Here is a 72,089-nt window from a genome sequence, read left to right as displayed (position 1 = left end):
GAGTTGGAGGCCTTGAGGCAGAGGCCCCATGAGACAGTCACATCATTCATCTCCCGTTGGAGGGAGAAGATTGCCCAGATCATTGATAGGCCATCTGAGAGAGATCAGATCAGCATGATTATGAAGAGCTTGCAGCCTCGATTTGCTAGACATTTGATGGGGTTCCCACACGTGGACTTTGGATCTTTGGTGCAGGCATTATATGGTATTGAGGAGGGTATTACTAGAGGTTTGTGGCCTGATTCTTCCCCTTCAGACTCGAAAGGGAAGAAACCCGCTATTGGACAGAGACCAGGGGACGTCAGCGCCATCAGCATCGTCATACCGAGGCCTAGATATTATCAGACAGTTGGACAGACTTCTGGAGTTTATTATCCGCCATCATCCCATGTGCAGTATAGGTCACCAATTCCTTTTAGACCTGTGTCTCCCACATATCTACACTCAGCTCCACAGCCAGTATATGCTACTCAGACCACACAGAGGCCACCTGCTCATTATCCTCAGCCTAGGGCTCCACCTGCACCGAGACCGATGCGGCAGTTTTCCCAACTGGGAATGTCTTTAAGTAGAGCTTTCCAGAAGCTCATAGAGGGAGGATTGTTGACTGCACTAGCACCGAGACCACCACCTCAGCCTTTGCCACCTCAGTTCAGGATGGACCTTCACTGTGCTTACCATCAGGGCCCAAGACATGACACTGACCGTTGCTCTGCTTTGAGACATGCTATTCAGGACTTGATAGATCAGGGTCTGGTTAACTTGGGACAGCCAAGTGTGACCACGAACCCTTTACCTGCTCACACCACACATTCGGTGCCTCCGCCTACTGGTGGAATTCATCACATGGATTTTGTTCAGGACGATGTCATACACATGTTGAGTTGGGATGATGGATTGCCTAAGATGATTATTCCAGATGATAGCTATGAGATTGTAGGAGCTACATCAGATTCTTCGATCCCTGCACCATTCAGTTTGATCCCGGATAGAGCACCGTTACAGTTGATTCCTTTTACACCATCATATGTCGGGCATAGGGACATGTTTGCTCCGTTTATTCTATGGCCTGAGGATGTTGATGTACAGGTTATGACCCGTAGTGGGAGGATAGCCCAGGCTGCACCTCCGGTTACCAGACCATTTGGTGGTACGGACTCTCGTGAGGAGGTCAGGAGGGAGGATGATGAGATATTGAGACAGTTGTAGAGCACTCAGGCACGGATATCCATTTGGAGTTTGTTGGCTACTTCTAGCATTCATAGAGATGCACTTATTCGAGCTTTGAGTCAGATACGTGTTGAGACCTCTACTACTCCAGAGGGATTGATTCATATGATGACAGCTGATAGGGCCACTTGCATTGTGTTTTCTGCTGATGATCTACCACCGGAGGGTTCTGACCATACTCGCCCTCTCTATATTACAATTGTTTGTTCAGGCCACAGAGTCTCATCCGTCTTGTTGGACAATGGCTCTGCCCTGAATGTTTGCCCATTAGCCACTGCTATAGCCCTTGGCTTTGCACCCTCAGATTTTGGTCCCTCCACACAGACAGTGAGGGCTTATGACAGCACTCAGAGGGAGGTCATGGGCACCTTGACTATAGATTTGCTCATCGGCCCGACCACATTCTCTATATTATTCCAGGTTTTGAGGATTCCTGCTTCCTTTAACCTGCTTTTGGGCTGACCTTGGATTCACCAAGCTGGAGCTATTCCATCTTCCCTTCATCAGAATGTGAAGTTTATCCATGACGGGACAGGTTATTACAGTGCAGTCTACTAGAGACATGATTTCATCCTCTGAGCCAGTATTGCAGATCAGTCATAGTGATGATGATTTTTTTCTGACGGGATTCACATTTAATGAGGTACAAACCCTTGAGATTCAGGATTTTTGCAGAGATTTCGTGGCCATGTCATTTGACCAGCATAGTAGTACCCTTGTTCTTGATATGATGAGGGACATGTCATTTCTACCTGGTTTTGGGTTAGGACGACGCCAACATGGATCTAGTGAGTTCGTGACTTCTATTGATCATGAAACTCCTTATGGACTTGGATTCACCCCTTCAGAGGATGATGTTTGTTATATGTCACGACTACGTAGGGACAAAGTGAGGGCTCGTTTGTTTGGCATCCCATTTGATTATCCTGTTCGTCCTTACACTTTCAGCTTGGCCGATTACTTTGTTAAGGGATCAGAGGTTCAGCCTCGTGTTGAGGAGATAGGTGTTGATGATAGTACATTAGGTGAGCTTCAGCATGTGTTTCATCAGATGCAGTTGGGTGATGAGACCCCTGACATGTCAGCTTCTGTGATGATCCTTCCACCATCTCCAGATCGAGCCAGCTTATTCTCCTTGTGCTTCCCGGATGAGACTACTGATTATGGGGTAATCATTGAGCCCGAAGATATGACTGATGGAGTAGTTCCTCGTGACGAGTATCATGATGAGATGGACATGTTGGGTATCAGTCAGTTCCTTGATACAGTTCAGCGTGAGCCTTTCTCGCCATTGGAGCTTTCTGGAGTATCTGTCATCGAGATTGTTGAGGAGGACCAGACTGTTCCTGCTCCTGAGCTTTCTGCTTTTGTTATTCCTACTATTGATATGTATGAGGGCACTGTTGGCCCAATTGAGGGAGCGTCCGACTCTGTGGACCCACCTCTTTCATTTGACATTCTATCGGGATTTGTCACCCGCTTTGACTATGTTTCTGATGATTCAGTTAAGGATTTGAGCATTTACGAGTATTCGTCTGTCTCTTGTGATGATGTTTCGTTATTTGCACCTTATTCACTCACTTCACAGATATTTGATATAAATGATGAAATTGCACAGCCTGATTCAGGTAAAGACTCTTTTGATCACAACTCTGATCCCATAGATGAGAGAGTTTCACCTACTATAGGGGATGTTGAGATTGTTGATTTTGGCACAGATGATCAGCCTAGAGAATTGAAGATTGGTTTACCCCTATCCGCAGATGAAAGGAATAGACTTATTCATTTACTCAGATCATACTTGGATGTCTTCGCGTGGTCATATGAGGACATGCCAGACCTTGATCCCTCTATAGTTCAGCATCATCTGCCCATCTTGCCACATGCCAGACCAGTTAAGCAGAAATTGAGGCGATTACACCCACGATGGAGTCTGCAGGTGAAAGAGGAGATTCAAAAACAACTCAGTGTTGGATTTATATCAGTGGTTGAATATCCAGAATGGTTGTCTAACGTTGTCCCTGTTCCAAAAAAGGACGGCAAAGTCAGGGTTTGTGTTGATTTTAGAAACCTCAATAAAGCCAGCCCTAAAGATGACTTTCCTCTCCCACACATTGATATGTTGGTCGACGGCACCGCAGGCCATTCGATGTTGTCATTCATGGATGGGTTTTCAGGGTATAATCAGATTTTGATGGCTTCAGAGGATATGGAAAAGACAGCCTTTATTACTGAGTGGGGTACTTACTGTTACAGGGTTATGCCATTTGGGTTGAAGAATGCCGGAGCCACTTATCAGCGAGCAGCCACTACTTTATTTCATGACATGATGCATAGGGATGTTGAGGTGTATGTCGATGATATGATTGTGAAATCCCGAGGCAGAGCAGATCACCTAGCGGCTCTAGAGAGATTTTTTGAGAGGATTCAGAAATTCAGATTGAGGCTAAATCCCAAGAAGTGCACTTTTGGAGTAACTTCTGGGAAATTGTTAGGGCATATGGTCAGTGAGCGAGGCATGGAGGTTGACCCAGATAAGATCAAAGCCATACTTGACATGCCTGTGCCAAGGACTGAGAAAGAGATCAGGGGTTTTCTGGGTAGGTTACAGTACATCAGTCGATTCATAGCCAGATTGACAGACATATGTGAGCCTATTTTTCGTCTATTGAGAAAGAACCAGCCTACAATTTGGAGTGATGATTGTCAACTTGCGTTTGAAAGGATTAAGGAGTATTTGCTTTCTCCTCCTGTTTTAGTGCCTCCCATGCCAGGGCGTCCACTTCTCTTATATCTGTCAGTTTCAGACATGGCCTTGGGATGTATGCTAGCTCAGCTGGATGACTTAGGAAAGGAGCGAGCTATCTACTATCTGAGTAAGAGGATGCTGGAATATGAGATGAGATATGTTATGATTGAGCGCTTTTGCTTAGCGCTAGTATGGGCTACTAGGAGGTTGAGGCATTACATGACAGAGTATTCAGTACACTTGATTTCCCGTCTTGATCCATTGAGATACTTGTTTGATAGACCTGCTTTGGCTGGTAGACTGATGAGATGGTTAGTGCTTCTTACAGAATTTGATATTCATTATGTCTCTCAGAAATCCATTAAGGGAAGCGTTGTTGCGGATCATTTAGCGTCCTTACCAATAATCGAGAGTAGGCCAATTGATGATGATTTTCCAAATGAGGAGTTTGTCGCTATGACTAGATTATCAGGATGGCGCATGTACTTCGATGGAGCAGCTAATCATTCAGGGTATGGGATAGGTGTTTTGTTGGTATCTCCCCAGGGTGATCACATCCCGAGATCTGTTCGTTTAACATTTCCTGATTACTATCCCACCACAAATAATATTGTTGAGTATGAGGCATGTATCCTTGGTTTAGAGACTGCATTAGAGCTTGGCATCACACAGATGGATGTACTTGGTGATTCCAATCTAGTGCTCAGACAGGTTCAGGGTGATTGGAAGACCAGAGACGCGAAGTTGAAGCCATACCATGCCTACTTGGAGTTATTGATTGAGAAATTTGAAGAGTTGAAATACATTCATCTCCCTATAGCACATAATCAGTTTGCTGATGCTTTGGCTACCTTAGCTTCTACAGTTGATATTCCAACTAATGTAGTAGTTCGTCCTTTACTGATTGAGACTAGATCTGCGCCCGCATATTGTCATTTGATTGATGAGACAGAGGTCCAAGATGACCTACCATGGTTTCATGACATTCGTCAGTTTCTTAGATTTGGCACATACCCTGAAGCTGCGACAGCCAAGGATCGGAGAGCATTAAGGCAGTTAGCCACTAGATTTGTGATGTGTAGAGAGACCTTATACAGACGATCAGTTGATGGGATATTACTATTATGTTTGGATCGAGCCTCTGCAGATCGAGTGATGAGAGAGGTTCATGCAGGAGTTTGTGGTCCTCATATGGGTGGACACATGTTAACCCGTAAGATCATGAGGGCTGGCTATTTCTGGTTGACCATGGAGACAGATTGTTGCCAGTTTGTTCAGAGATACCCAGAGTGTCAGATGCATGGGGATCTTATTCATGTACCACCCTCAGAGTTGCATGCTTTGACATCACCATGGCCATTCTCAGTATGGGGTATTGATATCATTGGAAAGATCTCGCCGAAATCTTCCAATGGCCATGAGTTCATCTTAGTAGCCATTGATTATTTTACCAAGTGGGTGGAAGCTGCATCATATGCGAAGTTGACATCTTCTAGGGTTGCTAGTTTCATCCGGTCACACATCATTTGTCGCTACAGAGTTCCCCACGAGTTGATTTCAGATAGGGGTGCACACTTTAGGGCTGAAGTTGAAACTTTGTTACAGAAGTATGGCATCCAACACCACAGATCGTCTGCATACAGGCCACAAACTAATGGAGCTGTAGAGGCTGCAAATAAGAACATTAAGAGAATTCTGAGAAAGATGGTCGAGACTTCTCGGGATTGGTCAGAAAAGCTTCCTTTTGCCTTATGGGCATATCGTACTTCTTTTCGCACTCCTACAGAAGCTACACCTTACTCCTTGGTGTATGGTATGGAGGTTGTTTTGCCAATCGAGACAGAGATGGGTTCTTTAAGAGTGGCTCTTGAGCAGCAGATTTCAGAGGCAAAGTGGGCCCAGGCTCGATTTGATCAGCTTAACCTTTTAGATGAGAGGAGATTGAGAGCAGCGGATCATGTTCAGGCCTATCAGAGAAAAATGGCTCGTGCCTTCAAGAAAAGGGTCAAGCCTAGACCATTATATAAGGGGGATTTGGTTTTGAGGATGCTCAGAGGATTGATTGGAGACCCTAGGGGGAAGTTCAGACCTAATTGGAGTGGACCTTACGTTATTCGAGAGCTAACTCTAGAAGGGGCGGCATGGTTGACTGACCTAGATGGAAACCAATTTTTAGAACCAACCAATGTGGATCAACTGAAGAAGTATTACGTTTAAGATCATGGTCAAAGGATGGGTGGCCATCATTTCGATTAGCCTTATACCTTATCACACCCATTTCACATACATCCCGTTGCTAGCCCCTTGAGCCCCATGAGTACATTAAAGCCTTTCATTCTTATAGCTCTGCTTACCTTTCATCACCTGGGTAGGGGCCCTTGGTTGTGTATGAATGTTTTACTTGGTTAGTCTCGTGAGTTTCAGCTATTTGATCTATTTTCATTTTTTTCTTGTCATCATGCTTTACTATTCTACTTCTATCATGTTTCATTATTGTTCATTTTCCATCTACTTTCGTGTTTTGTCTTTCCTTGCTTCGTCTCATCCTCTTTATTTTCTCTAGTCAATGACTTTTCACATTTTTTTGGTGCATCAAGGTAGTCATGTCACACCCTTCACCATCTGTTGACTTTGATCTGGATACCTTAGCTTGAGAGGTGACCTTAGGGTGGGGGGTTTTATATACATGTCAGTGATTGGAGTTGACATACTTTTGGGGGTTTGTGTATGATTCATATTTTCATTGGGGATTGGAGAGAGTTTATTCATTTCTATTCTTTGCTCAGTGGGGTTTTGGTTTATTGATACTAGTGTTCACAAAAAGCAAAAAAAAAAAAAAAAAAAAAAAAAAAAGGTTGTGACAATAAGTTTGTTTATGGTAGCATATTCCACTGGGCATTCATTGATGTTTGAGGGTTGTTCATTGAGTTATCTATCATTGAGCTCGTATGTGAGCCTATCTGAGAGCATCCCGTTCCTTGCGTTACTCATGTTTTCTGAGTAACAACAGTTTGATAAGAGTTTTGTGAGATCCTTCGCTTCATGGATCAGGATTGGTATACATTGGGTGTGAGGATTGGGTAACCTATCACTTGGATTTCCGGATCACTGTCTTCACTACCATTCCATCTTTGGTGATATGATTTTCCTTGGCTGCACTAATATGAGTTAGTCATCATCCTTTGTACCTTCTCGTTTCTCTCATTCATTTTTTATCATCTCTTTTCGTGGTGATTATTCCATATTTATTCCTTTATTACATTGATACATGTCTTTGTGTTATTAGCCTCTTCATAGCCATTACATATCGCATTGAAGACCTGACCACTTCCCTTTTCTCTTATAGTTCGTCATTGACACTTCCATTGTTCGCTATCGAGTTAGTTAGCTCACGAGATTACCCTGCACATCACATCTTACACACAAGGGTATTGGGTTTGATCATTGGATACTTGAGCCTAGTTTTCTTTCATTTCTTTTACCTTATAACCTAAGCCTACATTACGGTCCGTGTCGTAAGACCACCCTGAGGCCATGAGATTAAACGTTATCTTTGACAGTCTGCAGTTGGGCAGGTCTTAACAATTGGTTGAAATATGGGTGTTGCTATGCTTTCCCTTATGGAAGATGCTTCGAGTGACATTTGGTTCCTCTTATGCTTAGTCTGATGATGTTTGGCAGAACCTGAGTATGAAGATAGTGTTTAACTGGTGATATCAGTCCTGTTTCTTTGACACACCAGATGTCATACTGGGGCATATCCCTCTTTTGTTGAGGTGAACTGATGGGAGTAGTAATACATGGGGCGGATGGTCTGTATTAATTACTTACTTCACGTGAGGATCATTTGTTACACTGGAGCATATTTCTCGCTTTGATGAGATGGGTGGCTTTGTGCCTTGTATTTGTGATTCTCTATTCTACATGGGAGATTGATGTCTCTATGATCAGTTTTTGTTTTTCGTAGCCAGTTTATCTCCTTATATGAGCACATTTCTTCAGTTTTATAATTTGTGATATTGTGATTGGCTACATATGACATTGCTTGAGATTGAAATGGACCCCATCAGATTTCACCCAGAAAGTATCGATGGACTCCCTTGTCAAGAGTTTATGAGACGATTTGTTTTTCGCCATAGTCATTCTTTTGTAAAATTGTGATGCGCATTTGTTGAGCTTTATCTGTGAGATCAGTTGACAAGGAATTTATTTGAAATATGAAGAAATTTATGTTTATACTTCTCGAGACCTTTGTCATGAGGCGTTGCTTCTTTCTCATTACGATGTTTGCAGCTGCGTGTTTCATTAGACATTTTAGCAGCTTGATGCAACCGTGATACTGGGGCATACCCCCTTCTTTGAGATTATCAAGCTTAGGTTTTGATTTTTTTTATATAGGTCGTTATACTAGGGCATATCCCCTGTGTAGAAGTTATCCAATTTTCTTCATCATTTTCATAGGCGTTCAGAGCCATCATTTTCATAGGCGTTCAGAGCCACCACTTTCATAGGCGTTCAGAGCCATCACCACTTTCATAGGCGTTCAGAGCCATCACCATTTTCATAGGCGTTCAGAGCCATCACTTTCATAGGCGTTCAGAGCCACCGTTTTCATAGGCGTTCAGAGCCATCATTTTTCATAGGCGTTCAGAGCCACCGTTTTCATAGGCATTCAGAGCCACCATTTTCATAGGCGTTCAAAGCCATCATTTTCATAGGCGTTCAGAGCCACCATTTTCATAGGCGTTCAGAGCCACCGCTTTCATAGGCGTTCAGAGCCATCACTTTCATAAGCGTTCAGAGCCATCATTTTCATAGGCGTTCAGAGCCACCACTTTCATAGGCGTTCAGAGCCATCACCACTTTCATAGGCGTTCAGAGCCATCACCATTTTCATAGGCGTTCAGAGCCATCATTTCCATAGGCGTTCAAAGCCACAACTTTCATAGGCGTTCAGAGCCATCACCACTTTCATAGGCGTTCAGAGCCATCACCATTTTCATAGGCGTTCAGAGCCATCATTTTCATAGGCGTTCAGAGCCACCACTTTCATAGGCGTTCAGAGCCATCACCACTTTCATAGGTGTTCAGAGCCATCACCACTTTCATAGGCGTTCAGAGCCACCACTTTCATAGGCGTTCAGAGCCATCACCACTTTCATAGGCGTTCAGAGCCATCACCATTTTCATAGGCGTTCAGAGCCATCATTTTCATAGGCGTTCAGAGCCACCACTTTCATAGGCGTTCAGAGCCATCACCACTTTCATAGGAGTTCAGAGCCATCACCACTTTCATAGGCGTTCAGAGCCACCACTTTCATAGGCGTTCAAAGCCATCACCACTTTCATAGGCGTTCAGAGCCATCACCACTTTCATAGGCGTTCAGAGCCATCACCACTTTCATAGGCGTTCAGAGCCACCATTTTCATAGGCGTTCAGAGCCACCATTTTCATAGGCGTTCAGAGCCATCATTTTCATAGGCGTTCAGAGCCACCACTTTCATAGGCGTTCAGAGCCATCACCATTTTCATAGGCGTTCAGAGCCATCATTTTCATAGGCGTTCAGAGCCACCACTTTCATAGGCGGTCAGAGCCATCACCACTTTCATAGACGTTCAGAGCCACCACCATTTTCATAGGCGTTCAGAGCCACTATTTTCATAGGCGTTCAGAGCCATCACTTTTATAGGCGTTCAGAGCCATCACCACTTTCATAGGTGTTCAGAGCCATCATTTTCATAGGCGTTCAGAGCCATCACTTTTATAGGCGTTCAGAGCCATCACCATTTTCATAGGCGTTTAGAGCCATCACTTTCATAGGTGTTCAGAGCCATCATTTTCATAGGCGTTCAGAGCCACCACTTTCATAGGCGTTCAGAGCCATCACCACTTTCATAGGCGTTCAGAGCCATCACCATTTTCATAGGCGTTCAGAGCCATCACTTTCATAGGCGTTCAGAGCCACCGTTTTCATAGGCGTTCAGAGCCATCATTTTTCATAGGCGTTCAGAGCCACCGTTTTCATAGGCGTTCAGAGCCACCATTTTCATAGGCGTTCAAAGCCATCATTTTCATAGGCGTTCAGAGCCACCATTTTCATAGGCGTTCAGAGTCACCGCTTTCATAGGCGTTCAGAGCCATCACCATTTTCATAGGCGTTCAGAGCCATCATTTTCATAGGCGTTCAGAGCCACCACTTTCATAGGCGTTCAGAGCCATCACCATTTTCATAGGCGTTCAGAGCCATCACCATTTTCATAGGCGTTCAGAGCCATCATTTTCATAGGCGTTCAAAGCCACCACTTTCATAGGCGTTCAGAGCCATCATTTTCATAGGCGTTCAGAGCCACCACTTTCATAGGCGTTCAGAGCCATCACCACTTTCATAGGCGTTCAGAGCCATCACCACTTTCATAGGCGTTCAGAGCCATCACCACTTTCATAGGCGTTCAGAGCCTTCACCACTTTCATAGGCGTTCAGAGCCACCATTTTCATAGGCGTTCAGAGCCATCATTTTCATAGGCGTTCAGAGCCACCACTTTCATAGGCGTTCAGAGCCATCACCATTTTCATAGGCGTTCAGAGCCATCATTTTCATAGGCGTTCAGAGCCACCACTTTCATAGGCGTTCAGAGCCATCACCATTTTCATAGGCGTTCAGAGCCATCATTTTCATAGGCGTTCAGAGCCACCACTTTCATAGGCGGTCAGAGCCATCACCACTTTCATAGACGTTCAGAGCCACCACCATTTTCATAGGCGTTCAGAGCCACTATTTTCATAGGCGTTCAGAGCCATCACTTTCATAGGCGTTCAGAGCCACCATCATTTTCATAGGCGTTCAGAGCCATCATTTTCATAGGCGTTCAGAGCCACCACCACTTTCATAGGCGTTCAGAATCACCATTTGCATAGGCGTTCAGAGTCACTTTCTATAAACCTTTTATTCAGGGTATTTCTTTCCTTGCATATGGTTTATCTTGGGATTTATTGCATCATGTGCTAAGACAAAATTTTTGGTCTTTCTTAGTTCTTCGGTATAGTTCATTTCGTTCCACTCATTACTCATGTTTCCCCTCATATTCCTTACACTCATGATCTCTACCGAAGAGGGGCATATTTGTAGACCCTCTATTTTGTCATACTAGCACATGTTCTATTACGTGTCCGTTTGATATTTTACAATAATTCTCTTATGACCCATTAGGCACCATCTTAGGCCCACTTTTGCACCCTAGGCCCATTTAGATACACCCGGCCCGGTAGGTACACTCCTAAGTCACTTAGCACGTTTTTTTTTATCACTTGGACACCTCCTTGGTTTAGTTTCCACCTAATTCACCTTGACACTTTCCACTTAGGTCACCCAGGTCACTTGGAATTTTTATTTTATTTTATTTTATTATTATTATTATTTTATTTTTTATTTTATTATTATTATTATTATTATTTTTTGTAAGTTTAATTATTTAAGATTAGTTTCTTGATTGATGAATTTTTTAGACTAGGTGAGTATTCAACTTGATATTTCTTTATTATTTTATTTGGGTTGCCTGAGATGAGTTTTCGATGTTTAATTGTATCAGCTTAATGTTCTATTTTTATTTTCATTTTATCTTTTTATTTATTCATTTATTTATTTATTTATTTATTTTTTCATTTGTGTTTTAGTTTAATATTTAGATTATTGTTATGTGCGTGTGGTATTTATTTATTTTTCCTGCTTTATTTGTTCATTGATCCACTTATTTATTTTCAGAAAATTGTAAGTGACTAGGGATCTTATATTATCATTAGTACCAGTATTATTAGTTGTCTTTATTATTATCAATATTATTATTATTATTATTATTATAATCATTATTATTTTTTTTTATCATCACCTGTGTTATTCTTAGTTCCATTATTATTTAGTTATATTATGCTTTTACTATGTCATTTTATTTTCATTTTTATTGTATTATGTTTTTTTTTATTGCCTTATTTACTTTGTTTTTATTATATAAAAAAATAAATAAACAATAGAAAAGGAGAGTCGGTGGACTACATAAATAAGAAGAAGAAGAAAAAAAAAAAAAGAAGATATTTTGTGGAAAAAAATTAAAAGTCAAAAGCCAGCAAGAAGCATGGGGATTAAGAAAGTTGTTATTTTTTAAAAACAAAGAAAGGGAGAGTAGAAAAAAGGATTTTCTTGGAGAGAAAGAAAAGTGGGGGGTATTTTCCCGAAGAGGGAAGCTGTAGGGAAGTCTGAAAGGTGAAGTATGGAGAGGAAAAAGAGAAGGAAAGTTGGAAGGATTAGCAGGCTGCATGGAATGAAGAGAAGCTTGGGAAAACGGCGAGAGGGAGTTTTCGAAGAGTTTGGCACGGGAAAATGCAAAGAAGGGAAGTCTTGAAGAGGAAGAAAGGATCGGCTAGAAAAAGAAAATGGGGAGTTAAGAGGGTCAGTTGTCCATGCTTGGAAGAAAAGAGTTGCAGAGGTAGAAAGACAGAAAAAAAAACAGCAGAAAAACGAGGGCTAGGAGAAAGCATAACAAAGAAAAGGAGCGGCCGTAGGTAAGATGGGTTACATACTGAACTTGGTTGATTTATGGATTCTTTTTTACATTTAGTTGTTGTTGATCTCACTGTCATTCTTGAGGACTGGCTCGGTGTTAGTGTGACTCTGTTTTGAATTGGATTCTTCTGAACCATTTTCTAGGGTTTCCGACATTGTTTTATACGTATTGTAGATTTGTTTAGCTTCAATTGGGTCTCTTTTGTTAGGGCTAGGGTTTGTGGGGGTTTATGGTCGGGTCAATTTGGGGGCTGTTCTTCGTGTAATTTTCTGGGAACAACTCTGCTTCGTTTCTTTATTTTTATTTTGTTATTCGGAGAATTTTCGATCCAGGAGGAACCCTCCCCAGCTTGATGGTTGAAAGCTTTCTTTTCAAGTCTTGGTAAAAGAGGCGCTTCGTGACATATTGCCAAGGAGTCCAATGAACGGTCCATGCTTATATGATACCCCCCCTATACCTAGCTCCAACTTCTCATGACTCATACCCGTTGGAAAATAATAAGGCTGGTGAACGGGTTGATGTTGATTCAAGGAAGTGAAATCCCGCTGAATTCGTGTTGTGGAAGAATGTAAGGCCTGGTGAGTCAAGTCAGGACAACCCGTGGGATTTTAAAATACCAGGACGGCACGTAGAGTTTCAGCATAATGAGTGCACGTTATTTGACCTTCAAATTTGATATTCCTGGCGGTGGAAAGTGGGTTTGGATGTTTCCATGCATGGCTGCATCTTGCTCATCCCACGCTCATGCCCATTTCGTGCCTGTTTCTTCCCATCCATATTCATACCCATGTAAACGAAGCTCCATGCAAATGCCATGTGACACCCAGTCATGATGTTTTTAAGCATGTCGCGAGTCTATTGCTGCCTTTTAGGAAGTGGAATGAGGCTCTACATGGTGATTTGTGTGCTGCCAGGTGTACATGGGCTGCGGGCTGTTGCTTTAGTGGAGAAATGGAGTTTCGTTCTCCGTCTTCCAGAAGAGGCCACTCACTAAGGACATAAGAAAGTTTAAATAAACTATGATGAAAAGTCAATGGTGGCATGGTAGCATGGTATTTCCCATAAGTGGTAGGCACTTCAAGTTTTATTTTTGAATAAATAAGTGACTGTTGCGTGGCCCAGTTGTGGTTTCATGTGGTGGATTTTATTATTATTTTTCTTATTACTATTTTTACCCTTTTTTTTACATGTCAAGTTTGAATAATTTTTTTAAGTGGAAATGTTATTATAAAGGTAAGTGGTTTGACTTTTACAAGTTCTGGCACGTGTTGATTTTGAATATAGTAGCATGAGTTTAAAAAAAAAAAAAACTAGAATTGTTATTTAGGTTTATGTAATAATGCAAGTTTGGATATTTTTCTTTAGTGGAATTATTATTATAATAGGTAAGTGGATTGAATTTTATTACTAGTGCCGGCATATACTTGTTTCATTTTAATATGATAATATGAGAATTGTGGTTAGGGTTAGTTTTTGGTTTATTATATTAAATTCGGAAAATATAATTTTTTTATGTAGTTTTACTTTAAAAAAAATATATATGGTTTGATTTTTATTTAATTTAGTTTTGATTCATTTAATTATTAATTGTTTATTTATTTGTTTGCTATTAATTTAATGCTTTGTAACTTATTTATTTATTTATTCATTTATGAGATTGAAACTATGGGTTAAAAATTTAGTTTAAAATAAAAAAATAAAAAAATAAAAAAAGATCTATTGAAGGTGGTTTGAATTGGCTTTAGGTTTAGTTAAAATTATAGTATGTCGAAATGATTGATTTTTATGTGTTAAGTATTATATCTCAAACTTGCCTTGATTAGTGATAAAAATATTTGTTAAGCTCAAATTTATTTTACTAACGTAAGTTTATTAAAAAAATAAAATAAAATAAAATAAAATAAAATAAAAATTATTTAATTCCTTGAGTTCGTATTTCGTTTCATTCATATGTTATTGCATTCATATTTATTTGTTTGTGTCATCAACTTATCCATTTGATCATGAGTTTAATTTTGTAGGTTAGAAATTTAGTCTCAGATAGTTTTTTTTTTAATTTAATTTGTGGTTAAGGTAAAATTTTAGTTTGTTAAAATAATTGATCATGTGTGTTAAGAATTTAAGTTTAGATTGGCTTTAATTAATGTTTAGTTGTTTTTGAAGCCTATATTTCATTTTAATAATGTAAGTTTATTTCAAAATTAGTTTCCCTTAATTAATTTTATCATGTTCTGATATTCAGTTGTTAGTTTTCAATATTTCATGTGTAAATAGTATTAAAGTATGTGAGGTTGGAATTGTTTATTATTATTATCATTATTATGTTATAAGGTATTCCATCCCAGGACCACGTTTTGCATGGCCACTTTCGGGATGCAAGTCCCACCGACTACGTACCATCTTTTTATTTATTATTTTTTTTATTTTTATTCTCATACATCAAAAATATAATTTTCAAAACTTCGATCTTCACGTTTCGATTTTCAAAAATTCCAATTTTCCAAAAATTTCTATTTTCGAAATAATTTTCCAAAATTTCATTTTTTTAAGTTTAATTTTCCGAAATTCCATTCTCGAAGTCCCAAGTTTCCAAATTTCCAATTTGTAAAATTTAATTTTCCGAAATTTCATTTTTTTAAAAAATAATCCTTCCAAATTTTCAATTTTTTTAATTTAATTTTTCAAAATTCCATTCTCAAAATTTCCATTTTCCAAAATTCAAAATTTATTTATTTATTCGTTTTTTTATTTAATTTTATTTTGAATCATTTATTTATTTATTTATTTTGAAATACCATTCTCAAAGAGATTTCCAAAATTTTCAAACTCATTTTTTTATAAAATAAAATTCCAAACTTCCGAAATTTCGAATTTAATTTTCAAAATTCCTTTTTTTCAAATTTTTTTATTTAGAAATGAATAAGTTTTCATAATTCCAAAATAATGGAATTTATGAGAATTAATTCATAGCAAAAATAAATTGGGCTTTGGTGGGGGCCCGACATTCATAACATTTTCTTCAAAAATAATTCAAGTAAGTTGTGCTCTCCATTCTGTTTGATTTTGATTTAGTTCTGTATGAGATTGTTTTTACACTTGTCATTGTACACTAACCTTGTTTTCATGACAGCGCTTTATTAGCTGCTAATAAGGTACACTCTCACTCTCACTTCGTTTATCATTTCGTCATCATGACGTATTTTTGAACTATGATCGTTTTGGTATCCGTTGATCTTCTAATTAATTGTCATGTCTGGTTCACCTTATTTAGTAGAGACCCATTTTTTTAGGGGCTTAGAGGGGTGCTACGGTCTTTACCGTACCTTCCCAATAAGTAACCTGATCCCCGAACCCAGACTCAGGTTTTTCGCAGACAGCTTTTCCAAAAAAAAATCAGGAGTCCATTTAGGGGTTTTATTCTTACTTGTTTTCCCCTTTAAAAATAAATAAAAGTAAGTGGCGACTCCAAGTCTTTTCTAAAAATCATATTTTTCACCTAAATAAACGAAAAGCGAGTCTCGCCGATCGAGTGGGAACGCATCATTAAAAATGCGGGGTCCACAGCAGGCTGTCTCTGTTTCAGAGGAGCTCTCAGGTAAGTTATCTGTGTATTTCTTGTTCATCTTCATTACCACCGTTATCCCATCTTCTTTCTTGCTATTAGGAGTTTTGTTTGCTTGTTTGGTCATGGATAATAGAAGCTACACAGGAGTTTTGTTGATTTTTGGCTTGTTCATATGCTCATTTTTATTGTTTCATTCATTCTTCTTTTAGTATGGTATAAACTCAGTGAAGCTCTGTTTCATCTTGCTTTATTTGAAGATATTAGTTGCTTCTTTTTTTTCTCATTTGAAGATGCTAGTACTCTTCCCACCAGTCCACACCCATTTCCTCCATCCATCACCCCATTGCAGCAGCTCGTTTCACCACCTCACCCTTGCAAACGCCTCACCAGTCCCCACCCTCCACACTTATCCAACCGAGCCTTTTGAGAATGAGTCGGATTCAAATTTCCAATACCTGAATATTAGAAATGGGGGTTTTCTGATTGAACAAGAGAAAGATAACAGGGTTACAATGCATGATGTTATGTAAGCTCAATGGGTTTACAATCATTACAGAGATGAGAGCTATTTGAGATGGGATATTATGCCTTTTGAAATGGTCTTAACTAGTTATAAGAGATCGTTTGTGAATGAATCTGCTGCAAATGCATGAAGGCTAACAGTTCATAGTTCTTGTGCATGGGATTAGAGCAATAATAGGCAACCAGAGACCACGTTTAAATATCCTGACTTTGGTAGGGATGCTGAGTGCTTTAAGGCTGCAAGGGTACTTGCCCAACAAGTTGAAAAGGCTACATGAGCCCTAAGTGATTATCTTAATGTGAGGGTTCATGCTTGTGATGTAAGCATGACATCATGGCAATGTGTAAAATGGGTTTGGAGTGCTAGTTCCTGTACACGTTATTATGCTAAGGATATTTTTTTGTTTTTTTAATTATTTATTTATTATTTTCTTAGTTTTCTAGATGAAAATTTTCATTTTCAAAATTTTAATCTCAATACAATTTTCTAAAACTTCAGTTTTAATTTAATTTTTCAAAGCTCTAATTTTAATTTAATTTTTTTTTTCAAAACTCCCATTTTTTTTAAAAAAATTAATTTTCAAAACTTTGACTTCCCAAACTTTAATTATTTTCAAATTTTATTTATTTATTTATTTATTTATTTATTTATTTTATTTTATTTTTATATACATATTTTTTAATTCCATCTTTAATTAACTCTTCCAAATTTAATTTTCAGTTTCCAAAATTCAAATTTTCACATTTATTTATTTAATAACGTTATTATTATTATTATTATTATTATTATTATTATTATTATTATCATTATTATCATTTTACTTATTTATTTTTAAAAAATTCCATCTTCAAATAATTTCCTATATTCCAATTTTCATAGTTCTAATTCTCAAATAATTTTAAAATTTCCAATTTCTTTCAAATTTAATTTCCAAAATTCAAATTCTTAAGTCTAATTTCCAAAATTCCACTCCTAAAATTTAATTTCCAAAATTCCATTTCCTAAATTTAATTTTTAAAACTTCAATTTCTTTCAAATTTAATTTCTGGAATTCCGATTTCCTTCAAATTTAATTTCCAAAATTCAAATCCTTCAATTTAATTTCCAAAATTCCATTTCCTAAATTTAATTTTCAAAATTCCAATTTCTTTTAAATTTAATATCCAAAATTTCAATTCTTAAATTTAATTTTCAAAACTCCGATTTTCAAGTAATCTTCAAGACTCCAATTTTTCAAATAAATTTCAAAATTCCAATTTTCTCTCGAACAGTTTTAATTCCACTATAGTTTTCAAATAATCGTCCATCTCTCTTGATTTTAATAAGCAAGAATATTTTTTTTTTCTCATAATTCTAAAACAATGGAATTTGTGAGACCAATTCATGCTAAAATAAATCGGGCTTTGGTGGGGGCCCAACATATGGAATTTTCTCATTGATTGATTAATTGCTATGTTTGATTGGCTTGCAGCACTCTATGACATGCATGCGATTATTCTGTATTTGTGCACTAACCTTGCCTCTTATGGTAGCACTCAGTTTGTGACTAAGGTACGCCTCGCACTCGATTGTGTCTATCGATTTATTTGTTATCATGCGTGTCTTGTTTTCACACATTTGATCACTATTCAATATCCATGTTCAATCAATCAATTGTCATACTTGTTTCATCTTATTAGTAGAGACCTGTTTTTAGGGATTTAGAGGGGTGCTACGGTCTTTACCGTACCTTCCCAATAAGTAACCTAACTCCCGAGCCCCGATTTGGTTTTTAACAAACTACCTTTTCCGAACAAAGAGTCACACTTAGGGTTTTCTTTCTTATTTTGTTTACCTTTTTTTTTTAAAAAAATAAAACAAAAATAAGTGGCGACTCCAAGTCATTTTCTTAATAAATAAAAACCATTTTTCTAATAAAAATCGAACTCACCATCGAGTGAAAGCGCATGAGCCAAAATGCGGGATCCACAATATTATATATAAAAATGTTCAATGATATTTTAACAAAAAATATATTGATATTGATATTGATATTGAGGATGACAAAAACTAGGTAATTGATATTGAGTAGTTGAACCGTGTTAACACAAAAGAGATTGACTAACCTAAAAATTAAAATTATATATGATTTTAATCCGATCACATTTTGTATAAATTAAATTAATTATAATTAACTATTTGAATATAATTATATAACATAAATATAATTTGATGTTTTTTGGTGTGAAGTAATATATATATTGTTAGGAGAAAAGTGGTTATGAAAATGATGGCACAAGTAATTAAATTGTACATAGAAGAGATAGACAAATTAATGAAAGAAAGGCTGCTACGGCGCGCGTCATTTATCTCTAACGACTTCTTTCACAAGAACTGGCCACTCGTTGAAATATTGGATTCCATTTACTGATCAGTCACCCATTTATGCAGCTTTTGTGTGCACAACACTTTCTTTGGGTCTATTCTATGTAGAACAAGCAATTCTATGCTTGCAGTGCTATGGAAACTCAAGTGATAAAGGATCAACTAAGGAATATTCCAATGACAAAAGGAATGTAACGTAATTCTATCATCATTGATTCTGCAAACAACTGCACGTGCAGCCATATGCACAGAGGCCACGGAGCATTATTAATACAAGATTAATGGTGCCAATAATTTTGTAAGTCATCAGTAATGACTAATGAGAAGGTTATTAATCTGTCTTCATATCCCCTTTGATCTACATGTATGCATGCATGCACTAAGGCCAATTCGATCACCCTCTCCTTTTCACTACTCAAAGAAGTGACAGCAGATGCTGGTATTCGGATAATTTTTTGGTTGCAAAAACAGGTTCAGAATATTTTTTTCCTTTCTCCTTTTTTCAGGCTTGAACCTAGATCTATTCTCTAGCATTTCTATATTGCATAATACCCATACATAAACTCAGTACTCTGAATTACATGACATCCAACACAAGGAGATTAATGTATAAAGCCAGAATTGAAATACATCTCTTTTAAGATACACATCAATCTTATACATCCCAATGCTAACACCATCCAGATGTATTATTTTGTTGATAATTCCGTCTTACATATTGCTTCACAATACTAAATATATTCTGACCCCATGATTCAAGCATCAAGCATAAGCATAACTCACAATCACCCTTAATTATCTGTAGACATCATCAGATAGCATCTTAGCTAATCTCTTATTCAGGTAGCAAATTTTATTTGACTTTCTACATAACTATGGTTATGGAGGAGGGTATAGGTATCCTGCCCTTCCTGGGCCATAGCTAACTGAATGATCATGGTAGTCGTCATTTGGTACGCCTAGAACCCTTCGTCCTGCAACATATCAAGGTAGACATTTGTCTTAAATATTAGTCACCATTTTCTCTCTTATATGTATAAAGAGGATAATAAGACTAAATATATGGAGATGTCATCACTGGCATGTTTATGAGAAACATATATAAAATACATGTGTGGGAAGTCCTCTAAATATACTAACCAAATTTGAGTTGTGTTATTGCAGTAGCGACCTCAGAGGACATGAGAAGGATGATTCCTACGAAAAGGGCCATCAACATGACTTGAGAGCTCTTAAGGAAAGCCATTTTCACCATGCCAATTGCAACTATAGAGGACGATGATATATAGCACTTTGTTGTAAGAATCTCATGAGAGGAAAAGGCCAAGGAAGAGGAAGGATGTTTAGATGATTTGTTTGTAGAAAATGGAGTCTAGGACCCCTATATCTATGAAACACATTCAGGAAGCTTAGTCAAGTGAGTACTGCACCTCTCTTTCATCTCCACTTCTTGTAAGTTGCAGGTTGTGGGAGATTCATGGAAACTATCACCTAAAGAAACAAACAAGCTGTTAAGGTCCGCTGATGGAGCTGTCCTTTCTTAACTTAAATAAAGAGACAAACAAGCTTAGAAATGTCTTTGAAAATGATGGATGGAGAGCATGCATGGCGGCCTAGCCAGTTGTTAGAATCTCATGAGAAGAAAAAGCCAAGGAAAAGGAAGGATGTTTAGATGACTTGTTTATAGAGAAGGGAGTGTAGGACCCCTATATCTATGAAACACATTCAGGAATCTTAGTCAAGTGAGTATTGCACCTCTCTTTCATCTCCACTTCTTGTGAGTTGCAGGTTGTGGGAGATTCACGGAAACTATCACCTAAAGAAACAAACAACCTGTTAAGGTCCGCTGAAGGAGTTGTCCTTTCTTGACTTAAATTAAGAGACAAACAAGCTTAGAAATGTCTTTGAAAATGATGGATGGAGAGCATGCATGGTGGCCTAGCCAGTTGTAAGAATCTCATGAGAGGAAAAGGCCAAGGAAGAGGAAGGATGTTTAGATGATTTGTTTGTAGAAAATGGAGTGTAGGACCCCTATATCTATGAAACACATTCAGGAAGCTTAGTCAAGTGAGTACTGCACCTCTCTTTCATCTCCACTTCTTGTAAGTTGCAGGTTGTGGGAGATTCATGGAAACTATCACCTAAAGAAACAAACAAGCTGTTAAGGTCCGCTGATGGAGCTGTCCTTTCTTAACTTAAATAAAGAGACAAACAAGCTTAGAAATGTCTTTGAAAATGATGGATGGAGAGCATGCATGGCGGCCTAGCCAGTTGTTAGAATCTCATGAGAAGAAAAAGCCAAGGAAAAGGAAGGATGTTTAGATGACTTGTTTATAGAGAAGGGAGTGTAGGACCCCTATATCTATGAAACACATTCAGGAATCTTAGTCAAGTGTGTATTGCACCTCTCTTTCATCTCCACTTCTTGTGAGTTGCAGGTTGTGGGAGATTCATGGAAACTATCACCTAAAGAAACAAACAACCTGTTAAGGTCCGCTGAAGGAGTTGTCCTTTCTTGACTTAAATTAAGAGACAAACAAGCTTAGAAATGTCATTGAAAATGATGGATGGAGAGCATGCATGGTGGCCTAGCCAGTTGAAAGAATCTCATGAGAGGAAAAGGCCAAGGAAGAGGAAGGATGTTTAGATGATTTGTTTGTAGAAAATGGAGTGTAGAACCCCTATATCTATGAAACATATTCAGGAAGCTTAGTCAAGTGAGTACTGCACCTCTCTTTCATCTCCACTTCTTGTAAGTTGCAGGTTGTGGGAGATTCATGGAAACTATCACCTAAAGAAACAAACAAGCTGTTAAGGTCCGCTGATGGAGCTATCTTTTCTTAACTTAAATAAAGAGACAAACAAGCTTAGAAATGTCTTTGAAAATGATGGATGGAGAGCATGGATGGCGGCCTAGCCAGTTGTTAGAATCTCATGAGAAGAAAAAGCCAAGGAAAAGGAAGGATGTTTAGATGACTTGTTTATAGAGAAGGGAGTGTAGGACCCCTATATCTATGAAACACATTCAGGAATCTTAGTCAAATGAGTATTGCACCTCTCTTTCATCTCCACTTCTTGTGAGTTGCAGGTTGTGGGAGATTCACGGAAACTATCACCTAAAGAAACAAACAACCTGTTAAGGTCCGCTGAAGGAGTTGTCCTTTCTTGACTTAAATTAAGAGACAAACAAGCTTAGAAATGTCTTTGAAAATGATGGATGGAGAGCATGCATGGTGGCCTAGCCAGTTGTAAGAATCTCATGAGAGGAAAAGGCCAAGGAAGAGGAAGGATGTTTAGATGATTTGTTTGTAGAAAATGGAGTGTAGGACCCCTATATCTATGAAACACATTCAGGAAGCTTAGTCAAGTGAGTACTGCACCTCTCTTTCATCTCCACTTCTTGTAAGTTGCAGGTTGTGGGAGATTCATGGAAACTATCACCTAAAGAAACAAACAAGCTGTTAAGGTCCGCTGATGGAGCTGTCCTTTCTTAACTTAAATAAAGAGACAAACAAGCTTAGAAATGTCTTTGAAAATGATGGATGGAGAGCATGCATGGCGGCCTAGCCAGTTGTTAGAATCTCATGAGAAGAAAAAGCCAAGGAAAAGGAAGGATGTTTAGATGACTTGTTTATAGAGAAGGGAGTGTAGGACCCCTATATCTATGAAACACATTCAGGAAGCTTAGTCAAGTGAGTACTGCACCTCTCTTTCATCTCCACTTCTTGTAAGTTGCAGGTTGTGGGAGATTCATGGAAACTATCACCTAAAGAAACAAACAAGCTGTTAAGGTCCGCTGATGGAGCTGTCCTTTCTTAACTTAAATAAAGAGACAAACAAGCTTAGAAATGTCTTTGAAAATGATGGATGGAGAGCATGCATGGCGGCCTAGCCAGTTGTTAGAATCTCATGAGAAGAAAAAGCCAAGGAAAAGGAAGGATGTTTAGATGACTTGTTTATAGAGAAGGGAGTGTAGGACCCCTATATCTATGAAACACATTCAGGAATCTTAGTCAAGTGAGTATTGCACCTCTCTTTCATCTCCACTTCTTGTGAGTTGCAGGTTGTGGGAGATTCACGAAAACTATCACCTAAAGAAACAAACAACCTGTTAAGGTCCGTTGAAGGAGTTGTCCTTTCTTGACTTAAATTAAGAGACAAACAAGCTTAGAAATGTCTTTGAAAATGATGGATGGAGAGCATGCATGGTGGCCTAGCCAGTTGTAAGAATCTCATGAGAGGAAAAGGCCAAGGAAGAGGAAGGATGTTTAGATGATTTGTTTGTAGAAAATGGAGTGTAGGACCCCTATATCTATGAAACATAGGTTGTGGGAGATTCATGGAAACTATCACCTAAAGAAAAGAAAAATACCCTATGTTGGATGAGAGGAAACTAGCTAGGAAATAGTAAATAATAGTAATAATAATAATTCTCATATTTGATTATTATTTAAAAAAAAAAAAACTATGACAACAATTAAATATGATTAAAATTTTATGTAATTTTAATTTATTTAATCTTTATATAAAGAGAAAAAATTAAGAGAAATTAGTTTGAAGAAGCATTAATTAAAATAAAATATTAACCTCAAATCTATTTTTTATATATTTCTCTATATGTCTTTTTTTCTATTTTCCTTTAAAAAAAAATTAATAAAGAGAAGAGTGAAAATGTTAATAATCTTGTCCATCATCTTCTCTGAATAAATGTGACGAAAGTGAAAATGAGAAGGGAAAGTTGGGGCTTCCACAACAATTTCCTTTCTTTTTTTTTTTTTCCCCCTCTATATATCTTTTTTTTTTCCGACTTTTTCCCAACCTAAACATACCATGATATCTTTCATTTCAAGGTGAGCTTTGGGAAAAGGGAAAATTTTTGTGGTAAAGAATCTAAAATCTCTCCATTTGTATGAAAAAAAAAAAAACTAAATTTAATAAAAATTATTTATTGAGTTTTACATTTTCAAGTTCTTTCATTTATTATAAAGAAAATTGAATTAAATTTTTAAACTTGTAAACAAAGTTCAAATCTTTTCTTTGAGCCTTTTTCTTTCTTCAACTCTTACGAGGAAGAAAAATCAAGAATTTTTTTTTTTTAATAACAAAAGAAATAAGAACTTAATAATTTAGTATTTTCTTTCTTTATCTTTTTTTTTTTTCATGTCATAAATTATTTTTTTAACATTTTTTTTCTCTTTCTTGGGTTTGGTCTAGTTCTTGAAAATTTTGAGAAAAACATAGCATAAAGGAGAGTTAGAAAGAGAACAAAAAAAAAACATGTAGGAAAAACTATAAGATTTCTCTTGTTTAGCTGAGAATTGAGAGAGAATTTTAAATTATTAAGGAATGCACACTCTTTAAATTTTTTCCCATTTTCCATTTCCTAAGGAAAGTGATTTAAAAAAGTTTCAAATATTATTATTATTATTATTATTATTATTATTTTGTCTAGTTATGTTATGTTTGGTTTTTGGAAGTTTTAATTAAGGAGAAAGAAAATTAAAGATGGAAAAGAAGAAAAAGATAAATCAATAAATATATATATATATATATATATATATAGATATAAAAACAATTGAGATAAGAAAACGTTGAATAGATGTGGAATGTTCTCTTGACAAATTTTTCCCCATTCATTTATATTATGTTTAGTTCCTAAAAAATATCACAAAAAATAAATTAAAAAACGAGTAAAAAAATATAAAAAAATGTGAAAATACTTTATTAATTTTAAATCTCTTTTTTACTTTTCCTTCACTTATATTTTTATTTTTCTTTTTATATTTTCCTTCTCTATTTTTTCCCTCTTATGTTTTTCCTCAATTTTTTCAAGAATCAATTATAGGATTAAGAAAAATGGAGATGAACATTTTCTTTTAGCATTTTCATTGTCAAAGGCTTTTAGTATTTTCTTTTCTTATATAAATGTAATAAAATAATTTTTCTCACTTTTGGTTTTGGAACCAACTATAACTTGAATATTTTATTTATTTATTTATTTTTTTGCATACCATCCAAAATTTCTTAATATTTTCTTTTTTAATATTATCCAAATATTTGGTTTTTTTATTTTTTCAACCAATATAACTAAATTAATATTATTGACAACAAATTCACTTTAACTATATGGGTTGATATCAATAAATTCCTTTTCATTTAATAAAAAAAAATCAAATATTTTATTTTATTTTTTTATTTAGTCACAAAATAAACACCACTTATCAAATAATATCTGGAGTCAAATATTGTCAAACAAACCCCTGTACTTTCAAATAATTCATGAATATTTTCCATTGGTACCAAGGGGGAAGGGAAAGACTCCCAAGTCGTCGGATGGCTGCAGCCTCCCACTGTTATGTCACTATGCATGATGCTATCCATGGCAACTATATAAATTGCTCACAAGCATTTTCTGACACATGGTGGATGGTTGTAAACTTCAAATGCTGGAGCCTACACTCATCATCTTCATTTTGAAAATGAAGAAGCTTCTCCATCTCTCACTGTTCATCCTCCATTTCCAAATCATTCTACACTCCAGCATGAGCGGGGTGGAAGCTCTAGATGCTAACCCCAACAAACAGGCGCTTCTGTCTTTCAAATCCACAGTCTCTGACCCTCAAAATGCTCTCTCAGGTTGGAACTTCACTTCATCTCACTGCACTTGGTTTGGGGTCACTTGCACTAGGAACAGAACCACTGTTCAATCTCTCCACCTGCCCGGACTTGGCCTTTCTGGTATTATACCTCCACACCTCTTCAACCTCACATCCCTTCAAGTTTTAGATCTCATTGTTATAATCTCAGAGAGATCAATTTAACGAGGAACCAACTTGTTGGCTCCCTTCCATCTCAATTAGGCCATCTGTCTAGACTGAAATTTATGGATGTGTATGCCAACAATCTTAGTGGTGCAATCCCTCCAACTTTTGGAAATCTCACCTCTCTTACCCATCTAAACCTAGGAAGAAACAATTTTCGTGGCGAAATTCCAAAGGAGTTGGGTAATCTCCATAATCTAGTTTCTCTTCGCCTTTCAGAGAACCAATTTTCTGGCCAGATACCGAATTCACTTTATAACATTTCTTCTTTATCTTTTCTGTCACTAACCCAAAATCATCTTGTTGGAAAACTACCAACTGATATGGGTCTTGCTCTCCCTAATCTCAGGCAACTCTTGTTGGCTGAGAACAGCTTTGAAGGATTGATACCCAATTCTTTAAACAATGCTTCACAAATTCAGGTCCTTGACCTCACTTCAAATTTATTTCAAGGGTCAATTCCTTTCCTTGGGAACATGAATAAACTTATCATGCTAAATCTAGGAACGAATTATCTTTCTTCCACCACAGAGCTGAATCTTCAGGTATTCAATTCCCTCACAAACTGTACCCTATTGGAAAGCCTCACTCTGGATTCCAACAAACTAGCCGGCGACCTTCCAAGTTCAGTTGCAAATCTGTCAGCCCATCTGCAACATTTTTGCATTGAAAGCAATCTCTTTACTGGGAAATTACCCAGAGGAATTGACAAGTTTCAGAACCTCATATCCTTGACTATGCAGAAAAATCTTTTCACAGATGAGTTGCCACATTCCATAGGAAGACTGAATAAACTGCAGAGAATTTCTGTCCACCAGAACATGTTCTCAGGAGAAATTCCTAATATCTTTGGGAATCTTACACAATTGTTTATGCTCACACTGGGATACAACCAGTTTTCTGGTAGAATCCCTGTGAGTATTGGAGAATGCCATCAATTAAACACTCTGGGTCTAGCCGGGAACAGGCTCAATGGCAGCATACCAAGAGAGATTTGTTCTCTCTCCGGTCTCAGTGAATTGCGTTTAGCAAAAAATGCTCTGCATAGTTCTCTCCCCATTGAAATCGGTAGCCTGAAGCAGCTCTCCTTATTGGATGTTTCTGACAACCAGTTGTCCGGAAACATCCCAGAAACAATTGGTGCCTGCTTAAGTTTGCAAACTCTCAGCATGGCAAGAAATGAAATAATGGGCTCAATACCGGATAAAGTGGGCAAATTAGTGGCACTGGAGAGCATGGATCTTTCTTCTAACAATCTCTCTGGCCCAATCCCTGAAGATTTGGGGAGTCTGAAGGTTTTGCAAAGCTTAAATTTGTCTTTCAATGACTTGGAAGGACAAGTTCCGAGGAATGGGGTGTTCATTAATCTTAGCTGGGATTCTCTCCTAGGAAATGATATGCTTTGTGGAAGTGACCAAGAGGTTGCAGCCAAGCTGAGACTCCATACATGTATTGCAAAGAAGAAGCAAAGCAAGTATTTTGGACTCACCATCATCATTGCAGTTGTGGGCTTCACTTTGTTAATGTGTGTGATCTTCTATTCCATGTGGGCATGGGTCTCCCGGAGAAGGAAAACGAAAAGGACAGTGGAAAGTTTCTTTTCCCATCCTTTCAAGGGGTTTCCTGAAAAGATGTCTTATTTTGAAATCCAGCAAGCAACAGACCGTTTTGCAGCAGAAAATTTAATAGGAAAAGGAGGCTTCGGGTCTGTTTATAAAGGAGCCTTCAGAACTGGTGAAGATGGAGTCGGCAGCACGCTTGCTATAAAGGTCCTTGACCTGCAGCAGAGCAAAGCTTCTGAGAGTTTCTATGCAGAATGTGAAGCTCTGAGGAATATTCGGCATCGGAACCTTGTGAAGGTTGTTACTTCATGCTCTAGCATTGATCACAGCGGAGGTGAATTCAAGGCCTTGGTTATGGAGTTCATGTCTAATGGTAGTTTACACAATTGGTTGTACCCGGAAGACTCCCAATCTAGGTCGAGTCTGAGCTTAATCCAGCGACTGAACATAGCCATTGACATAGCTTCTGCCATGGATTACCTGCACCATGACTGTGACCCACCTGTAGTCCATTGTGATTTGAAACCTGGAAATGTGCTTTTGGATGATGATATGGCTGCTCATGTGGGAGACTTTGGATTGGCAAGGTTTCTTTCTCAAAATCCATCACAGAGTGAAAGCAGCACAATAGGACTAAAGGGCTCAATTGGCTACATTGCTCCAGGTACTGATCAAAACTGATCTTGCAAAACTTCTTATGAAACAACCAAACAAACCAAAATTTTAGAAACAAAATCAGGACTTGACTCCCTTGGGTTTTCTTTACTTTTTGCAAAACGAATTAGTTGTTTAGACTGGATGTTGATATTCTAATCTGCTGTCACTTTGTTTTAATTAGAGTATGGTTTGGGTGGAAAAGCTTCAACAAATGGAGATGTCTACAGTTATGGAATTCTGCTGCTTGAGATATTCACAGCTAGGAAGCCCACTGATGAGGTGTTTCAGCAAGGCCTAAACCAGAAAAAATATGCATTGGCAGTGGAAGCAAATCAAGTTTCAGGAATTGTTGATCCTAGGCTTTTCAGCCATACTGGTTCTTCAGAGCTTTGCAGCCCCTTCGTCAGTTCCTCAGGAAACAGCAAGCACAGCAGCACAAGCAATACCATCAGCATCGGGCCAAATAAAAGTGAAGAGTGCCTGACAGCCATAATAAGAGTTGGTTTGTTTTGTGCAGATCATTCCCCTAATGAACGTTTAACCATGAGAGAAACTTTAACCAAGTTGCAAGAGATCAAGAAATTTCTGCTGGAGCTGTGGGGGTCTTCATCCCTCCCATTGTCTTCAATAATTACCTTGTAGACATAGTATTATCACATATTTTTCTCTTGTTGTATGAACGCTGTAAATTTATGGAGCTACAATTTAATCTGATTGTGACTCTTGGAAGGTACCAAAGTAAAATTTTTATAGCCATGGCAATTTTCCCAAATTAATGATTTTAAGGTATTAATGAGTTTCATCTCCTACTTTCAAGGGGTTGCAACCAAAGATGTCCTGCTCTGAAGTTGAGCTTCTACAAATGGTTTCACAACAGGACATTTAGCAGGAAGGTTTTAATCAAGGTATGTTTACCCCCACAGCCCACTTGAATCAAACTTTCAGAGGAAAGCACATTCACTAGTTCTGGCACTATTGAGAGCAACAGCACTGTACGTAAGCAGGGCAATTTAGTTGCCAGAACAACCCACAATATAGAGCACTACAAATTCAAAATCATGACAAAATGATTATTATAACTAGCAATTGGAGGTTAGGAAAATGTACCTCTCTATGGGCTGAACTTTTCCAAGGCTCTAGTGAAGGAATAAAATTTCTCTGCCATGAGCCTTTGACTTTCAAAGATACTATTCCATTAGCTCCATCAGGTTTTTAACTGGGGTTACAACTTGGAAAGATTGAACCCAACAAGACCCTGACTGAGAAATCAAACTGCAATTTCTTTTTCATTTTTTCCAACCTACCACTTACCTGAAAACATTGTCAGACAGATTGAACCCCATTCTGCTGCTTGCCAAAAACGAAGAGTAATGAAATCATATCCACCAAGAATTCTCTACAAAATTGTTCTATTGTAGAAGTGCAAATAACAAAAAGTAGGATTAGATGGTCATATCAATCCTTCAGCACCATGCAAAGAACCCTACTCTTCAAAATGTAACCATACCTCCCTCAGTGACAAAGTCAACTGGAGCTGCGTTCTTTTCAGTTTGGTTACTGGCTGCTGAAAGAATAAACTTCTTAAATCTTCTCTCCTTGGCTCCCTAACAAATCTCTACCAAAATGGAGAATTGAGAAACACTATTGTTTCTAACCAAACTGCACAACTTATTTTTATTTTTTATTTTATTTTCTTCCTATAGCCTGTTGGCAGTTGGCACAACCCATAGAGATTCAGAGTCTTCAGATTTTGCACAGAAAATGGCATGGGGATTTAGTATGAACTCTTGGTAGAATTCCAGGAATAAATCAAGTACCGAAGGAACAGGAATACAAGGCATAATCAATCTAAACACCATTTGAATATTTTGTTGATTGAATTCAATTAACATTAAATTGTTAGAGTTGCCCACCCTTTTGATTCTAAATTGATGACTCAAATCAATTAATCATCATAGTGATGTAATCTAGTTTACAGAGAGATCCACCATGTATCATTCACTACATTGCAACATCATATAGATTCTAGCACCATCATTTTTGCTTATTTAAGGAAATATTTCTCCATGAAACAGAACATATTATATGCAGGCGCTGAGGCATAGGATAACACACATAAACAACATGATCTCCAAGTTATTCGGAAACTGAATTGACTTTTTATTTTTCTTCGGTAGTTATGGATTTTTTGGAGGGTAACCTCCCCGTCCCAACCCATAACCTCCAGGACCACTGTAATCAGCTTGAAAGGATACACCCAAAAGCCTTTGCCCTGCACCTTGGAAATTGCTGATTGAATGCTGCTTAATAAGTCATCATTTCCACTCCTAAAGTTCAATCAAACCCGTGACTCTCAGAAACTAAATTAAGTTCATATATTGAACTGCATGCACAACCACTGTAATCAAGAAGGAAAAGGGGTAAGCAAAGTGGATCTTCCAGAGTCTGAAAATTGATTTGAGACTACGTCATGATCTTTTAGGTTTATAAAATGATTGGGTGATGTCTCCATTATGATACTTTAAAGCAACATATGTTGGCAGAAGCAAAAAATAAAACGCTACTCCAGCTAGAGATTTTCTACTGACCAAGTTCTGGAGTTGTGTCCTGGAGAATTACTGCAGCCACCTCAGAGGACGTGAGAAACATTAGTGTAATCAAAATAGCTGCCACCATGAGTGCAGAGGCACTGGAGGAATACATTTTTCCCATACCAATATAGGGTGAAGAGGAAACAAGCTCAAGAAAATAAGTGGCTAAGGATGGCAATGAAACCATTTTAGTTGAGTTCAAGTATTTACAGATGAACATGGCAGACTCAGAATCATTGAATTAAGCACACCCATGTTAAAAGATTGAAGAGTCATCAACACTGTTCCAATCTAGTCCACGTATCTCATCTGGCTTACCGTGTCAAATATGTTCTAGTTTTCCATATTGATGGTATTTTCTTCTGGAAGAAAGGTTAGTCCATGTTTTTTTAACCAGTCAAAACATCATTTTAGAACAGTGCCTGGAGAAAAGTGGCAATGAAAACGATGCCATAAATAACTTGTACATAGACCAAAGAAATGAATGCAAGGTTATTACGGCACGTTAGTACTAATGACTCATTTCAGAAGAACTGACCACTCCTTGGCATGTATCCATTTACTCAGTCACCCATGTAGACAGATTTCAAATTTGTTTATTTTTTAATAGGAATTGAAATTTGTGTGTGTTTGTATGTGCACAGCACTTGGTCTATATTCCATGTAAAATAAGAAATTCTGTGCTGGCAATGCCCGAATGTAGTGATAAAGGACCAAACAAAGATTCTAACGGCAAAAAGAAAATAAAAGAGAATTGCAACACAAGCAACTTAATAATGCACATAATAAAGATTAATGTGGATATGTCAACAGCTGATGAAGAACAAAGAGAAACCATCCTTGGTTTTGGGATACTTTTTGTCTTTCTCTTTTCAGGTGTTCTGTATATACTGTTGGAATTTTTATGTGTGGACTTACATAATCAATTTAATAATGTCATAAATCAGTGTTATTTATTTTTGCATTGTGGTCTATAATGGGACTGGACACATATTGTTGCTTGATTTTTATGGGCTCACCCTAATTCACTTAACTGGCCCATTAAGTCAAGTGGTGGTCCAAATAATGTGTGTGGCTGGCTCACTGTGTGGCTGGCTCCCTGCCCTTCCTCCTTTGGCTGAAAGAGAGCACGCACTCTCGTTTTGGACTGAATCTGGGTGTAAAAGGGAAGAGCTCATTAACTCGTAATTCTCGCACCATCAAGCACTGGAGGAGCTTCCTGAATACCAAAAAAGAGAAAGAAATGGCCTTTCACGGAATTAACCAAGGTGAACGTTTCCGTTTTTGCCGTTCAATGCATGCTTAAATGTCAACATGTGATCCTATGTTGTTTAAATTTTCTTCATATACTTCCTTTGTACCAGGGTTTGCCTCCTTTTATATTGCCCTTTGTATGGAATACTTTGCTTATCAGAAGAAAAAGAAAACAAAATAAATCAGGTATAAAAGTCTCAAAAACACAGACCCTAGCTCAAAATACTCCTTTCGCAATTTTGGAAACTCATTTCATAATGAGTCAAAAAATAAAGGTACTAAGGAGCAGAAATATCTAGTACTCTTCCTAGCTCAAAATTTATTGAATCAAAAGGATACTTATTCAAATTCTAGATTAGAAAGGCTTTTCTAATCATATGATTTTCTACTATTCTCCTTTCCACCTGATGTTTACATATCACATACCACATAAGGTGTTTCACCCAGGATTCACTAAAATAAAATAAGACCCTCTGGAATAGAAGGTGGGAGACAATCAAATAAATGTCTAGAACAGAGAGAATTCATACCTACTTCTCTCGGCCTCATGCTGACTTAGAAGTTGAATAATAGAGAGAGAAATGTTGGCAAGAAAATGAGATGGCAACCAAGGGGAGGAGGGATCACAGTCAACTGTCGAAAAGGATTAATTGTTCTGTCTTGAGATCAATCCATTTAGGCAGTCACATATTTTTGACAGATCTCAAATTAATATTCTTACAGAAATTAGAAAGCATAATTTATTCTTTTTATAGCACTTGGATCAAGTACATTCTCCTTGGAAAATTTTTAAGAAATAATGCCATTGATATGAATCCATCGACTATTCAATCCAGCTAGAAACTTTCAGATTTGTTTTTCTTTGACAGCATTTGGGATTATTATAACATGCTTTTTTATAACATTTCTCAGGCATTCTAACAAAAAAGTCAAAGGACTATCAGTCTTGCTTGTCACCCTCTTTCTATACTAGTTGCAGTGGCATCTTCCTCCCAACAATAGCTGAAAGGGTAAACTATGCACCAGAGGTCATTGTTCTCAAGTATACCCTGCATAGTAAGAGAAAAGGGAGCACAATCGACCAATTAATCAACAGAAATGAGTTTCTTTTGCAGAAATCAGAATTGGTTAAATGATTTCAGCCATCACCACTGCTGCTAAGCTTGACTCTCCCTCTTGATACTTAATACAGAAAAATGGCATTTCCCTCATTATGGAATCTAAGGATGAAGAATAAGACAGAAGCTAGGTCTGGAAAATAATTATATAAATTTAAGGTCATTTTCATATCTTGTCAGATAGGATAAAATCGTTGGAGACATGGTTAGGAGGAAGTTACATTGCTCTTAACAGGGACTGATTAATAAATAATTTGCCCTTGTTTGATAATTGAATTCAACTTTTCAATGGTTATCCTCCTACACACATCAGGCCTTAACATGTGCTGGCAGCTAAAATATAGACTGCAAATCTTGAATTCAATGACCATTCTTTCAAAAATGAAGAAACGTCTCCATTTCCCATTGCTTCTCCTCCTCCCCTTTCAAATTATTCTATATTGCAGCACTAACAGGGTAGGGGCTGTTGATGCTGATACAGATACTCTTGCACTTCTATCTTTCAAGTCCGTAGTCTCTGACTCCCAAAATGTTCTTTCTGGGTCTGCACTTGGTTTGGTGTCACTTGTGCCAACAACGGAACTAGAGTTCTGTCACTTCGTCTTGCTGGTTATGGGCTCTCTGGTATGATACACCCTCGACTCTCCAACCTCACTTCCCTCCAATTGCTAGATCTTTCCAACAATTCATTTTATGGCCAACTTCAACTGGATTTTAGCCATCTGTCACTCCTTCAGAATATTAACCTTGCAAGAAACTCCATTAATGATACAATTCGAGTTGGTCTTTCTCATTGTTATAACCTTGAGGAGATTTATTTTGAGCACAACCAACTTATTGGGAACCTTCCATCTGAACTTGGAGATCTGCCGAGACTCAGAATTCTTGACGTTGCAGCGAATAACCTTACAGGTGTAATAGCTCCAACATTTTGGAAACCTCACCTCTCTTACTGTTCTCAGCCTAGCAAGAAACCAATTCTTCGCCGAAATCCCAAATGAGCTGGGTCATCTCCATAATCTTCAAAGACTTCAGCTCTCAGAGAATCAGTTTGAGGGAAAGATCCCTTATTCCATCTACAACATCTCTTCTTTGATCTACTTATCTGTAACAGAAAATATGCTTGTTGGAGAACTACCAACTGATATGGGCCTTGTACTTCCAAACCTGGCAGAAGTCTACTTAGCACATAACCAGCTGGAAGGGCCAATTCCCAGTTCTTTCTCTAATGCTTCACAAATTCAAGTCCTAGACTTTTCTTCAAACCACTTTCAAGGGCCAGTTCCTCTACTTGGTAACATGAATAATCTTAGACTCCTACATCTTGGCCTGAATAATCTCTCTTCCACCACCAAGCTTAATCTTCAGGTATTTAATTCACTAGCAAACTGTACACAGTTGGAGTTTCTATATCTTAATGATAACCAGCTAGCTGGTGAGCTTCCAACTTCAGTTGCGAATCTTTCTACTCATCTCCTTGAATTTTGCTTTGGCAGCAATTTTCTGACTGGTAGCATTCCCCGAGGATTTGAAAGATTTCAAAATCTCTGGGCCTTGGACATACACCAAAATCTTTTCACAGGTATGATACCAAATTCCCTAGGAAAACTTCAGCAACTACAGAGATTATTGGTTGATAATAATATGTTATCCGGAGAAATTCCAGATATCTTTGGCAATCTTACACGACTCTTTCTGCTGACAATGGGGTACAACCAGTTCTCTGGTAGAATCCCCACAAGTATTGGAGAGTGCCAGAATTTAAAGAGACTGGGTCTAAGACAGAACAAGCTCAATGGTAGCATACCCAAGGAGATTTTCAGACTTCATGATATAATCGAGATATATTTGGCGCATAATGAACTAAGTGGTTCTCAGCCCGCCCTAGTTGAAAGTTTGGAACACCTTGAGGTCCTGGATGTTTCTAATAACCAGCTGTCAGGAAATATTTCAACAACAATTGGTTCTTGCTTAAGTCTGCGTAGTTTCAATATTGCCACAAACAAACTCTCAGGTGCCATACCAGTGTCGATGGGTAAATTAATAGCATTGGAGAGCTTGGATCTTTCTTCCAACAGTCTGACTGGACAAATCCCCGAAGAGTTACAGGATCTTTTGTATTTTCAGATCTTAAATTTGTCTTTCAATGACTTGGAAGGACCAGTTCCAAGAAAAGGTGTTTTCATGAACCTTACCTGGCTTTCTCTTACAGGAAATAATAAGCTCTGTGGTAGTGACCCTGAGGCTGCAGGAAAGCTGAGAATCCCCACATGTATCACAAAAGTGAAGTCAAATAGGCATTTGATACTCAAGATTGTGATGCCAGTTGCCAGCTTTACCCTGTTAATGTGTGCAGCCTGTATCACATGGATGCTGATCACCCAAAACAAGAAAAAGAGGAGAGGAACAACTTTTCCATCTCCTTGTTTCAAGGCGTTGCCGCCAAAGATATCATACTCTGACATCCAGCATGCTACAAATGATTTCTCCGCAGAAAATTGGGTAGGAAAGGGAGGCTTTGGATCTGTATATAAAGGAGTTTTCAGAACTGGTGAAAATGGGGTCAACACCATTTTTGCAGTGAAGGTTATCGACTTACAACAAGGTGAAGCTTCTGAGAATTTCAATGCAGAGTGTGAAGTGTTGAGGAACATTCGGCATCGAACATTCCACTTTTGAGTGTGGGTCTTCATTACTCTAATGTGATGTTATTTTGTTGTAGAGTGTGGTTTAGGTAGAAGGATTTCAACAAGTAGGGATGTCTACAGCTATGGAATTTTGCTGCTTGAGATATTCACAGCAAAGAAACCCACAGATGAAATGTTTCAGGAAGGTTTAGATCAGCATAAGTTGGCATCCGCTCTGCTCATAAATCAATTTTTAGATATGGCTGACAAACGGCTTTTTAACAATGATGCTTGTACAGACAATAGCATCTTCACTAGTTCTTCTGGTGACTTTAACAGCATCGGTACTAGCAGCAATACTTTGTCCCATTGGAAAATCAAAACTGAAGAGTGTATTACTGCCATAATACATGTTGGTTTGTCATGTGCTGCTCATTCAACCACAGATCGTTCAACCATGAGAGAAGCATTGACAAAGTAGCATGATATTAAAGCTTTTCTACTGGATTTATGAGCTATATTATTTCATGATACTGCAGAATTTTTATGTTCAACATTATGTCCTATTAATTAAAGCTGCAAGTCCCTAATCTGTAGACTGAAAATATGGATATTTCTATTGATGATGTTTCTTGGTACACTTTATCTGAATTGTTTGGAAATGTGTTAACAGCAAAACGAAAGCATCTTGGTCTATCTACAAATGTAAAATTCTTAAATCAAAATGATGGATCTGGTTGGGGACAGAAAGTATGCCTCACACTTACCCTATTGAAAATATATATCAGACCCCTTCCAAAACGATGAAAAAAAAACATCAACCATGGGATTCACACAAAAGCAATATGGGAATTCTTCACAACTTTCAATTATTAGGTTATTGCCCAACCATTGTATTCAGACAGTTGGTTTGAGCAATAGACTGCAAACATACAACAGTTCTAAGCCACACTGTTATTTGTATAAACATAGCATTCTAAAAGATAATCAACAGAATATGTGACATAAACAAGAGAAGGAAAGGGGCCAGAAAAATAAATGCAAAGAAGAAAAGAAATATAGATAAACAGAGTCAGATAATGCCAATGACATCCACCAATGTAGGAAACCACAACTTCAAAACCAAGAGGAAGAAACATACAACCCCCTTACTGTAATATTTTCAAGAAATGATTTCCATAGAATCTTTTTCAGGCATCAAGTAAAGCGTAAAGATTCAGCCTCTACCTCATCCAGTAACCAGGAAAATATCTCTTTCCTCTTTTCTTATGACTCATCCATTGGATACTCATTAGACTAGTCACTAGCCTTATTCAATTAATGCATGGAAAGCCCTCGATTTCTCCTGCAAAGTACAAGTGCATGTAGTTAAATGCATAACTAATCGAACACATTCCAATTGGAATGTTATTTTTGTTTGTGTAAAGTTGATATACCTAAGCAAAGCAAAGCATCCGTTACCATGAATTAGGAGGCATTAGAGATTTAGAGCAAGCTGTTTTGGGCTAGGATGAGATAGCTAATATTGTTATAAACTGAGAATTTACAAGGAGAGATGGGGACTTGTAATTATAACTAGCAAATGTAGGATTAGGAAAATGTAACTCTCCATCTGCTGAACTTTTTCAAGGCTCAAGTAAAATAAGTAAGCTCTTTCTGGACATAAGACTAATTAGCTCCATCAGGGTTTGAGCTAGGGCTTCAACTTGGATTGGTTAAGCCCTACATAAACAGCATCCAATTGAGAAAAAAGGAGAGCTCAGACGCTCAAAAATGGCTTCCATGCAGGTGGGTTAGATTTTTTCTCATATTTGTCCATCTCCCGCACAGCTCCATGCTGCTGCCAATTAGAGGCAAAAACCCTAAACGCCTAAACTTATTGTGAGAAAGAGAGAAGTTTTAGCCACGTTGTTTTATGATATCCCTCTGTCTCTCTCCTTCAGAAACCAAAAAATCACACCTACCCTTGAGAAAGCGCCACAAAATCCAGCAAATTACCAACAAAATCACTCTGAAAACGCCAAGCAGCAGAATTAAATGGGTCTCAATATTTGTCTTAACGCTTCACTTTCTTTTGTAATACAGGCTCCATTCATAATAAAGTTGACTGAACCTGCTTTCTTTTAGTTGGGTTGCTGGTTGCAGAAAGAAACAAAATTTTCTTTTTCTACACGTCATTGAAATTTAAATCCTGCTCCTCAGTTGAAAACCCCTACAGGACTTGTGGGTCATTTTCATCATGTCAAAAGACTCGAAACCTCTAAAACCTCTGGCTCTCACAATTGAGAAACCGACCCAAGAGAATTGGATCAGCTGATCCTAAAAGGAAGAAACTAAGGACATAAAATACTTTCAATCCTCTTTTGGTGGACAAGAAAACTGAAGAAGTGACAAGAAAACAGATTTGCATCAATGGCAGATGCCATCATCACTTATCAGCAGTTGCAATACTGTTTTACACTTTCTCCGCGGAGTTAAACGACAGCGGTTTTTTGGTTCCACATAACAATGTGATTCGGTTGAACACAGAATGTGTGGGATTTTTGCATATGTACAGCAATAAAATAAAAAATTATATTAAAATAAGGTTCTCCCAATAATGTTTATAAAATTATTTCAGTCTGTATCAAATGCAATATGGTGTGGGATGAAGAACTCCCAGCTTTTCCATGGGTAATAGAGTTTTGTAAACTAACAATTTGGTGTGGGATTTGGATAGACTCCTCTGTAGAGTACTAAAGAGAACTACTATGGAACTGGGAGAAAAGCCCTTCATTTGTAATTTCAACACAACTGCAAAAAAAATTCACAACACTATAGAGACTCTAACACCAACTTTCTGTGCTTTAAGGTACAAATGCTTTGTAAAATAACATACGTGAACCATATATTATCACTCAGAAACAGAGAGAAATTCTTAGATTTATTTGGCAACCTTCTCGAAAACAGCTCTTGGGAACTCAATTCCACAGTGATTATGGACTTGTTGAGCCGTATCCTCCCCTTCCTGTATCATACTGGTCTTCATAATCAACATGGACAGATAAACCTAGAGCCTTCCATCCTGCAACACAAAAATGATAGGCGGTCAGGAACACAGATGAGTAGACCCTTCTGTTTGAAGGTTTCTCAGTTACCAATTCCATGGCTGGAATTCAATAAAACCCCCAACTCATAGAAACTGAACAAAGTTCACACACAATCACAGAAATGAAGAAGGCAAAAGGCAAAAGTATCTTGGCATTGAGAAATAAAAATAGAATACTCCATATGATAATTTTCTACTCATCGTATTTAACTCCTATTGTTGTGTCCTGTAGAATTGCAGTAGTGGCCATAGAGAACAAAAGCAATAGAATTGCTACAAATATAGCTGTCAGCATGACTTTGGAGGCCTTAAGAGGAATAAATCTTTGCCATGCTAACTTCAGAGGATGAATATATAACAAGCTAAAGAAAACAAAAGCTAGAGTGGGATGAGAATGAAGAATTTTAGTCAAGGTTGAGTATTTATACCGAAAACACGAGGGATTTGGAAATGCTGACTATTTAATTACATAATAAGAAAATCTAGGGTTGTCGACTGTTTTGTTTTATCATGCTTAGCACACAGGACCATTCCAATGTATTCCAGTTTGGAAGAAGAGTACTCTGCCTCTTGTTGATAAGTCAAAACAATATTTTGAACAATACATGGAGAATCTTCTGGATATGAACAAGAAGTTATGACTAAACCAAAACCTTGAGCGCTTTCTAATTTATATCTTATAGTAATTGGGATGGTTATAACTTGTTTGCATAGACCCTATTCCTTGCACGTAATCTAAGAATACTTTTAAGCATTTTAAATCATGCACTTCTAAATTCTCATTCTGATTTCTCCTTTCTTTTTTTCTCACTTCCTTTTTTCCTTTTTTGGTACAAAACAAAGGGACTAGGCATAGAAGATCTATTAGTCAGCTCAGCTCATAAAATCTACTTGATCAAAATTATGCTAGTAGTACTGAATCCTGATTAGTTTTTCTTCGAGAGGAAAGGCTTTTCCTAGGAAATGATCCCTGTAGTGTTCTTTCTTCTATGTTTTGCATATGCATTATCTAATCCATGATCCATCTATGATACACAGAAATAGCTCTTATAGATTAGGCATAAGGAACAAGGCTTCTACATAGGAGATAGATGAAAATGGCTAACAAAAATGATGTTGCCATTAATAAGTGTTGGACCAATCACATTATCTCCGTCAATTTTAACATTCTGTCAAAGAACCAAAAAAAAAAATGATTCTCATGCAGAAAAGTAGGTTATCAAGATGATGTTACAACCAATATGTGACTAATCATGAACAGCCAATTGTTGTAGAAGAAGAAAAATCAAAAAATAAAAATAAAACAATAAAATTGTCTGTGTTGACTTCTCTAGAAAAGCTAACTGTGCCATCTTGAGATGAATCCGTTTACCACGTCAACCATACAGACAGTCACCAACTTCCAATAATTGTTAATAGCAATTGGAAGGAGTATATTTATTTATTTATCTATTTATTTTTTAATGGCAGTTGAATTGGGTATATCCATACATATAATACCAACAAGTTTAAAAACTAGACCTTTGAGATGAACCAATTGACTAAGTCACATGGAGATCGATTTCATTTTCTTTTAACAGCGTGGAAATGAGTGTAATTTGTTAATTTGTTAATTGCATTTACTTTTGAAGGATTAGCTTTCTGCTGTCAATTTCCTTTGTCACTCTCTTCCACTAACTGGTTTCTATCATTTCCATTAACTTGATAAATATTCTTAACTCATTCTGTAGAAGCTTAAACTTTTGTGATAACTGATCATTTAATATGGTACTAGAGCCTTGATTCTTAGAACTCTCAGGTTTAAACTTCTATGTTCATTTATTCCCCATGCATTTGTTTAAAAATGTTTCACTCCCTGCACGGTTGGAGATGTGTGCACAAGAGGACAATAACTTAACATACATTTTTTACTCTTTAACAGTAATAAAAATAAATAAAATTTCTTTTTCCTTTTCTCTATAAACTCAATTTCCATGGGTTATCCTCTTCTACACCTCAGGCCTTAACTTATGCTGGCAACTACAAAAATAAACTGCAAAAACCTTGGCATAAATCAAAAGTTGAAGAAGATTGGAGAGAACTTACTAATGCTGAATAAAAAAACCCACCCCCCATAATCACAATCCCAAATAACTCCAAACCACTCCTTATCCTATCTTAAATACTAATTTATACCTAAGCATACTAGATTGCATTAGTCTGGTTAGCTCACAAAATTTATTCACTCAAAAGTGTGCTATATTGAAGTTTGACTATTTCGTTTAGGTTTTACAGGAATGATTTTTCTTAAGACATTTTTCCGTTTTTTTTTTTCTGATTTACAAATAACATGTGTATATAATGGCACCAAAGAGTACACGATATATACAATCCTGATAAATGACAGAGTAAGGATAGCTCTTACTGACTTGGAAAAAGGTGGCTAAGAAAATGAGGTTGCAACTAAGTGGTAAACCAATCAAAGTCAACTTTTAAATTCTGGCAAAGAATAAAAAAGAACGTTTCTTGTGAAGAAAATAAGTCATGAAGATGATGTCACAAGAAAATGAGTGACCAATCATGCACACACAGAAGTTACAGAATCTCAAAGAAGAAAATAATTAAGAGAAGAAAAGATTTGTAGCGACTTCTTATCTGGAAAGATCCGGCTGTTCAATCTTGAGATTATTCGATAATTCACTCACCTATGTGGACTGTTTCCAACCCAGTAATTTTTATAGCAATTGGAAAGGGTGTATTTGTTTAGTTTATAGCACTTCCATTGGGAAATAATATACTGTCGAGAAGGTTAAGCATTAAGATTCAAGATGAATCCATCAACTTTATGATTGCATTTGGATGAGTACAATCATTTATTTATTTATTTATTATTTATTTAATGGCATCCAGTCTGACAGACATGCTCAAGGAAAAGCCTCCAGCTGTCAAGTCCCTCATTACTATCTTTTGATATTCTAATTCCTGATGCATGTAGCTTTAAAGAAGGTATTCAAAGGGAAAACTATGCACAAGCTTAAGCTGTCATGCTCCCTGGGTCAAAGGCTAAATAGAGCCCATATTCATTCAAACAATTCATGACGCTATGCCCTGTATACCAGACTCACCAAGTGGTCAAAGGAGACAAGCTTTCTTGGCATAAAACAGGGTTGGTCTTATGATTGGGGCAATTCCCTCATTACTATCTTTTGATATTTTAGTTCCTGAAGCATGTAGGTTTAAAGAAGTATTCAAAGGGAAAAATATGCACAAGCTCAAGCTGTCATGCTCCCTGAGTCCAAGGCTAAATAGAACCCATATTCATTCAAACAATTCATGACGATATGCCCTGCATACCAGACTCACCAATTGGTCAAAGGAGACGAGCTTCCTTTGCATAAGACAGGGTCAGTCTTATGATTGGAGCAATTCAATAGTGTCACACAGAAGGACTGCCAATTAGATTTTTTTTTTTTCGAAAAGGAATCTTTGAATGTTTACAAATATTGACAAAAATAAGGCCAAATTTTATATTATGTAGTCAGATGACTTGGAGAAGTGATTATGAGGAAATAAAATTATTGTTTAACTTTGGATAAAAGAGAGAACAAATCTCCCTTTGTTCAATAAACTCAGGTTTTCAAATATTCATTTTGTGGATGTTTAGGAATATCAATGGAAATAACAATAAATATCAATATTCACAAATTTTTAAAGAAATGATCTAAATTACATACACAACATAGAAATTTAAATTGAAACTTCAAGAATTGCTGATGCATGTTATAATGCAAAATTTAGACTGAATATTAATAAAATAATATAGACATGACAAAAGTGTAGCATGTAGGGTGAGAGTTGTGCATGATGACTTATGTATGAGTTGTAAATTGGTAAATATTCATATATTTGACAGAATAATATTAAAGTTGTTTATTATAAACGAAATGTGTAACAGCAGATGGAATTTTGATAGCTAACTAGTATATATAAAATATAAGTCTGAATATTAAAGTCTCATGAAATATTATTATTGTCACACCCCAATTTTTTTTTTCTTATTATTATTATTATTTATTCTTCAACTAAAGAATTGATACTCAAATATAGTATAAGTGCTCTCAAAAATTTAAATGTTGAGTTCCCACTTGAATTTGTTCAAAAAGAGGATATAGAAAACCTGTTATAAAGAGTACATTCTGTATTAAACATTGTGACTATTAAGTTAACAAAATATGTTTTGTTTCACAAAAGAAACTTGTACAACATTAATTTACATATACCCAACCCCATTGTTTACTATGGGTGGCCCATACTACAAGTGTATCTAACAAATATATACATTACATCATTCCAACAAAAGGTGTAGTCTTGATACAAAAGGCATGGCCTCAAAAGACTTTCAATATGAGCAAACAGCATCCAATCACAGTAAAGCATTGCTCAAGCATTCTTTCCTGCATAGGTCTTCTGACCTGCATCTATAGGTGGAAGGAATAGGGTGAGTTCACAACTCAGTAGGAAAGTTTATAACCATCCTAAGTATACCCTTAAAAACCTTGAATTAAACGTTTAATAACATGCATGATAAACATTTCATAACCATTAACAAATGTGTAATCATGTCAAACATGTATGCACGTGTTTGTTGGTTTCATCATTGCTTTTCCCCATCCATCCTTTCACAACTGATAATATGCTGACTCCCAACAATCTACACAGCAGATATCAATGCTCCACAAGATACTCGATCAATATAATAATGACTATTCTGGGACATCACCCAAGGGCAAGTCATACCCCGTGTCTTTTGGGACTCATACCCAAGGGCAGGACCAACCCCGTGTCTTTAGGGACTAAAACCCAGGGGCAGGACCAACCCCATACACCCACATCGGAGTGTCTTCCTCGAGGGCTTTAGGGACTTTCACCCAAGGACCCACGGTCCCACATAAACAATATATCAAATGATAAGGCTTGTAGCATCACATAAGCACTTCGCCACCAATAAATTCTCTGAATATGATCTGTGATAATTCCATATCCTTCTTGAAATGCAATCACACCATAAACCATTTCGACAACACAAAACCACGAATCTTCATACCAATATACGTTCCAACATCATGGTAACATTTCAATGCAATAACCGAGATGCAATGACACTTTAAAAGATTTTATGAAATCATAGAAATAACATAAAATTCCAACAAATAATTCAAGGAAAGAAATCAGATACACCATAGAATAGCATAAAATTCCCTACCTTACACCGACTTCCTTTTTGTGTTTCTTCTAAGTAGGCGATCTTTGCCTATTACGAGGAACTGAAATGAAACAACATAATTTAGGTTTCCTAACCATGAAAATTTATATAGTTTATTGTTGCAAAATTTTAATTCTCACATTCTCTAATCTATATCCTACATGTTTTCAAATCAAATATGAATTGAATTAAACAATATTTACAATACATATTAATTTCCCTAATTAATTACCAAACACTAATTCTTTTGATTTTTCTTAAAGCCTAACCTATTAACAAATCCCAAATGTCCAAATAACCCAATTCATCACATGTTTACTAATCTATTTTTCAATCAAACCAAATTAAACAAAGATTTATGCTAATCTTACCGTTAATAAAATACTTAACTTAAAATACTTTAATCTTTAATTAATTATGATTTTTAACTAAAACAGGTTTATAGCTAATTATACTCAACTTTTACACAATTTTTACCGTTAATTCTATTCAACATACCATTAGGAACCAAAATAAACGAAAATTACAAAATTAAACACTTGCTTACCTCAAATCTACACTTTCTCTCTCTAGTTTCTCTCTCTAACCCAAGTTTCTGCAGGTGAAATGGAGCAAAACGAGCTGCAGCCCCCTTATAAAGGGGTCTCCAAGCACCCAAGCATGAGGTGGCAGCCCACATGGCTGCCACCAATCCACCCAAGTAGAAGGTGGCATTCCACTAACTCAATTTTCCAATTTTGCACTTTAGTCCTTCAAGTTATAAAAAATAAAACCCATAATTGCCCATTAGTCCTTTAGGTTTTCATAACCCTAATTAGTCCCTAAGAACCGAATAAGCATGCTTAGGTCATTAACTAATCCCACTTAACCTTAATCAAAGTTTAATTCATAATTAAACATGATTAGCACTAAACTAGTTTTAACATCTAATTAAGCAAGCTTAAAGTTAAGTACTAAAATAGTCATTAGGACTAGGTGTTACATCCTCTCCCCCTAACAAAAATTTCGTCCTCGAAATTTACAAAAGCGAACCTGTAAAGAGTTCCGGGTACTTGTTTCTCATATCTGATTCCAACTCCCATGTAGCTCCTTCCACTCCATGATGATCCCATGACACTTTCACTAGAGGTATGATTTTGGTTCGGAGTACCTTCTCTTTCTTATCTAAAATCTGTCTCGGCCCTTCCTCATACGTTACATCTTCTTGCAAATTCAAATCTTGCCAATCTAGTACATGTGTGGTATTAGGCTCATACTTCCGCAACATGGAAACATGGAACACATCATGTATACCTGATAGCTGTGGCGGTAAGGCTAATTTGTATGCTACCTCTCCAATCTTTTGAAGGATTTCAAAGGGCCCAACATATCTTGGAGCAAGCTTTCCCCTTTTTCCAAATCGAAATACGCCTTTCCTTGGTGTTACACGTAAAAACACATGATCTCCTATCTGAAATTCTAGGGGTCTCCTTCTGTGATCGGCATAACTTTTCTGTCTACTTTGTGCTGCCAATAACCTGTCACGTATTACTCGAATCTTGTCAGTAGTCTCTTGCACCAATTCTAGCCCAATCAGACTAGCTTCACTAGATTCCATCCAACACATAGGAGATCTACAAGGCCTCCCATACAGTGCTTCATATGGTGCCATTCCAATACTGCTTTGGAAGCTATTATTGTACGCAAATTCAATCAAAGGTAAATGTTCCACCCAATTTCCTTTAAAATCCATCACACGTGCTCGTAAAATATCTTCTAAAATCTGAATAACTCTCTCTGATTGCCCATCAGTTTGAGGATGAAATGCCGAACTCAATTTGATTTCAGTTCCCAAGGCTTTTTGTAAGGACTGCCAAAACTGTGATGTAAATCTAGGATCCCTATCTGAAACAATAGAGAGTGGTACCCCGTGCAACCTCACAATTTCTTTCACATACAATTTACTCAACACAATAACTGAATCAGTGATCCTCATTGGTAAGAAATGTGCTGATTTCGTTAATCTATCAACTATCACCCATACACTATCCTTACTTTGGGGAGTTCTTGGCAACCCTGTCACAAAGTCCATCATCACATGATCCCACTTCCATTCTGCTATAGGTAGTGGTTGTAACAACCCTGCTGGTTTCTGATGTTCAACTTTCACTTGTTGACATGTTAAACACTTGGAAACGAATCGAGATATATCCCGCTTCATACCCTGCCACCAATATTGACGCTTCAAATCATGGTACATTTTAGTTTCTCCAGGGTGTACTGTGAATCGAGAATGATGAGCTTCCTTCATTACCTCCTCCTTCACCTGAGCATCATTAGGAACACAAAGTTTATTCAAGAAATGAATCCCACCATTAGAATGTATGTTCCAACCTTCTACTGCATCACCTGCCATGATTCGAGAGCGTATGCCCTCTAACTTTGTATCTTTCCTTTGAGCTTCAATAACCTTCTGCAATATTGTTGGTTGAGCTATCAAAGTACAAAAACATGCACCAGAATCATGTACATCAAAGCAAGGATTGAATTCACTGATGTAATCATACATTTTCCACTCATAAACCACCAACCCAGATAACACACATTGAGCCTTTCTACTTAGGGCATCAGCAACCACATTAGCTTTTCCTGGATGATACTGCAAAGTAAAGTGAAAATCTTCAAGGGTTTCCAACCATCTCCTTTGCCTTGCATTCAGATCTTTTTGAGAGAAAATATACTTCAAACTTTTGTGATCTGAAAACACTTCAAAATTTTCACCATATAAGTAATGTCTCCATAACTTTAAAGCAAAGACTATTGCTGCGAGTTCAAGATCATGTGTAGGATAGTTCTGCTCATGGTTCTTCAATTGCCTAGAAGCATAAGCAACCACTCTTCCTCTTTGCATCAAAACACATCCCAAGCCATTTTTTGAAGCATCACAATAAACTGTATATCTTTCGCCACTAATAGGAGTAATTAGCACCGGCGCTGTTGTTAGTCTCCTTTTTAGCTCTTGAAAGGATTCTTCACACCTATCATTCCAATCAAAGTTCACTCCCTTGCGTGTTAATCTAGTCATTGGGCAAGCAATTCAAGAAAAGTTTTCAACAAACCTTCTATAGTACCCAGCTAGCCTAAGAAAACTACGTACTTCAAAAACATTCTTGGGTTTTTCCCACTTTGTCACAGCTTCCACTTTTGTTGGATCCACTGAAATACCCTCTTGAGAAACCATGTGCCCTAAAAATTGAATTTCCTGCAGCCAAAAGTCACATTTCTCCAATTTGGCATATAACTGGTTTTCTCTAAGTGTTTGAAGTGTCATATGCAAATGGTGACCGTGCTCTTCTCTACTCTTAGAATATATCAAAATATCATCCACAAATACCACCACAAAATGATCCAAATAAGGCCGATAGATACGATTCATCATGTCCATGAATGCAGCTGGAGCATTAGTTAACCCAAACGGCATGACCACAAATTCATAATGCCCATACCTTGTACGAAATGCAGTCTTTGGAATATCTGTTTCTCGTACCCTCAACTGATGATAACCAGATCTTAAATCAATCTTTGAAAAATAGCAAGCCCCACATAACTGGTCAAATAAGTCATCAATTCGAGGTAGCAGATATTTGTTTTTCACTGTAACTCTGTTCAATTTTCTGTAATCCACACATAACCGCAAGGATCCATCCTTCTTCTTTACAAACAATACTGGAGCACCCCAAGGTGAGGTACTAGGCCGAATAAACCCTTTAGTTTGCAACTCCTGCAACTGAATGTTCAATTCCTTAAGTTCAACTGGAGCCATCCTATATGGAGCTATTGATATTGGATCTGTACTTGGATACAATTCAATAGAAAAATCCATCTCTCTGTGAGGAGGTAAACATGGCAATTCTTTAGGAAAAACATCAGCAAATTCACAAACCATTGGAATACAATCTATAGTTGTCATCTTTTTGCCTTCTCCCTTCAGATTAAAAAGAAAATAGTGTCTGCCATCCTTTCTTGACCACTTGTCATCCAGGTTTCGAATTAAAGGAATAAATGTAAGCCTTCTATCACCATAGAAACTCATATATGAACCAGAAGAGGTTTGAAATGTTACTTTCTTCAAATAACAATCTAACACAGCATGATGTCGGGCAAGCCAATCCATCCCCACAATTACATCAAACGATGAAATATCAAGAAGAACCAGATCCATTGTAACTTCAAGACCCCCAATATAAAGTACACAAGCATGACATACCCACTTGGTTTCCACCTTACCACCCATAGGAGTCTCAACACATAATGAACAATGTAGGGGAACAAATTCTATGTCTAGCATGGAGGCAAATGATGCAGAAATAAAAGAGTGAGTAGCTCCTGGATCAAATAAAACATGTGCCCAAGTGCTAAAACATAAGAGCATACCTTCCACCAAGGCATTTGACTCTGCATTTTGTGACCCTATTGCATAAAATCTCCCTTGTTGTGCTTGCTCTGGCTTCCCTCCAGGCTTCCCTTGTCTAAATTTTCCTTCCCCTTGAGGTTGCCTTCCTTGAATTCGTGGATTCATTTGCTGAAACTGTCGTTGAGATGGCTGGAATGCAAGTCGTTGAAATTTTGGGCACTCTCTCCTCAGATGTCCCACCTCACCGCATTCATAACATCTCCTTGGTCCCTTAGCTGAATCTGTAGCCCCACTATACTGCTCTTGTTTTCTGGGTTGTTGTTGGGGATGAGTCATCTTCAGGCGCTTGAAATCATGTTCTCGTTTTTCTGAACCACCAAACCTAGAATTTTTGCTTCTCAACCTTTGAGCTTCCTCCATTTCCCTTTCTATAACAAGAGCCCTTGCCACAACCTCACTATAAGTACGAAGCATGAAAGGAGCAACCTGTGCTCTAATGTTCAATCTCAACCCCTCTTGGAATTGTTCAGCTCGCATTTGTTCATCTGCAACCACATTTGGAGCATATCTAGATAGTTGTGTAAATTTTGCTGCATATTCAGTCACTGTCATGTTCCTTTGAACCAAGTGTATAAATTTAGCTCTCTTCTGTCTTCTAACGGCCTCTGGAAAGTAATTACACAAAAGCAGCTCCTCAAATTGCATCCAAACCATTTTAGTTACATCCTGAGTAGTCTTGATCATATCCCACCAGTTGTCTGCTTCATCCCTCAACATGAAGGAAGCTAAAGAAACTCTCCTTTCCTCAGGCACTGCCATTACATCCAGTATTTTCTTTATTTCTTTCATCCAATTCTCAGCTTCAAGAAAATTAGGGCCACCCCGAAAGCTTGGAGGATTCAATGCTTTAAATTCCCGAATCAAGCTCACATTCTGGCATTCTGAACCAGCAACTGGATGTATTACAGGTCTTCCCTCATTTACATCACCATGAGATATTGGAGATGATCTAGTTGTCCGTTTAGGCCTTGTGGTTAATCTGTCCCTTCCTCTAGGCATTTTCTCTTAGAAAGGTATACAAGGATTATTATTATCAATACATCACCTTATAAGGGTTATTCATAAAATCAAGCACCCTTAACCAATACAATCAAACCACTTATGTCACATACAAACATTTGCAAAACAAACATGATAACAACAATATCATAGTAATGGATTCTCAATGATCAAGCACTCAAAGAGGCAACATGATCTCAATTATTATAGCTAGGCATATTCAATACAACAAGGAATGTCATCAACACAATAAAAACACAAACCTAACATCCATCCTTTAAGCCTTCACTTAATATCAATATATAATACACAATAAAACAATGTCACAATAATAATGACTCTAGTGCTTCTATTGGGCTCCCCACCTATTGTCCACAATAGGGATCTAATCCCTTATGCTCTGATACCAAGCTGTCACACCCCAATTTTTTTTTTCTTATTATTATTATTATTTATTCTTCAACTAAAGAATTGATACTCAAATATAGTATAAGTGCTCTCAAAAATTTAAATGTTGAGTTCCCACTTGAATTTGTTCAAAAAGAGGATATAGAAAACCTGTTATAAAGAGTACATTCTGTATTAAACATTGTGACTATTAAGTTAACAAAATATGTTTTGTTTCACAAAAGAAACTTGTACAACATTAATTTACATATACCCAACCCCATTGTTTACTATGGGTGACCCATACTACAAGTGTATCTAACAAATATATACATTACATCATTCCAACAAAAGGTGTAGTCTTGATACAAAAGGCATGGCCTCAAAAGACTTTCAATATGAGCAAACAGCATCCAATCACAGTAAAGCATTGCTCAAGCATTCTTTCCTGCATAGGTCTTCTGACCTGCATCTATAGGTGGAAGGAATAGGGTGAGTTCACAACTCAGTAGGAAAGTTTATAACCATCCTAAGTATACCCTTAAAAACCTTGAATTAAACGTTTAATAACATGCATGATAAACATTTCATAACCATTAACAAATGTGTAATCATGTCAAACATGTATGCACGTGTTTGTTGGTTTCATCATTGCTTTTCCCCATCCATCCTTTCACAACTGATAATATGCTGACTCCCAACAATCTACACAGTAGATATCAATGCTCCACAAGATACTCGATCAATATAATAATGACTATTCTGGGACATCACCCAAGGGCAAGTCATACCCCGTGTCTTTTGGGACTCATACCCAAGGGCAGGACCAACCCCGTGTCTTTAGGGACTAAAACCCAGGGGCAGGACCAACCCCATACACCCACATCGGAGTGTCTTCCTCGAGGGCTTTAGGGACTTTCACCCAAGGACCCACGGTCCCACATAAACAATATATCAAATGATAAGGCCTGTAGCATCACATAAGCACTTCGCCACCAATAAATTCTCTGAATATGATCTGTGATAATTCCATATCCTTCTTGAAATGCAATCACACCATAAACCATTTCGACAACACAAAACCACGAATCTTCATACCAATATACGTTCCAACATCATGGTAACATTTCAGTGCAATAACCGAGATGCAATGACACTTTAAAAGATTTTATGAAATCATAGAAATAACATAAAATTCCAACAAATAATTCAAGGAAAGAAATCAGATACACCATAGAATAGCATAAAATTCCCTACCTTACACCGACTTCCTTTTTGTGTTTCTTCTAAGTAGGCGATCTTTGCCTATTACGAGGAACTGAAATGAAACAACATAATTTAGGTTTCCTAACCATGAAAATTTATATAGTTTATTGTTGCAAAATTTTAATTTTCACATTCTCTAATCTATATCCTACATGTTTTCAAATCAAATATGAATTGAATTAAACAATATTTACAATACATATTAATTTCCCTAATTAATTACCAAACACTAATTCTTTTGATTTTTCTTAAAGCCTAACCTATTAACAAATCCCAAATGTCCAAATAACCCAATTCATCACATGTTTACTAATCTATTTTTCAATCAAACCAAATTAAACAAAGATTTATGCTAATCTTACCGTTAATAAAATACTTAACTTAAAATACTTTAATCTTTAATTAATTATGATTTTTAACTAAAACAGGTTTATAGCTAATTATACTCAACTTTTACACAATTTTTACCGTTAATTCTATTCAACATACCATTAGGAACCAAAATAAACGAAAATTACAAAATTAAACACTTGCTTACCTCAAATCTACACTTTCTCTCTCTAGTTTCTCTCTCTAACCCAAGTTTCTGCAGGTGAAATGGAGCAAAACGAGCTGCAGCCCCCTTATAAAGGGGTCTCCAAGCACCCAAGCATGAGGTGGCAGCCCACATGGCTGCCACCAATCCACCCAAGTAGAAGGTGGCATTCCACTAACTCAATTTTCCCATTTTGCACTTTAGTCCTTCAAGTTATAAAAAATAAAACCCATAATTGCCCATTAGTCCTTTAGGTTTTCATAACCCTAATTAGTCCCTAAGAACCGAATAAGCATGCTTAGGTCATTAACTAATCCCACTTAACCTTAATCAAAGTTTAATTCATAATTAAACATGATTAGCACTAAACTAGTTTTAACATCTAATTAAGCAAGCTTAAAGTTAAGTACTAAAATAGTCATTAGGACTAGGTGTTACAATTATTCTTAAAAGCAGATAGCGTAAGGAGTGAAATCCAGATCAAATCAATTATCATTGATATAATATGGAAGAGATTATGAAAGTTTGAAAAGAAATATGGAGGTTCAGGAGATATACCACAATGTATCAAGGACATTTCACGAATTTCACTAAAACAAGGAGAGAAATTAACAGTCTCCAAAATATTAATAATGTCATGGAAGTATTGCAAAATTTACAACAGGAAGATATAACCCTTATATTTTTATTTGAGTAATGCAGAAGAATGGAAAATTGAACTGTTTTGATTTCTTTAAATCATCTTCAAGCCTTAACTTAGGGTGATAACTACGTGCATAAACTGCTGACAACCATACATCTAGGGCAAGCCCTGCAGTCCATGATCCTCATTTCAAAAATGAAAGAGCATCTCCAAATTTCATGGCTCATCCTCCTCAAGTTTCAAATTATTCTAGATTGCAGCATGAACAAGCCAGGAGCTCTTGTTGCTAACACCAATACATGCACTTCCATCTTTGAAATCCACAACCTCTGACCCTCATGCTGCTCTGTCAGTCTGGAACCTAAATTCATCTCACAGTACTTGGCATGGTGTCACTTGCACCAATTAAGGAACTCATGGGTGGAACCTAAATTCATCAAACTGTACTCATTTTGCTTGGTTCGCTTTCCTTGGTTTGGTGTACTTCAGCTCTCTGGTATCATATCCCCTCAACTCTCCAACCTCACCTTCCTGCAATTACTCAATCTTTCCAAGAACTCATTTTATGGTCAATTCTCCTGGAGTTTGGCCAGCCCTCACTTGTTCAGCATATTAGCCTTGCACAAAATTCCATTAATGGTACAATTCCAGTCAGTCTCTCTACTTATTAACTTATTATAACCTTGAGGAGATTTATTTACAGTACAGCCACTACTAAAAAGCTTTCTTTTGAGCTTGGCCATTTGTCAAGACTCAAAAGTTCTCAATGTTGTGTTTGACCAAGGTTTAGTTAACCTGGTGTTTTAATGATAACAAAACAAGGTTTGGATCTAATGATTATGTTTAAGTGTGATACACAAGAAGATCTCCTTGGAACCATCAAGAAAAAGATACATGGAGCAAAAGAGGAATTAAAAAAGAATGAAGAAAAGGTTTATCAAGTTTATCATTAGGATACTTTATGTAAGATGATGGGTGCACCAAGTTAAGATTACATATTTTTGTTAAGCACTAAAACATTATCCATAAGTTTTAAATTGGTTTAATAGATTTATAATTTGGATAAAAATCATTTTGAGTATGTACAGTCATATGGGCCTCAAGCTATACACAAAAATTGAAGAATTTCTGAATTCCTTTTTATTGATTATATTCGGTACACACCATACACATATATATACACAAATGATTGAATAAGAAAATATCAATCTAGCTTGATTCTCTCCTAAAATTAGGAAACTGAATCCTAAGGAAATATCCTAAATGATCTCTCTTTTTTTATTCCTAAAATACTTTCCTAAATTAAAATCCTAACTTTGAATGCCAAATTTCAACACTCCCCGTCAAGCTGGAGAATATATATCATATAATCCCAGCTTGCAAGTTAAGTCTTCGAAGTTAGGCCTAGGTAAAGCTTTTGTGAGGATGTCTGCGGTTTGGTGCTTGGTAGGAACGTAGTTCAATTTAACCGTCTCACTAGTCACCTTCTTTGTGATGAAGTGTCTGTCAATCTCAACGTGCTTGGTCTTGTCATGATGCACGGGGCTCTTTGCTATGCTTATAGCTGCCTGATTATCACACATCATCATAATCGGAGATGAACTCGTTTGTCCCAGTTCACTAAGAACCCTTTTTATCCAAATCCCTTCACAGATTCCCTGTGCTAGAGCTCTGTACTCAGCTTCTGCACTACTTCTGGCTACAACTGATTGCTTCTTACTCCTCCAGGTAACAAGATTTCCCTAGACAAAATAACAGTATCCAGAAGTGGACCGCCTGTCAATGATGTTTCCTGCCCAATCCGCATCTGACTATACTTCAGTGTCACGATTCTCTGTCTTTTTGAAGAATAGACCTTTCCCTGGTGTCATTTTTAAATATCTAAGAATCCTGTAGACTGCTTCCATGTGTTCCTCAGTGGGGCTATGCATGAATTGACTTACAACACTCACTGCAAAGCCAATATCTGGCTGAGTATGTGAGAGATAAATCAAGTGTCCGACGAGTCGCTGATATCTCCTCCTGTCTACCGGTGTACTCTCTTTCTCGATACCAAGTTTCTTCTGACTATCCATAGGAGTATCAATTGGTTTGCATCCAAGCATACCGGTCTCCTTAAGAAGATCGAGTATGTATTTTCTTTGAGAGACTATAATTCCCTTCCTTGATCTAGCCACTTCCATACCAAGGAAATATTTCAAATTTCCAAGGTCTTTAACTTCAAACTCTTCTGACAAATACTTCTTCAAATTCTGTAATTCCTCCATATCATTCCCAGATAGAATAATATCATCGACATAGACTATCAATATGGCCATTTTCCTGGCATGAGACTTCTTTGACAAATAGAGTATGATCAGCCTGACCTTGTTTGTAGCCCAGCTTTAAGACTGCCTTTGTGAATCTATCAAACCAGGCTCGGGGAGATTGTTTAAGGCCAAACAAGGATTTTTGGAGTTTGCAAACCTGATTCTTTGCCATACTTCCTTTGAAACCAGGTGGTATTTCCATGTAGACTTCCTCTTCTAGGTCACCATTTAGAAACGCATTTTTTATGTCCAGTTGTTGCAAGCACCAATCTTGATTTACAGCCAATGAGAGAAGAATCCTGATAGTGTTCAGTTTTGCAACAGGAGCAAAAGTCTCCTAATAGTCTATCCCATAGGATTGTGTAAACCCTCTAGCTACCAGACGAGCCTTGAATCTCTCGACTAATCCATCTGCTTTGTATTTTTTGGTGAAAATCCACTTGCACCCCACGGGCCTCTTCCCAACCGGCAAATCTATGATAGTCCATGTCCCATTCTTCTCAAGTGCATCAATCTCATCTTGTACTGCCTTCTTCCATTCTGAAATTTTGAATGCCTCTTGTATTGTGTTGGGAACCTGAGTATCATCAAGAGAAGTAGCAAATGCTCTATAAGATGGTGATAGCCCTTCATACGTAACATAATTCCCAATTGGATGATCTGTACATCTCCTAACACCCTTCCTCAATGCAATTGGCAGAGTAGAATCATCAATGCTGGGAATTAACACCTCTCTAGCCCTATCCTCACCTATGTTCTCTTCAGGTAGACTTGAAATGGAGTCAATATATTGGCCACATGTTGGCTGTGATCCCTGCTCTAATTCCTGTATTTTCCTCCTCTTAATGTAAACTTGTAAGTTCTCATTAGCAAGTTGTGGGGCTATAGGTTGAATAGGCATGGGAGACTGGATGGTCATGGGAGTAGGAACATTTGTGGACTGGGCTAGCTGGACTGATGACAACATGGGTGTGGACAACTCAGGTGACTCTGAGTGAGAAAAAGGTACAACCTCAAGAAGAGACTCCCAAACTTGATGTTCATTCATGCTCTCCCCCTAAAAATGAGATTTGGGATAGAAGAAGACATGTTCAAAGAAAGAGACGTCCATGGTGGTGTAAAATTTTTTGTTGGTTGGAGAATAGCATTTGTACCCTTTTTGGGTTGGAGAATACCCTAGGAAAATGCACTTATTGGCTCGAGGAGCAAATTTGCTACGATTTTGAGGATACACATGAACGAATGTCGTGCAACCAAATACTTTGAGTGCTAAATCAGAAGAGGCTGCATGGGTGTGAGGGAATTTTTTTAAGAGAAGTTGACGTGGGGATTGAAAGGTAAGCACTCTGGATGGCATACGGTTAATCAAATAGGTAGCTGTGAGAATGGCTTCCCCCCAGAAATAGTTTGGAACATTAGAGGAAAACATAAGGCACCGGGCAACCTCCAAGAGATGTCTATTCTTGCGTTCAGCCACCCCATTTTGTTGTGGGGTGTCAACGCAAGAACTTATGTGGATAATGCCGTGATTTTGAAGATAAGTACTGAGACTACTAGTAAAATATTCCTTTGCATTATCTGACTTGAGGACTTGAATTTTTGAATTGAATTGATTTTGAACCATAAGATTGAAGGTTTGAAAAATGTGTCCGACCTCTGACTTTTCTTTCATAAGGAAAACCCATGTTACCCGTGTATGATCATCAACGAATGTCACAAACCATCGAGTGCCAAAAATATTTTTTATCCGTGAGGGACCCCACACATCACTATGTACTAAAGAGAAAATAGTCGAAGGTTTGTATGGGATTTGAGGATATACTGTTCGAGTATGCTTTGCAAACTGACAAATTTCACAGTGATAAGATGCTGGATTTTTATTGATAAATAATTTGGGAAACAATTTGGCAAGATAAACAAAGCTAGGATGACCAAGGCGATAGTGTAACATTATAATCTCACTATCTTTATTGACCTTAGAATTTGACATAGAATTGAAAGACTCTAACATACTCTGAGACTGTACAAAACTTGCTTGAGAGACTTGGTTTGAGACTTGGCCACATGTGAGGAGGTAGAGTCCTTAACACAGTTCAGCACTACCAATCATCTTCCCCGATTTCAAGTCTTGAAAAACACACGAGTTTGGATAAAATTTAGTAACACATTGGAGATCACGGGCCAATTTGCTAATGGACAAAAGATTACAATCCAAGTTTGGAACATGGAGAACAGAGTCAAGATACAAGTCTTTAGTAAGTTTTATAGAACCTGTCCCGACAATTTTTGACTTTGAGCCATCAGCAATATGGACGGATGAATGACCATTACTTGGCTTGTAATTTTGAAGAATGGCAGCATCTCCTGTCATGTGATCAGAAGCACCTGTGTCCACTATCCATGGCTTCATTCCTCCTCGATTAGCAGTGAAGGCTATCCCGGTAGTACTGCCACTACCAACTTGGCTTAATAGTTTCTGTAGCATCTCCATCTGTTCTTTGTTGAATGGACTCGACTCAGGAACAGATGTGCTCTCAGAGTTGGTAGCCATGTGTGCTCTGCCATCTCTGTTAAACCGTGGCTTTGGTTTCCAATCAGCCGGTTTCCCATGAAGCTTCCAGCAAGCCTCCTTATAATGGCCTGGTTTCTTACAATAATCACACCAAGGCCTATCCCGTTTCTGATTATCTCCACCACTACTATTAAATGATCGAGCAGCAAGGGCAGAGGCATCCAATGTTGGGGCAGGTTGCTCTTTTGATCCCATCATCACTTTCTTTCTATTTTCTTCACGCCTAACCTCTGAAAAAGCCTCCTGGAGACTTGGCAGGGGTTTAATGCCCATGATTCGGCCTCTAACATCATCCAATTCCCTGTTTAGTCCTAGGAAGAACTTGAACAGTCTCTTTTGTTCCACAATTTGCCTGTATATTGCTGCATCATCCGAACATTTCCATGAGTGAGTCTCGAATAAGTCAAGTTGCTGCCAATACCTTGTGAGTGTGTTGTAATACTGAGTAACTAACTGCTCTCCTTGGCAGAAGTCATGTAGGGCTGATTCAACTTGAAAAAGTTCTGAAGTATTTTCAGAACTTGAGTAAGTTTCTTTGGCTACATCCCATATGTCCTTTGCAGTCCTAAACAGCAAGAAATTTTCGCCTATGTCATTGTTCATGGAATTGATAAGCCATGACATGATCATGCTGTTTTCAATCTTCTACTTCCTAAAACCCAGTTCTGTAGTTTCTGGCATGATTGCTTCTCCAGTGAGGTACTCATCCTTTCCTTTACCGCAAATGAACAGCAATACAGATTGTGACCACTGTAAATAGTTATGGCCATTTAATTTGTGTCTTGTGATAAGAATAGGAGAGGAATCACTACCACCAAGGTTTGGAATTTCAGATCTACCCCCTGATTCTGGTGCCATGACGCTGGATACTTGTGATGATGTCATTCCGTATTTTGTCATGGAGATGAGGAAGACAACTGAATATGGTTGCTGGAAATTGGGAAGAGAGAAAAACCAGAGATACCAACCTAATGGAAAAGAAAAATAATTGTGGCACCACCGGAAAGGTAGAACAACACTTCCCAAGGCACGTGCAGGGATTGGGGTTGAGAAAAAAATAGCCGGAGGACGCCGGAAACACTGTTCGAAGGGCCCGCGGAGGCAAAAGAACCCAAAAGAGGCCCGTGCAGGGCTCGGATGGCAGAAACAGGTGTGAAGGGTGGCTAGTCGGCGTTAGGCGAGGCTGGAGGAGGAAGCACGTCGCCGGAAAGTGGCTCACGCGCTCTCACACGCCAGCGCGTGAGATGTAGTCGCTAGCCGAAAAAATGCGCGTGGTCGGCGCGTGGATGGTTTTCTGGCTCCGGTGCTTTGGGAAAAATTGGAGATCTCCTCCAGGCGCTCCTTGCGGTGTGGGAAAATCGCCGGAAAGTTCACCGGAAAAGTTCGCCAAAAAAGTTCGCCGGCGGTGAATGTTTTCTGACGACGATTCGACCGTCCGGAAAGTCGTTCCCGGAATTGATGACATGGGGAAACTGGAAAGAATTAGGTTTTCTCCCTTGGCTCTGAGAACAGGGACTGATGGCCGGAATGAGAGATGGCCAGAGAGACTTGGACGAAATGAATGATGGCCTGAATAAGAGGCGGCCAGAAGGGATTAGGGTTTCAGAAAACTGGCTCTGATACCATGAAGAATTTCTTAATTCCTTTTTATTGATTATATTCGGTACACACCATACACATATATATACACAAATGACTGAATAAGAAAATATCAATCTAGCTTGATTCTCTCCTAAAATTAGGAAACTGAATCCTAAGGAAATATCCTAAATGATCTCTCCTTTTTTATTCCTAAAATACTTTCCTAAATTAAAATCCTAACTTTGAATGCCAAATTTCAACAAAAATCTTTTAAGGTTTCTTAAAAACATTTTTGACTTAACCACGATCCTCTCAAACCTTGAAAATATCTCAAAATATTGATTAAGACTTTGTTAAAAGGTGATCTACATTCATATGGGCTAGTTAATTCATCTTGGCCTCAAAACATGCATAAACTTCGAAAAATATTGGATTAGAGCACATGCAAATGACCAAGCGATCATCCAGTTGTCATTTGGACATTCAGTGGGTCATCCACTTGCTCTATTTTGGTAGTTTTAGCTACTAGAAGTCATGTGGACAACCATGCGGTCATCCGCTTGGCAATGTGGATGACCAGGTGGACATCCACATCTACTTTTTGGCCTCCAACAGCTCTCTACACCTCATTAAATGCTCCAATGGCTTTCTGCACCTCATTAAATGCTCCAACGGCTAGCATGTGGACGACCATGAGGACATCCAGTTCTAGGAGACTTATTTCTAACAGTTAGTTTAACCTTTTAATTTTAAGTATTTTAAAGATGTGCTTCTAAATTTTTATTAGAACAATTCTTATTCTGATTTATCCTTTCTTTCTTTCTCACTTCCTTTTTCTTTTGGTGGTGGGGGGTGGGCGCAGAGCGGCTTTCTTGTTAGCCATCTAAAAAATAAATAAATAACTCAAATACTAACTGAAAACCACACCCTTTTTGAGTTATAAAACAAAGGGACTAAGCTTAGAATGTCTATTAGTCTGCTCAACTCACAAAATTTACTAGACTAAAAGTATGCTAGTAGCACTAAATCCTGATTAGTTTTTCCTAGGAAATAATCCCCGTAGAGTTCTTTCTTCTATGTTTTGCATATGCATTGTCTGTTCCACGTTCCATCTATGATACACAGAAGATAGCTCTTATAGAGTAGGCATATGGAACAAGGCTTCTACATAGTAGATAAATGAAAATGGCTAACAAAAATGATGTTGCCATTAACAAGTGTTGGACCAATATCATTATCTCAACTAATCGATAATTTTTGTAGAAGAAGAAAGATTAAAAATAAAATAAAATAAAATAAAAAACACAATAAAATGGTCTATGTTGACTTCTCTAGAAAGAGCTTACTGTGCCATCTTGAGATGAATCTGTTTACCAGGTCAACCATACAGATAGTCACCAACTTCCAATAATTGTTATGGAGTATATTTATTAATTTTTTCATAGCAATTGAATTATGTATATTCATACATATAATACCAACAAGTTTAAAAACTAGACCTTTGAGATGAATCAATTGACACAATATATAATGGCACTGAAGAGTACACACTATATATACAATCCTGATAAATGAAGGGGTAAGGATAGCTCCTACTAACTTAGAAATAGAAACAAGGCTTTTGAACTGGAGATGGGGCTAAGAACATGAAGTTGCAACTAAGTGGTAAACCAGTCAAAGTCAACTTTTAAATTCTGTCACAGAATAAAAAAGAATATTTTTTGTGAAGAAAATAAGTTATGAAGATGATGTCACAAGCAAATGAGTGACCAATCATGCACACACAACAGTTACAAAATCTCAAAGAAGAAAAAGAAAAAATCTGTATTAACTTCTTATCAAGAAAGACCGGCTGTCCAATCTTAGGATAACTCGATAATTCACATGCCTATGTGGACAATTTCCAACTTAGTAATTTTTATAACAATTGGATAGAGTGCACTTGTTTATTTTATTGCACTTCATATTGTCGAGAAGATTAAGCATTAGGATTCAAGATGAATCCATAGACTTTATGATTGCATTGGGATGCGTACATATTCATTCAAAGGGAAAACTAAGCACAAGCTTAAACTGTCATGCTCCCTGGATCAAAGACTAAATAGAACCCATATTCATTCAGACGATTCATGGCCATATGCCCTGTATACCAGACTCACCAATTGGTCAAAGGAGATGAGCTTCCTTTGCATAAAACAGGGTTAGTCTTATGACTGTGGCAATTCAGTACTGTCACTACCATTAGATTTTATTTTGTTTTGTTTTTTCATAAAAGAAATCTTTGAATGTGTACAAATATTGGCAAATGTGTAGTATGTAGGGTGAGAGTTGTGCATGAAGACTTGTATATACGAGTTGTAAATTGGTAAATATTCATATATTTGACAGAATAATATTAAAGTTGTTTATTATAAATGAAGTGTATAACAGCAGAAGAAATTACGCTAGCTAACTAGTACGTATAAATATAAGTCCGAATACTAAAGTCTAATGAAATATTGTTCTTAAAAGCAGACAACATAAGAAGTGAAATCCAGATCAAATCAATTATCATTGATATAATATGGAAGAGATTATGAAAGTCTAGAAAGAAATATGGAGATTCAGGAGATATACCACAATGTATCGAGGACATTTCACGAATTTCACTAAAACAAGAAGAGAAATTAACAATCTCCAAAATATTAATTATGTCACGGAACTATTGGAAATATTACAAGAGGATGATATAACCTTATATTTTTATTTGAGTACCATAGAAGAATGGAAAAATTGAATTGTTTTGATTTCTTTAAATCATCTTCAAGCCTTAACTTAGGGTGATAACTACGTGTATAAACCGTTGACAACCATACATCTAGGGCAAGCCCTACAGTCCATGACCTTGATTTAAAAAGATGAAAGAGCATCTCCAGATTGCATGACTCACCTTCCTTCAGTTTCAAATTATTCTACCTTGTAGCATGAACAAGCTAGGAGCTCTTGATGCTAACACCGATATATATGCACTTCTATCTTTGAAATCCACAGCCTCTGACCTTCATGCTGCTTTGTTAGTTTGGAACCTAAATTCATCGCCTATACTTGGTACGGTGTCTCTTGCACCAATAAAGGAACTCAAGAATGGAACCTCAATTCATCTCACTGTACTCAGTTGGCTTGGTTCACTTAACTTGGTTCGAATACTTGGGATCTCTGGCATCATATCCCCTCAAACTCTCCAACTTCAACTCATTTTATGGCCAATTCTTCTAGATGGCCAACCCTCATTTGTTCAGCATATTAACCTTGCACAAAATTCCATAAATGGAACAATTCTTGTCAGTCCCTCTAATTTTAATTTATTATAAATAACCTTAAGGAGATTCATTTATAGTACATCCACTACTAAAAAGCTTCATTTTGAGCTTAGCCATTTGCCATGACTTAAAGTACTCAATGTTGTGTTAGACCAAGGTTTGGTTAATGTTGTGTTTTAATGATAACAAAACAAGGTTTGAATTTAATGATTATGTATAAGTGTGATCCGTAAAAAGAGTTCCTTGGAACCATTAAGAAAAAGATACCCTATTCCACTTGTTGTCAATCTATTCAATTAGCTTGGTAGGGCAAAATACTTCACAAAGTTGGACTTGAGGTCGGGCTACTACTAAGGATTATGGAGGGGGATGATCCAAAGACAACGTGTGTGACTTGGTATGGCTCCTATGAGTTCTTAGTGATGCCCTTCAAACTCACTGATGCTCTAGCCACATTCTAAATGCTTATGAACAAGATCTTTCATCCATTCTTGGACAAGTTTGTAGTGGTATACTTGGATGACATTGTTGTCTATAGCAACACCTTGGAGGAGCATATGCAACATCTAAGAAAGGTTTATGAGATCCTAAGGCAGAACGAGTTGTATGTAAGGAAGGAGAAATGCTCATTCACTAAGGGAAAAGTGAGCTTCCTAGGGCATTGCATCAAGGATGACAAGCTAATTGATAGATGATACTAAGGTCAAGGCCATCCAAGAATGGGATCTGCCTACCAAGGTACCTCAATTAAGATATTTTCTTGGTCTAGTCAATTAGTACTAATGGTTTATCAAAGGCTACTCATCTAAGGCAACTCCACTTATTGATCTTCTCAATAAGAATAAAGCATAGGAATGGGATGAAAAGTGATAGCAAGCCTTTGAGGATTTGAAGAAGATTGTGACAAATGAACCAGTGTTGGCACTACTCCACCACACCAAGGTATTCGAGGTGCACACAGATGCTTTCGACTTTTCTATTGAAAGAGTTTTAATGTGAGACATACATCTTATCGCCTTTGAGAGTCCCAGGCTTAATGACACCTAGTGGTGGTATACAGTGCAAGAGAATGAGATGACAACTATAGTTCATTGCTTACTCACCTGGAGACACTATCCATTGGGGTCTCATTTCGTAATAAAGACTAATAACGTTGCCATTAGCTACTTCCATACACAGAAGAAGCAAAGTCATAAGAAAGCACAATGGCAAGACTTATTGGCCGAGTTTGACTACATGATGGAGTATAAGTCAAGGAGTGTAAATTAGGTGGTCGACACCCTAAGCTATAAGGTGAAGCTAGCATCCATGACTAGCTATCCCTAAGGAGAGTTGGTGGATCTTTTAAAGGAAGGGCTATAAAATGATTTGTGGTTAAGAGTCTCATCACTTTAGCCCATGAGGGGAAAACTAAGCAATCTAGGTGGAAGACAACCTACTTGACACCAAAGGGAGATGACTCTACATGCCTAAATAGGAAAACATGAGAAGAAACTTGATTAAGGACTGCCATTATTTAAATGGGTTGGGCACCCTAGGCAATGACGCATGAGAGCATTACTTGAGTTTGCATAATATTAGCCTCAGATGCGAGATGAAGTTGAGGCTTACATGAAGACTTTTCTTGTGAGCCAACAAGACAGGGTAGAGCAACAACAACTAAAATGCATGTTGGAGCCATTACCTTTCATGGAGCATCCATAGGAGAGTGTCACCATGGACATCATCATTGGGTTACAAAAGTTAGAAGGACATGGCTTAATCATTGTGGAGGTGGACAGGTTCTTTAAATACACTACAATATTCCTAGTAGCCCCTTCAGATTATACCGTAGATAAGAAGATGAGGCTATTCCTGATGCATGTTTTCAAGTATTGGGGATTGCCTAAACACATCATCAATGATTGTCACCCGCACTTCACTAGAAAGTTTTAAACGAAGCTCTTCAAGTTGATGGGATCAGAGTTTCACTTCTCTACTAGCTTTCACCTACAAAAGGATGGGCAAACAAAAAAGGTGAACGCTTTGTTGGAGTTATGCTTGAGTCACTTTATGAGTGACAATCAATGAGGTTAGGTTAAGTTGTTGAATGTGGCCCAATGCTCTTACAACTTGCAAAGAAGTGAGGTCACTAATAAGAGCCCATTTGAGCTAGCTACGATGTAGTAGTCTTTGATTCCCCACACACTAGTGATAGGAGCTTTCAAGTTTGATAAGGGATGACAAGAGTAAGCTGACATAGCTCGCTCATACTTAGAGAAAGCCACTAAGAAGATGAAAAAATGATCTGACAAGAAGAGACAACACATGGAGCATCAAGTTGGAGACTTGGCATTTGTTGAGCTCCTTTCTCAATAGTTTAAGTCCCTAAGGCCTGTGCACAAAGGCCTTGTGAAGAGATATGAAAGCCTCTTTCTTGTGTTAGGACTCGTAAGCAAGGTCTCCCATAGGGTCAAGTTGCCTTCGAGGTTGAAGATTCATCCTATCTTCCATCTAGCTACTTGAAGCCTTACCATAGACAAGGTTGATACAAGCCAAGGGTTATAAAAAAGGGTGCCTACAATCGTTGTAACCTCTTATGACAAAGAGGCACATCATTTCATCATAGATTAAGTCATCAAAAGATGATGTGTACCTTTTATGACAGAATTCTTAGTTAAGTGGAAGGGACTACAAGAGAATGAGGCTAGTTGGGAGCTTAGGAATGCACTATGGTAGTTCTAAGAGTAGATCGAGTGATTCCGGCCAAAAAGAGTGACAAGGACTTCTGTGGCATAGGTGAGAGAGAGTGTCAGAACTTGCTTAAATGACCTTTCTTTAAGCTTTTATAGGATAGTAGGAAGTTTCTAGAACTTCTTGGAGCCATTTACACTTGGCTACTAGTGGAAGGGTGTGAAAGATTCCGGAGAAGCCTAGAGACACCCACACATCTTTACACAAGAGATGGATATCATGAGAAGTGAGTGGAGTGTTCTAGAGAGTTCCAAAGTCATCTTGTATATACTTATACATAACCATTGTATAGAGCATTCAAGAGAATTGTAGGATAGAGTGGAACTTTATGAGTCCCAGAGAGTTCTGTGGGTGCTTATAAATAGGAGGTGGTCTCACTTGGTTAAGGCACCAAGCCAGTTAAGAGTTTCTAGCCCTACAAAGCATTCTTTGTGCAATACAAAACTTCATTTCTTAAGTGTTTTCTTTGGTTCTCATCCTAGCTTTCAAGTTGTGTGCATTGCTTAGCCTAGCAAGCTAAGTACATAGAAAATGATGATTTAGTAACATCAAATGGCTTGAGTTGTGTAAGTGTTGCATATGAGCTTAGGAAAGGCCAAAATCTGTGACATTTCACTAGAATTTTTTTATTTTTTTTATTGAGCTATAATTATTATTAAACATTAATAAAATATATTTACTATAAGAGTTATTTGAGTGGAGATCTTATTATATTGATAGTAATGATTATTTTAAATATTCTAGAGCAATAATTGTAACATTTAGGTTTTTACTTCTTATTTTAACCATCAACTAATAGTTTAACCGTCTAAAGCGATTGATTAAAGTGAGATGGGGCGTGGATTTGGAAAAGATTTGGAGCAATTGATTTAAGATCTGGATTATGGGTTTTGTCCATGTATTCTACTCAAATAAAAAATAAAAAATAAATAAAAGGAAAAAGAGTTTTTAAGTAACCATGCAAAAGGAAGGTTGATGGACCACACCTTTACATAATGAATATCATGTGAACCTCTTCATCTCTTCCCATTTGCATGAATACCAAAACCGATAAGGTAAATGCTAACTACTATATATATATATATATATTTGTCTTCAAGAATTTGTCTTCTATTAACTCCATTTAAAACTAAAACATCCCAAGAGACAAACTAATCTTAATTTATAAAACTAAAACGTCCCAAGAATTTTTTTTTTTTTTTAAAGAAAACTATATTCAATTCATCAAACTTTAAAAAAAAAATAACAATCCTAAGCATTTTTAAAAACACATCCTAAAATAAATTTATCAAACTAAAAACATCCCCAACATCTTTTTACGAAGCACACTAACATCAATTACCAAACGAGAAACTCTCAAGAATTTTTAAAGGCAAACTAATATAATTTCATCAAACTTAAGCAACCCGAGGACTTTTTTTTATAGCAGACTGACATCAATTACCAAACCAAAAACATCCTAAGCATTTTTTTTAAAGCAAACCGAACACATGAACTTCCAAACGCCTAATAAATTTTATTAATAAACTAAAGCTATATATATATAATCTACAACTAAATAGATGAACCAAACTAAATTAAAATAAACTAAAACAAACATGAATAGTAAAACATCTCATCAATTTTATTAATGAGCTAAAACTATAAAAGTATTTAAAATAAATAGATGAATTCAACTAAACTAAAACAAGATGAATTTGATCACATGGAATTTATTAAACTAAGGAACTAAAATTGTGAAGACACCTAAAGTAAACATATGGATTAGTACTAAATTTAAAACAACACTAAAGATATGAACTTGATCACATATATTCACTAAACCAAAAAAATAAATCTATAGAACTATAGCCAAGCAAGATGAATTAAAACTAGGTCAAACAAAATTAAAAGATGAACTTTATCACTCAAAAACCATTATATAAATAAACTAAAATAATAAAAATACCTAATCCAAAAAAAATGAACTCAAACTTCAATTATATAACTTAAAAAAAAAAAAAAAAAAAGGAAGCTCGATCATATGAAATTAATTGAAGTAAAGAGCTAAAACTATAAAACTATAACTAAACAAGATAGGTTAAAACTAAACAAAATCGTATTTTTCCAAACCAACATCATGAATCAAAATTAAATTAAGTAAAATCCAAACTTTTTGGATTAGCACAATAGATCAAAATGAAACCAAATACTATTCCAACTTTTAAGCTAAAACCGTGAATCTCAACTAAACAAAGTTTTAATTTTTCAAACGAACATGATGCTAACCTATCAATGGAGCGCCCATGGCCTGTGCGTACGTGTAAGTTGCTCAACCATAAAAATCAAACCGTGTGCTGCTATCCCTCACCCAGAAGTGCTACCCGTGGAGTCTCTATCGGTGCGTGTATGGGCTGTGCAATGGAGTTTCTGGAGACAAAAAATAAATAAATAAATAAATATCCAAAAGTGGCTGCTGCCTCCTCCCATATGGCTGCGTGATGGCTGCCTTATTGTGTGGCCCACTATCAGTGGAGGAAAGAAGGTGGCTATGATGCGTCAACCCTCCTCATGCAGTCCATGCGGCTGCCACTTAATAACAGAAAAGGCCGCCTAGAGAACTCCCTCACCATGCGTGATGTAACGTGTGTGTACGTCCATCTCACATAGTGCAGCTGCACCTCTTCCGAATCCCCATCTGCAGCCTACTTATGCCTTTTTATCTCTAAAATTCGTGTGTGGCCTGTATGGGTATCATAGTATCGCTCTATGAAATCTGGTAGTGGTGTTCTTAAGGATGGCGTCCTCCTCTCCTCCTTCCCGCCGCGATCTCCTTCTGGTCGTCTGTATGTCCCTTTCTTGACCTCTTTCCAAAATAGGCAGCCCCAATATGGAGAGAAATTTCCTCCTTCTCAAGGTATGTACGACCCTCTTCTTTATATGAACGCATGGTGAAGACTTTTCCTGCTCGTGCTGTGAGAATCCCTCCTCCCCAAATTGCAGCCGTGTGGATCTTCCCGATTAAAGATGTGAATTCCCCTTTCAAAAAGGCGTCCTTCCCAAAGAAGCCAAACTCTCCATTGATAAATCTTCCTATAAAATTCCAAAGTTACATTAATCTAAATAAAAAAAACGTCTTTCAGAAAATGAGTAAAATTTATTGGATTGACAAGGAAATATATATTTCGTAAAATTATTAGATAAAATAAAAGTATTTTACAAAATTATTAGATTAAATAAAAGTGTTTAAAAAAATTAAAAAAGAAAATAAACAAAGCAATAAGCAAAAAGGCTAAACAGATGATAATAAAAAAGGAAAGTGATGCAAGCTAGTAAAAAAAGTGAGTCATGCAAACCACGCAAAGAAAAACTTGGAACCTAAAAGGTGGCTTAGGTTGAGCTAAGTAAACCTACATAGACCAAGGTGTACTTAGGTGGGCCAAGGTGTACCTAAGTGGGCTAGGTGTGCCTAGTTGAGCTAGGTGTGCATATATGGGCCTAAGTGAACTTAAGTGGGCTTAGATGAATCTAAGTAGGCTAGATGGTGCCTAAATGGACTTAAGGGTGTCTAAATGGGCCTAGGGTGATACCTAATAGATCGAACTTGACTAAATTGGCTCTAGTGTGCTCTAGATGGGTTTGGGGCCTAGAGTGGTGCCTAAATGGGCCAAGGGCTTAGGCTGGTGCCTAAATGGAACAAGGGCCTAAGGTGGTGCCTAAATAGGCTTGAGTGTACCTACATGGACCTAGGGTGTGTCTAGATGGGCTTAATGTGGCACCTAATGGGCCAAGTGTACCTAAATAAGTCTATGTGAGTCTAAATGGACCTAGGGTGATGCCCAAATGGGCCTATAAAGTGTCTAAGTGATATAGGATGATTATAAAAGTGTTTGAATGACCTAAGGTGATCAGAAAGGTGTCTAAGTGACCTAAGGTGATTAGAAAGTTGTCTAAGTGTCCTCGAAGGATCAGAAAGGTGCCAAGTGACCTAAGGTGATCGGAAAAGTGCTAAGTGACCTAAGGTGATAAAAAAAAAAAAGGTACCTAAGTAACTTAGGGTGTATCTAAGTGTCTTAAAAGTGAACCTAAATATGCCTAAGCAAACTGTCTTAAAGGTACACCTAAAAGAGTCATCCTGAAAATAGAAAAAAAAAAAAATCTTAAATCTAACTCAAGGTTGTCAATGGTCACAATGGGCGGCAAAATAAATCCCTCAACCAGAGCCTCCAAGATGGCTAAAAAAAATAAGTTGTATGAGTAGCAATGAATCATCAAGGTATTTGTTAGCCCAAGGGTTCTCCTAATCGGGTTTTGATGATAACAAACCATGGTTAAGTGACTAATTATTTTAAATGGTAAAGAATCTCAGGTATAATTTTGGAAATTCATCCAAGGACCAAATGGATACAAGACCGAGATTATTGGAAGTCCCTTGATCATAAGAAATGAATGTAAGATGAATGCATAGGTGCACTTAAGGTTTTCATTCCATTTCATGCATCTTTGAAAAACTTGGTTTATTCTTTAAACTTTCAAATTCACTCAAACCCGAGTTTTATCAAATGTACCTTAGGCAAAATGTTTTAAAACTGACATATTTATTCACCTAAAGATCTTGCCTAAGTAGTAGAAAAGAAAGGAATCTCAAAAGGAAGGTTTTCGGGGCCAAAAAGCTCAACCGGTCGAGGCTATGGCCAATCGACTCAACCAGTTGACCCTGTCCGGTCGAGGAGTGTCAAAAACACTCTCTCTCATCCAGTAGTCTTCTCTTCCCGGTTGAGGTTCACACCCTTCCCGGTCAATGTCTGGTCGAGGTCCGGTCGAGGCAACGGTAACCTGTCAAAGCATTTAATGCCCAATGGCTAGTGATCCGGTCGACCCATAGCTCGACCAGTCGAGGGTACCTTTTGCTGTTTTTGACTCCCGAGCTTAGAAACCTATAAATTAAGAGCTCCACTTCATTTATGAATAAGAGAACACTTGCAATCAACTGTCTACCTACCTGTTCTTGATCAAAAGGCTCTCATTTCTTTCTTGGTGCATTAAATCATCATTTGCATACTCCTTAGTGCACCTTTGTGAGTCATCCTAGCCTTGTTTTGTATTTGATCCATCCTTAAGCTAGGTTGAGTGTTTTATTCTTGTAAAAGTCAAGCGTTTAAGCCTTCAAGAGGTGTAATTTTTGAAGAGATTGTGTAAGAGCTATTGGAGCCGAAATCCAAGTGTAAGAAAATTAAAAGCTTGGTTGAAGCTTCAAGTTAGTGGAACCCTCACTCGGTTAGGAGATTGAGGAGAGTGGACATAGGCAAGGAATTGTCGAACCACTATAAAACCCGAGTTTGAATTCTCTAACTCTATCTCTTTACTTTTATTTATATTGTGCTTGAAATTGTTGTTATGGAAAATATTTTTGAAAAACCCAATTCACCCCCCTCTTGGGTGTTTTTTCTTAATTAAGCATAGCCTTTATTTTCTCAATTGGTATCATAGATAGACCTCTTGTTAAGACCTAATCGTCTAGGAGGAAATGGCTATTCCATCAAGCTCATCCCACACTGAAATTTTTACAAAACATAGAGCTCCATTATTTACGGGAACTGATTATCCCTATTGGAAAACTAGAATGACTTGGTTTTTACAATCAACCGATTTAGATGTATGGAATGTCATTGAAGATGGTCCAACTTTTCCTACTAAGCTTGTTGATGGAGTTTTAGTCCCAAAACCCAAGCAAGAATGGAATGAGCTTGATAGGAGAAATTTTCAATTAAATGCTAAGGTTGTTTTTACTTTGCAATGTGTCATGGATAGAAATGAATACAATAGAATTTGTTAATGTAAATCAGCTAAAGAAATTTGGAGATTACTTGAAATAACTCATGAAGGGACAAATCAAGTAAAAGAGTCAAAAATAAATTTACTTGTTCATAATTATGAATTGTTTTCAATGAAAGAAAATGAGACTATTGTTGAGATGATTACTAGGTTTACCGACATTGTCAATGGTCTTGAAGCCTTGGGAAAGACCTACAAAGAATTCGAGAAAGTGATGAAGATATTGAGGTCACTCCCATCAAAGTGGCATACTAAAGTCACCGCAATTCAAGAAGCAAAAGACTTGATTAAGCTACCTATGGAAGAACTCATAGGGTCATTGATGACATATGAGATTAACTTGACAAAGAAGCTTCAAGAGGGTGAAGACAAAAAGAAGAAGAGCGTAGCTCTCAAAGCTACAACCAAGGAAGAAGAAGATGTTGAAGAAGAAAAACCAAGTGAGGAAGATGATGATTTAGCCCTCATCACAAGAAAGCTTAACAAATACATGAGGAATGAAAGGTTTAGAGGAAGAAAATTTACCTCTAAAAGAGACCTTTCTAAGAAGGAATCATCATCTCATGGTGACAAGGAGAAATGGGAAGATAAAAGAGACTTGGTATGCTTCAAATGCAAAAAACTGGGACATATCAAATATGATTGTCCTCTCTACAAAAGTGAAGCAAAGAGAAGAATGAAAAAGGCAATGATGGCCACTTGGAGTGATAGTGAAGAATCTTCCGAAGAAGAAAATGAGAAAGAAGTGGCAAACATGTGCTTCATGGCAATAGATGATCTTGATGAGGTAAACTCTAACTATAGTGATGAAGATATGCATGATGTTTTTGAAGAATTATATGAGGATTTTGAAAAACTTAGTTTGAAAAATAATTCTCTCAAAAAGAAAATTCAAGAACTTGAAAAAGAGCTTGAAGAAGTGAAAGAAAAATTTTCAATTGATGAAATATCTAAAACTCGTCTTGAAAAGGAGAATGAGATTTTGAGAAGTGAAAATGAGGTTTTGAAAAAGAAAAATGAATGGTTGACCTCTTCTCTTTCAATTTTTTCTTGTGGGCAAAAATCCTTTGAAATGATTCTAGCTAGCCAAAAATGTGTTTTTGACAAACAAGGGCTAGGATTCAAATCCTCAAAGAATCAAAAGTATTTTAAAAACTATTTTGTAAAAGAATCCTCAAGTGCAAGTCCATCTACTATTTGTAACTTTTGTGGAAGAGGAGGGCACATTAGTAGCACATGTCCCTTAAGAAATGGATCTAAAAAATCCAAAGTTACTAACCCTCAAGGACCCAAAAAGATATGGGTACCTAAATCAACTTGAATTTTATTTTGTAGGGATCAAGGAAGGATAAGTGGTTCTTGGATAGTGGTTGCTCAAGCATATGACCGGGGATGAATCCAAGTTTGCTTTCCTCACAAAAAGAAAGGGAGGATACGTCACCTTTGGAAACAATGCAAAATGAAGGATAATTGGTCAAGGCAACATTGGTAATGGCACATCCTCTCTTATTGAAAGTGTTTTATTAGTGGATGGTTTAAAACATAATCT

At 37.3% G+C, this 72,089-nt stretch overlaps 4 protein-coding genes and 2 long non-coding RNA genes across 6 annotated transcripts in view; 3 read left to right on the top strand and 3 right to left on the bottom strand.

Moving 5' to 3' along the window:
• The window catches only part of LOC104878397 (uncharacterized), a 1,887-nt gene extending 678 nt beyond the window's left edge, over positions 1–1,209 (top strand). The window contains exon 2 of the mRNA XM_010648684.1: positions 1–1,209. This exon is cut by the window's left edge and continues 14 nt beyond it. Coding sequence (XP_010646986.1) covers positions 1–1,209 — 1,209 coding nt within the window.
• An 18,362-nt stretch (positions 1,210–19,571) lies between these two features.
• Positions 19,572–21,335, bottom strand: LOC132253189 (uncharacterized). Its single transcript, XR_009464958.1, has 2 exons — positions 20,130–21,335; positions 19,572–19,963 (listed from the first exon to the last, which is right to left on the bottom strand). It is a non-coding gene; the product is annotated as an uncharacterized LOC132253189 (long non-coding RNA).
• A 3,969-nt stretch (positions 21,336–25,304) lies between these two features.
• On the top strand, positions 25,305–28,739 carry LOC132253245 (probable LRR receptor-like serine/threonine-protein kinase At3g47570). Its single transcript, XM_059734957.1, has 2 exons — positions 25,305–28,036; positions 28,211–28,739. The coding sequence occupies exons 1-2, from the start codon at positions 25,873–25,875 to the stop codon at positions 28,669–28,671; spliced, it is 2,625 nt and encodes an 874-aa protein (XP_059590940.1). The 5' UTR covers positions 25,305–25,872; the 3' UTR covers positions 28,672–28,739.
• Positions 28,740–33,373: 4,634 nt separating this feature from the next.
• On the top strand, positions 33,374–35,671 carry LOC132253092 (probable LRR receptor-like serine/threonine-protein kinase At3g47570). Its single transcript, XM_059734484.1, has 2 exons — positions 33,374–33,616; positions 33,914–35,671. The coding sequence occupies exons 1-2, from the start codon at positions 33,374–33,376 to the stop codon at positions 35,669–35,671; spliced, it is 2,001 nt and encodes a 666-aa protein (XP_059590467.1).
• A 7,193-nt stretch (positions 35,672–42,864) lies between these two features.
• LOC132253211 (uncharacterized) lies at positions 42,865–44,541 on the bottom strand. The gene is made up of 2 exons (XR_009465008.1): positions 44,497–44,541; positions 42,865–44,010 (listed from the first exon to the last, which is right to left on the bottom strand). It is a non-coding gene; the product is annotated as an uncharacterized LOC132253211 (long non-coding RNA).
• Positions 44,542–48,211: 3,670 nt separating this feature from the next.
• LOC132253091 (uncharacterized) lies at positions 48,212–49,401 on the bottom strand. The gene is made up of 2 exons (XM_059734483.1): positions 48,363–49,401; positions 48,212–48,228 (listed from the first exon to the last, which is right to left on the bottom strand). The coding sequence occupies exons 1-2, from the start codon at positions 49,399–49,401 to the stop codon at positions 48,212–48,214; spliced, it is 1,056 nt and encodes a 351-aa protein (XP_059590466.1).
• Between the last annotated feature and the right edge of the window lie 22,688 nt (positions 49,402–72,089).

The sequence above is a fragment of the Vitis vinifera genome, chromosome 18 (assembly GCF_030704535.1).
Source record: "Vitis vinifera cultivar Pinot Noir 40024 chromosome 18, ASM3070453v1".
NCBI classification, from domain to species: Eukaryota; Viridiplantae; Streptophyta; class Magnoliopsida; order Vitales; family Vitaceae; genus Vitis; species Vitis vinifera.
This window is presented reverse-complemented; position numbering and strand designations above follow the sequence as displayed.

Coding starts and splice junctions, on each gene's coding strand:
- LOC132253245 (XM_059734957.1), top strand. CDS start 25,873: ATGGATGTGTATGCCAACAATCTTAGTGGTGCAATCCCTCCAACTTTT. Junction 28,037..28,210: donor AATTGGCTACATTGCTCCAG/GTACTGATCAAA, acceptor TGTTTTAATTAG/AGTATGGTTTGGGTGGAAAA.
- LOC132253092 (XM_059734484.1), top strand. CDS start 33,374: ATGAAGAAACGTCTCCATTTCCCATTGCTTCTCCTCCTCCCCTTTCAA. Junction 33,617..33,913: donor TGCTGGTTATGGGCTCTCTG/GTATGATACACC, acceptor CAGGTGTAATAG/CTCCAACATTTTGGAAACCT.
- LOC132253091 (XM_059734483.1), bottom strand. CDS start 49,401: ATGCCTAGAGGAAGGGACAGATTAACCACAAGGCCTAAACGGACAACT.